The sequence below is a fragment of the Hyperolius riggenbachi genome, chromosome 1, assembly GCF_040937935.1.
Source record: "Hyperolius riggenbachi isolate aHypRig1 chromosome 1, aHypRig1.pri, whole genome shotgun sequence".
NCBI lineage: Eukaryota > Metazoa > Chordata > Amphibia > Anura > Hyperoliidae > Hyperolius > Hyperolius riggenbachi.
This window is the reverse complement of record NC_090646.1, coordinates 115,420,510-115,492,598: the sequence shown is the minus strand read 5'-3', so window position 1 is coordinate 115,492,598 and position 72,089 is coordinate 115,420,510.

The window sequence follows — 72,089 nt, the reverse complement described above, 5'->3', positions numbered from 1 at the left end:
CATATGAGGTGGTGTAACTTGCTTAGCGCCTTCATCTTGTTGTAACAATTATGACTGCGAATCAGTGAATTCCCCACCAAATAACTCCTGCGAAGTGTCAAATGCAGCGGATGTGGTGCTTGTAGTAGCGCTGGTGGCTGCAGAAGATGAGGTGTTCTGTGTTAAATAGTCAACCACGTTCTGACAGTCTTGGGAGTTGCACTGAACAGGTAGATATGCAGTGATTGGTATTACAAGTGTGCAGCTGTCACACACACACAGGTACAATGAACAGGTGAAGTGACTGGTGGTATATAACACTGCGTGCGCTCACATAGGTAGGTGCACTGAACAGGTAGGTATGCAGTGATTGATACTACAAATGTGCAGCTGTCACACACACAGGTACCGTGAACAGGTGCAGTGACTGACTGGTATATAATATAACACCGCTTGCGGTCACGTAGGTAGGTGCACTACTGAACAGGTATGCAGGGATTGGTATTACGAATGTGCAGCTGTGACACACACAGGTAGTTACTGAATGTGCTGGGCCTCGCATTGGCACAGTAGGAATTACCAAGGGGCCAAGGTTCAGCAGCTGCGACTGACTGACAGGGCTGTATATGCAACACAAGTGTCTGTGGGACACACACACACACACACACACACACACAAATGGATCACAAGAACAACATTAGCTCTCAAAAGAGCTGTTGAGGATGAGGAGTGCTTTTTAGCAATAAGTATCAGCAAGGAGCAAGCTAACAAGCCTAACACAAGAGCCTAACTAAGTTTTCCCCATGTCAGCAGGTTCTCTCCCTTCTCTAATTACTGCAGCCACACGAGCGAGTGAAAAGGCTGACGTTGCCTGCGTTTTATAATGGGGGCTCCAGGAGGTAGTGTAGCCTGATTGGCTATCCTGTGTCTGCTGACTGTGATGTAGAGGGTCAAAGTTTACTCTAATGATGTAGTATAGGGGGTGGGTCGAACTCATATATAGTTTGCGGTTTACCACGAACGCGAACTACCAAAGTTCGCCGACATCCGAGGCGAAAATAAACTGATGAAATAAGAAATTGTATCTATTTTCCTTCTCCTAAAAATGACTTTTTAAGATTTTCCACAGTTTTATTTTATGTTTAAATCTACTTTTTAAGTTTTAACTGTTTTCTTGTTTTTTGCTCAATGACACATTCATTGAAGTATGCCAGAGCTAAAATCTATGAACTATTAACCCTTTTATATATATTTCCTGCTCTCAGAATGCATTTTCTGCTAAGAAAGTGTTTTGTAGTTGGAATTTCTTATCAGTGAGGGCCACACTGTAGTCACTTCCTGTCTGAGTCAGGACTGGGTCAGCCACTTACATAACTGATATTTAGCTCTTTCAGACAGTGAATGAAAAAAAGGAACACAGCATAGTTATTTGTGTGCTCGGCACTGTACATACTCATGTCTATCTCATCATGTCACATGTCACCTCAGGTATCCTTTAACTGAATCCCAGTCTGACCTGTTGTTCTTGAATCATCAGCAAAATGGATTTCATGGGTTTCACACATTGTAAACTGACAGAACTGTGATCACATAAAAGCACATGGAATGTTATGACAGTACCTCTGATGCTGCATACGCAAAGGTTACAGGAAAAAGAAATCGTCCATTTTATTGCTTAACAATGGGTTGTCATGTATAGCTAATATACTGTACATGGCATTGATGTAACCAAAGCACTTGGATAGTGTTACAGCGTTTAACTTGTTTCCAGAGAAAAAGCTGTCTATTGATATCATCCAATACTCTTGGCGGCCAATTTACAAGTTTTTGCCCTTTGTTAAGAAATGTCTTACTCAATACTGTGTGTATCAGCAGGCTTATTTTTAACTTTGGAATAGGCATGACACATTAGCATCAATCTATATGCATTCTCTTTTGCCAACCTCATCGTTTCCTTGTTTCAAGCCTTGGGCTTAGCAGTCGGAGTTCAGAAACAGACAGCTTTAATGTCAATGACTGACATGCAATTTATTTGCTTACCATATTGATATTTTTGCTTGTTCTGCCGTTTGCTCTGTGCTCCTGCCTATCCGTAATTACAAAGCAGCGTAAGCTTTCATGCAGCTTAATAAATAATTTGCAATTTTGAAAGAGCTTTAATTTTCTGAAAGCATTGTGACAATTTCTTTGCATTGGATTTTTGATTATAGGTTGGAATCTCTGCCAAGTTGCATGTGCCAGAACACCCTGAATAAGTACTTTGCAAAGGAATAGAAAATTAATTCAAGGCTACGGGACCACTCATATAGTTTCATATCATTCACTGGTATCACAGTATCTAACATCAATACTAATTCAAACATCACATTGAATTTGCATTCAAATTAAAATATTGAGACACTTTTTCTTTGCCTTTTAAAATCTGACACCGTTGTAGTATTCCTCAGTACACAGTCCAGATATAACTTTCATTTACATTTAGATTTCATTGGTTTTGCAGTGGTTAGTTACATGGTTTAAAAGAGAACATTAAATATGATTAGAATTTCAATTACTGCTAAGCCCAGCTGCAGGAACGGATGGGTGACAGCCATTTTTTAAGTTTAATAACTGCAAGCTGACCCTCCACAAATGCTAATACTAGTAGTAACAGAGTGCCCCATTACGATAACCATTGGTAGAAACAGGAAAATCAATAGTTAAATGATATATTTATTTGGCTAAGAAGAATCCAATAGGATGCATTGCCTATGGCTGGCATGGTGTAAAACAAAAACTTAAAGTGAACATGAACTGAGTCAAATTATTTAAAATGAACACATGATGTACCTGAAAATGAATGTTACATACTTTATATAGCAAAAGATCTGAGAAGCGCTGGAAAAAAAATTGTTTTTATTGTAGAACCAGTTGTCTCAATTACATGTACATTGGTCCACTTGGATCCTACATACACCACACATACAACCTTCAACACACACTCAGTGGGAGTTTGCTGATAAACTCCCCAAAAAATATTTAAAAGGTCAGTTGCATATGAGTTATAAAAAATCCAGATACCCAAGAAATTCAAAACATTGTGTATATGTCACTCCAAATAAAGTTCCTGTATAGGATCCGCGTATCTTATCAGCTTCTAATACCTATTAGACTTTTCAGCATTCATAAATATGATTGAGCTGTTTAGACAATATGCAGTCCATACAGTATGATAGGACGAATAGCAGCATGTTCCGTGTACAGACCTAAAACAGCAAGAACCGTGGCTCTCAATCCTCTCAATGATCACCAACACGGGCTCTGTTAAAATCACAGTCCATATAGTAGAAAATAATCAATAGCACAGCATACCGTGTACAGATCATAAAGCATAGAGCAACAGGGGCCGTTTATGATTACTCACTTGCTCCCTGCTCTCAAGTCCCTGCGAGCCGGTTCTTTAGCAGCAGATGATTCAAAGTCCAATAGGAACCATTTCAATTGCTGAGCCAATCTTCCGGCCCCCGCGATGATAACACCTAAAATCCAGGGTTTCTCTAGGGTGACTCTCATACTTACCTCACCATCAGTTCCTCTCAGAAGCTCACCATTTTCTTCTTCTTCCTATGATTCCTATCAGTTGCTGTCAGTTATATATATCAGTTGCTGTCAGTTATAACTGAGACCACTGATGTGATGTCCATGTTTCTCTATGGCTCACCTGGGCAACATTATGGTTTAACAGTGTGCTGACCAGGAAGCTGTTATGGGGTAATGGCCGTTTTCAGAATGGAGGATGGGGAATTCCATTGATCACAGTGGACAAACAGGACTCAGGAGAGGAGAAAGAGATTGAGAGGTAAGTATTATGTGTTTGTTTGTTTTGATATTTAATTTTTAGTTCTTGTTTGCTATCAATATCTCTTGGTTTATACACAATAAAATGGGGTTATGCAGTTGTAAAAAATATGGTTTCAGTCTGTAAAGAAGGCTCCCATACATGCTAGAATTGCCAATTTTTCTAGTTATATTGAGGAGAACAATTGGGAACAAGGGGATCCAGTGGTGGTATGTGCTATGTGTTTTGGTGGGGGAGGGGGTGGGTGCTGTCTCAGTGTTGGGGCTTTCTATACTTTGAAAGCACCACTGGGGCTTCTCATTGGGGCTCTTCATTAGCGATTTAATCGACTAATGAGAATCCTCCTCAGAAGGATTCCCATTAGTCCCAAAATTGAACAAGACACATTTTCCAATCAAGCATATTGATTAGTTTAAAGAGGAACTGTCATGAAAATCTTAACATTTTAAACACATACAAATAAGAAGTACATTTCTTCCTGAGTAAAATGAGCCATAAATTACTTATCTCCTATGTTGCTGCCACTTACAGTAGGTAGTAGAAATCTGACATCTCTCCATAGGGATTCTCAGCATGGTCTTTATTCTTTATAAGACACTCCGTGAAAAAGATTTATAGAAAGATGCTGACCAGTCTCCCTGCTCACCGTATACTTTTTTGGCAGTTGGATGGAGAAACTGCCATTCACTAAGTGCATTTTGAAAATAAAGAAATCCCTGTGAACCCCACATGAGTAGTTGAGCTAGTCCAAAACCTGCCGGTTCTGTCAGATTTCTACTACCTACTGTAATTGACAGCAACATAAGAGAAAAGTAATGTATGGCTCATTTTACTCCGGAAGAAACGTACTTCTTATTTGTATAAGTTTACGTATATTTTAAATTTTAAGATTTTTGCGACTGAGGTCCTTTAAATTATAAATATTACTATTGGGACTGATGTTTAAAGTTACAATTATATTTTGTATCTGCATTTACATCTACCTGTGCTTGCATTTATTCTTTTCAAATAAAAATGTTTAAAGGAGCACAAAGCTGGGATATTATGTGGCTGATTATTTTTTGTATACGTATAATAGGGCTGCACTGCCTTCAAATGTCGCTATGAAAATTAGTTTTCTGTATCCCCCTCTAGCTTATGTTCATTAGTATAGTTACTTCAAACCAGTTCCTGAAAACGGAAAAAAGGTTAGGACGATTGTCCACTATGGTACAATCAGACCTTACTGCAACCAATATTTACACCAGTCTGTTATTTCAATATAAGTTAATCAGACCTCAATAAAATCCAACCAAAGGACTTTTGCTGGATCAAATCAGTTAATAAAGTCACTTCCTGTGAGATCGCTGCTTCACTTTTCCAGAAATTGTAATATTGTAAATCACTGAGCTGCGCGCACCAAAGTTTCCAAATTGTAGCCGCCTCAGACAACAGGTGGATCTAGCGTTTTGGTATAAATCACCCCACTGGCACTTGTGATCTTCAAACTACAGTTTAATATCCAGATAAAAATTTTCCTTCACATAAAAGACATAAGAACACATAGACCCATCATAGTGTGATACAGCCAATGCATTTAAAATCGCCGCGCCTTGAATGCGCACTCACGTATGTTTACTTGAGTTCTTGCACATCAATATATCCTATGCAGAGGGGTTTGTCCTGGCATCTGGGTGGATGCGGCGTCCCGCTTTCCCTCTCACTCCGTCCGCCTGGGCTCCCGTGTCCCCTCTCTGAAGGCAATAACCGGCCTGGCTCCGCTCACAGTGACGTCAGATGCGCATGGACGTAGCTCCGCTTTTGGGATCCAAAAAGCGCACAGTTGGTAAAACAACAGTTATTTTACAAGTAATTTGATTGACAACCCTAAAGGTAAATTTTTCAATCAGATCTCTCAAATCTCTTATGATAATCTTTGTTCTACAGATTCAAATATAATCTATCTTGGTCAGGACCAGTTCTAGTAACAGTGGGGCCCCAGGGGAAAATTAACCAGGGGGCCCCCCAGTAGACACCCCCACAACCAAAAAGAGGCAGTAGGGACCCTTTGTTGCAGTCAAATTTCTCCCAGGGCTCCTGAACTCCATGGTTCTGCTGACGACTCTGCAGGGTCCCTGGGGAGCAACAGTTGGGGGTAGACACCTTGGGGGCCTTACAGGCTCTGGGGCCCTGGAGCAATTGCCCCCTTTGCCTCTATGGTAGCGTCGGCCCTGATCTCGGTATTTAAAGTATCAGATATTACAGAAATCATGCAGAACAACTGCAAGTAGCATTACACAAGAGATGCTGAGTGAGATGGGCATGCTATTAGAAAGATAGAACCCTCTTCTTCTGTGAAAAGAGTTAATAGAATACCTAGGAAACCACCAATACCGGGGGCTCTATCAATCGCCCTTTTAAAGTGGACCTAAACTCTTGCACTGGACAGAAGAAAAAACATAGAGAAATTCACCCTGCATGTATTTAGAGAGTTTAGCCTGTTGAATTCCTCCTCATTTGTAATCAAAACAATTTGATTGGATACTCCAAATAAAGTGCAACACGTTTCGCGAGGTACAAACCCGCTTCATTAGGCAGTAACAGATAGGAGTAAATAGCATCTGCCAGTATCATCAACACAGAGGCGCTCAGTGTTGATGAGGCGCGAAACACATTGCACTTTATTTGGAGTATCCAATAAAATAGTTTTGACTGAAAATCCACAGTCTTATGTTCTGCTTGGAGGAGGTAAGTCCACCACTACCTCCTCTATTACCAAGATGGGTTTTTAGGTTCTTTTAGTGTTTTTTATCCTGTTGGCGCCTCTGTTATCCTATTATCTACATCAAGTCCACCTTTGGTGGAGGGTTGTACCCTTCCTTCTTCTACTACAGAGAGCGACTTTTTAATCCTGAGTGGGGTCAGGACAATCTATCCACCTGCTTTGACAGTGGTTGCCTAATTGGTAACCCTGGTTTGTGAGTATTAAATTAATATTATTACTCCTCCACTTATATATTACCAGTGCATACTACACTATATTGGGCTCTTGGTGTTTGGTGTGTTTTTCTCCACCTCATTTGTGTTTATTCACAAGTTGTAATTTGATCTCTCCCCTGTGTCACATGAGTGCCAAGGCAGAGATGGCAGATAAGCTCATGTAAAAGCACAGGATGTTAACTGCTCTGCGACCACCTAACGCTGATGGGCAGTCGCAGAGTGACTCCCTCAGGACCGCCTAATACCAATTGGCATCATGGCAGTCCTCACGAGATTAGCAGGGAATGAGCATGTGCGCATGTTCCCTGCAGGAAAACACATGAGATGGCCACGAACAGCCTGCCAGCCGCAATTGAAACTGGCAAGCTGAGCAGAGAGAGAAAAAAAGGTAAAAAACAAGTGTACAGCACAGCGGTCTAAATCCTATTTTAGGATTTGTATCAGCTGTAACAAATAAATGTTTTTCTTTAAAGGTTATTATGCTGTGGTGTATATTTTAGAGCAGAGAGGAAGTTCTGAGTTCAGGTCCGCTTTAAGATTGAGCAGAATAAGAGGGAAGAGAAACACAGAAATGGTTTCAATGTACAGGTAATGTGTGACTCCTCATAGGTAGTGTACCTCCTTAAATGCCCTTGAGGACTGGTGTATGTGTGGCAAGTGACCAGGAAATGGAAACTGTATTATTTTCTTATTATTTGGTATTTATATAGCGCCATCATCTTCTACAGCACTGCACAGAGTATATATTGTCTTGTCACTAACTGTCCCTCAGAGGAGCTCACAATCTAATCCCTTCTATAGTCATATGTCTATATCGTGTAGTGCATGTATCATAGTCTAGGGCCAATTTAGTGGAAGCTAATTAACTTATCTATATGTTTTTGGGATGTGAGAGGAAACCGGAGTGCTCAGCGGAAACCCACGTAGACACAGGGAGAACATACAAACTCCTTGCAGATGTTGCCCTGGCTGGGATTCAAACCAGGGACCCAGCGCTGCAAGGCGAGAACACTAACCACTACGCCACCGTGCTGCCGCAGTGCAGTGCAGTGCAGTGCAGTGTATGAGTGCAGTGCTATTCCCACTTACAGGCTCCATGTAAATATTGCTTTGAATGAGAGAAATATGAACTCTAGGGAATCCAGGAAAGCACTTATGCAATCAGAAGCCTGCTGTTAGTCAGTTGAGATCAGGGGTGTAACTATAGTGGAACAGTCCATTCAATCACACTTGCTTTATAAATTAGGCTTAGCGTATTGAAACATGAAGGTCAGTGCAGTACATTAACCAAATAAGCAGCATTTTCAGTACTGAAAACTTACATCTTTCAGTGTAGGTCCACTTTATCTATTTATAGTCTTTGTAAAGGTGAGAAGGAGTTTCTCTCTCTGGTTCTAAAAAATATACTGAAAGAACTTCTACAAACCCTACCAGCACTGTTGTGTTTTCAAAAGAAATGTTTGCAAATCTTGCTTATGTTTTGTATCGATTCATTCTTCATACAAACTGACCTCTCACGGTGATTATTCCATAAATTTGTGAAATGGTGAGTATTGTTATTAAAATGATTGATATTATTTATCAGCACACTATCCCTGTATCCCCATACAATGGAATGCAACAGTTACATTTCAGAACACCTGTAATATTTGAAAGCACATACGCTATTCTTTGTGCATAATGAATAGTTAATCCCTCTGAGATTCTTTTCTTTATGACTAAGATACTAGATATTTAGTCATAAGGGTGTAGTGGCACAATATAAATAAGTTATACTTCTAACCCCCTGCTGCATCATCACACATCTTGACTTTGACAGAAATATTCAAGGTTGAAAAAGCCCCAAATGGATTATATCTTTGTATTCAAGACATGCTAAGATAAACTAACAAAGCTTACCTTAAATGTTAAATCAGATCTCTCGGATTCACTTGAGAGGGGAGTTTTCACACTAAAAAGATTTATGCCATTTTTGTCTCTGCCAGAGTAGAGTTAGAGGGTTAAATTGTGGTCCCTTGCATATACTGTAGGCCTTCCTCCTTCCATCCACTGTTTGAATTAGATGCAAATTCATCAGGAAACACAAACCATTACTTAAATTAAAGCACAGCAATGTAATCATCACTGCAGTTCACTTTCTACTCAGTGTATGTGTTTTACTGATGATGTGATTAAAATTATGTTTGATGACTACCCCGAAATATCCACTGCCAAGTACAGTTTAAGTTTTTCACTTGATAAAACCAGTTTTGAACCCTTTAAGTATACCTGAGACAAATAAATACAAAGGTTTCATACATACCTGGGGCTTCCTCCAGCCTCCCCTGCTTTGATCATTCTCACGCCATTTTCCTCTGCCTCCTCCTTCTTTCTGTAAAAGCCCCGTAAATGTGGCTGCTCAGGGCCAGGCATTGCATGCGTAGTGCGGCTGCGTGCGAACCCCTGTCTCGCTCCTGTGGCTGAGAGCATTCTGCAACTGCACAGTAGTACTAAGCAGATGCAGAGCACTACCGGCAGGGCGCACACATGTGACCGGGCTGCTCATGCGCAATGTGCACTGACTGGCCAAGCTAACGGGGCTTCTAACGAGAGAACGTGGAGGCAGAGGTGGATGGCGTGATAGCGACAGTGCAGAGGGAGCTGGAGGAAGCCCTAGGTATGTATAAAACTTTTATATTTATTTGTTTTGGTTTCCTTTAAGAGTTCATACTAATAATATTGTATATATGCTTTTTCTATCATATTAGCAAAACAGCTCTGGGAAGTTTTAATATGTTCTACCCCACAATGGTATTAAGTAGCTTTGATGTACTTCCAAGTGCCATAGGCCCATATGCAATTCACTTTTTCACCTGAGTTTTCTCCTAGGTGATAATTTTATGTTTGCCAATAAAATTTCTTTTAAGCCACCAGCAAACAAAAAAATACTCAAAATAATTTTAATAGTACTTTCTCACCTACTTTTTGGTACTTTTTAAGTTGAAAAGTGCTGGAAAGTTATTTTAAATTGAAGATGAAAAATTATCTCCTAGGAGAAAACTCAGGTGAAAAAGGCAATTGCATATGGCCCCTGGGCAGAAACAGGTCTACTGAGCAACTACAGTTATAATCACTCTCTGTCTCTTGTTACCAAGTCCAAGATATATTGTTTAGCAAAGCCTTGGGTATTATAGTTTCTCTTCTTCGATGGTACTGAGGCTACTTTCACTTTTGTATTTATGATACTGAAAAGATTTCCACTTTTTGGCTCAGAGGATTTATCAGACTCTCTTTCTGTCTATATTGTGGCCCCCAAATAACATAATAAATAAAAATAAAAATAACCAAATAAACCAATAAGGGATCAATGATGGTCATAGTCAGCCAACTTCGCTACGCTGGAACTACGTGTAGTTTTACGCAATTACGCTTCGCCAAGCTACAGCTTCGAAATCAAATATTCGCTTTGTATGCATTTCATAGACTATGCGTTAAAATACGCAATTACGGGTAGTGCGAAGCGTAGTGTATGCAGATGCTTATGTCCGTATGCAGAAAATTGTACACATTAATTTCTCTTTAAATGCCTAAACAGGGAACTCTTCTATGCGTACATTCCCCTTTCCAATGCGTAAATTTGTAAGCATACAATCGCACGCAGGAAAGATGCATCATGGGAAACCACAGCTGCTCACTTAAAGATGAATTATTGCAAATACCTTCTGTTTTAGGAAAGAAAAATGACATTTAGCTTTTATATTATTTTGACTTTATTTATGTAATTTGTTTCTAGTAAAGAAAAATCTGTATATAACTCTACTGGCCCATGTGCAATTAACTTTTTCTCCTTAGTTTTCTCCTAGGTGATATTTTTAAAATTGTCAATAAAATGCCCTTTAAGCCACCAGCAAGCAAGAAAATACTCACAATAATTTTGATAGTACTTTTTCACCTATGTTTTGGTACTTTTCAGTTGCAAAGTACTAAAAAGTTATTTTAAATAGAAGATATAAAACATATCTTGTAGGAGAAAACTCTTCATAGTTGAATTGAAGTAAACGCTGTAGGCTGCTGTTGAAAGATAATAATTAACACAATGCAGTTTCTCATTTGCTTGCGTGGCAGTTATTCTAGAAATATTACATAAATGGTTAACCAAACTTGAGTTACCCCTTTGACATTAAAATCCCTTTAAAAAAATACAAAAAAAAAACCAAAAACCAAAAAAAAATCCATTCATTTCATTATTACCCTAATTTTGTGCATTTGAGAAACAACTATTCCACGGTGTTCTTAATCAATAAATCAGTCTGTTTTCTCTGTTAAATCAGAACAGGTGTACAATATGAATAAGGAAGATTCCTGTCCTATGCAGCCCATGAGGAAGAAGGGAAGTTCTAGGTAATCAATACACCAGAGACAAAACATAATTTCAGGCAGGGCCGCCATTAGGGTACAAGCGACCTACATGGTGCCTTGGAGCCTCACCCTCTGCAGGACAGACCCACAGGCCTCTCGTGCTGGACTGCCCTGTGCTGTGCCGGTGTGACTGCAGGGATGCACTGAGGCAAGGGCCCCTTCTGCCCTGAGTTTTGGTGGCTGCGCAAGTAGTGGGAACTAAGTCACATGTTCAGGATCCAATGCAGAATCTCACTGCTCTCCTCTGCCACTTAGCGTCTGGACACCATGGCTCTGGCCATCACCTCTTATGAGGACAATGAGCATTTTTTTCCCATAATAAATGGATTTTACTCTCTCTTGGTGCATACTGCTAGTTGCTAATACAATATTGCTAAAATTATCAATATTTAACTAGTTAATTCCAATAGTAAAATATAGTAAAATATCAGTAATCTTAACCAATGGTTAACTATGACCTAACCTAACCTTACCCCCACACAAGCCCGCACTTTAACACAGGTGCCCACTGTGGTGCCCAATTTAACAGGGCAACTCCGGAGGCTTTTTTTTTTACCATTCACTCCTGGCTGTGTCATAAATCCATTCATTCTACAGCTGAGGTTGACTTGTAATTCTACACTATGGGAGTTTGATTTTATGAAAATTTAGGACCATCAATGGATGTTTAAAAGATTTATTATTTTCAACAGCATTACCATACAAAATCCTTGTAAATCACTGATATGTATGTTTATAGTTTTCGTTTAACCATAGTGAAGTTTAACTTTAAGTTGCTAGATAGATATATTTTGAGCAGTTACTATATAGTAATATGTAGTGTGTTTTTGAGAGCCATCAGATATTGTTTGACAATTTTAGTACTTTTGACAAACTTACAACTTCTAAGTGTATCACATTCAAGATTAGTATGAGGCCATTCTAAAATCAAGGAACATTTTTATTTTCTATAGTATACCTATGTACTGCCCACTTTAAGTCGTTCCAAAAATTAACTGAAAAATGAAAAAAAAAAAAAGTGTTTGTGTGTTAATGCAATTTTGGAATGCATTTAGATACATTTTAAGTGTACAAGGTGTAGTATTGTAGGACTTATTTCATTATAACCAATTCTTCAGACAGTTCTCAAAAATAATTCTTGTTTTATTGTACTAAACTATAAATCTATACTTGCCATAATAAATTTGTTTCAGGTGTCACATTTTAAAATTTCTGTGCAGCTGAATGCATCAATAAATGCCAGATATTTCTTGATGATACAAATAAACAATTGTATTTCTTCATACTAAATTGCAGACTACTTCTTCTTTGACCTTTACAAAATTAAACTATCAATGCCGATGACTTAAGTTTTCAGATGTCTGACATCAGATTATGTGTACATTTTGTGGCTACTGCTTCATAATAAACAGTTTTCTACCTCCATGCTTGTAGCTCACTTATTATTTTTTATTGCATAATTAGAAGCAGTAGTCTAAACATTTATGCCAGTTTATATTTTTTAAAGTGGTCCAGTTATAAAGCTCTGGCAAGTCCAGGCAGACATAGTGGCCTCCATTCCCACAGTCTGCCTATTTTATTCATTAGCAATGTCTGATCGGATTGATAAAGTCACTTAACTGCACAGTGTAAATGTTGGCAAAGGAAAACAATGAGGCAAAAATGTGCCGTATTATCAGCAAATACGCATTCTCCATATGGAGTTGCTGAAAGGAATCAAGATTTACAAGAGCCTTTATTTATTTATTTTTTTTACTTTTTACTGTTTTAATTTTTTTTATTAGGTTTGATACTAATGTATTTTTTGTAAAGGACATTATATACTTTTTTATTCAGGGAAATATTAAGTAGGTTTAATATCTTTGGAAAACAAAAGTTTCTCTCCTTTAAATAGAAAGTATTTGCAATTTTTCAGGTTGGAGTGAGCTCCAAGATGTCTCCCAGTGCATGATTGCTTAATATGCAAATAATCCATTGGTGTCCCTGTAAGCTTAACATACCTCCAGATCTGCTGGAATGCAATGACATGTTCATGATTTTTGATGTTGCAACCACCCAACATAGCATTTTTAGCACCTCATGACAAGGAGTCAAAAGGACAATTATGGGAGAGCATTGTAACAATTTTCACTGCACTTTCACTTTAAAAGGAACCCAAGATAAGGGACTGCCATATTTATTTCCTTTTAAACAATACCAGTTGCCTGGCAACTGAATCACACAAGCATGTAACTAATCTTGTCGGATTTTTGTCAGAAACATCGGATCGACATGCTTGTTCATGGTCTATGACTAAAAGTCTTAGCAGTAGTGGATAAGCAGGACAGGCAGGCAATTTGCGTTGCTTAAAAGGAAATAAATATGGCAACCTCCAAATGTTCCTCTTCTTGTTTTCCCTTTAAGTGAATAATTATTATTATTATCATTATTATCCAGCCACATGCACATCCCAACTGCCAGAACCTCATTAATATTCCTCTTCTCCCCATGCTCCCCCACCTATCTCTGCTGCACTCTGGAATGCCCACTCAGTCTGCAACAAACTCCCTTTCATCCACAACCTTTTCATTTTTTTAATGCCTTCACCTTCCTTGGGGTCACGGAAACATAGCTGACTCCTTCTGACACCATCTCACCTGTCACACTCTCTTATGGGGGATTCCACTTTAGTCACACTCCTAGAAATGGGAATGAATATGGAGGTGGTATGGTTATTCTCCTTTCACATAGATGCTCCTTTAAAGGGATACTGTAGGGGGGTCACGGGAAAATGAGTTGAACTTACCCGGGGCTTCTAACGGTCCCCCGCAGACATCCTGTGTTGGCGCAGCCACTCACCGATGCTCCGGCCCCGCCTCCGGTTCACTTCTGGAATTTCAGACTTTAAAGTCTGAAAACCACTGCGTCTGCGTTGCCGTGTCCTCGATCCCGCTGATGTCATTAAGAGCGCACAGCACAGGCCCAGTATGGTCTGTGTCTGCGCAGTACACTCCTGGTGACATCAGCGGGAGCGAGGACACGGGCGTGCAGGCGCAGTGGTTTTCTGACTTTAAAGTCAGAAATTCCAGAAGTGAACTGGAGGCGGGGCCGGAGCATCGGTGAGTGGCTGCGCCAACACAGGATGTCTGCGGGGGACCATTAGAAGCCCCGGGTAAGTTCAGCTCATTTTCCCCCGACCCCCCTACAGTATCCCTTTAAGCTGCTCACTCCTATCACTTCTCTTTCTCTAACTGTTAATAACACCCCTATAACTTCAGTTTCTAAAGCACGGGGCTTAGGGGTAATATTTGATTCTTCTCTCTTATTTATTCCTCACATTAACTCCCTAACCATCTCCTGTCATCTCCAACTCAAAAACATAGCATGTATCCAACCTTTTTTTCACTCAGGACAAAACTAAAATGTTAGTACATGATCTTATTATATCTCACTTGGACTATTATAATATATTGCTTGCTGGACTTCCATATAACCGGCTGGCACCCCTCCAATCTGTATTGAACTTGGCTGCTCATCGTATTCATCTCTCTTCTCAGTCATCCTCTGCAGCTCCTCTCTGTCAAGCTCTTCATTGGCTACCAATTAACCAGAGGATACAGTTCAAATGCTTAACTCTAACCTTTAAAGCTCTCCGCAATCTCTCTCCCCTGTACATCTCCTCACTAGTTTCCAGATACCAATCCAACTGCAATCTCAAATCTGCACACGAGCTTCTTTTATTCTCCTCTAGAATTACCTCATCGCATTCATGTATACAAGACATCTCACGTGCCTCACCCCTCCTCTGGAATGCCCTTCCACAGCACATCTGTCACTCTCCCACCTTTGAAATCTTTAAACACTTCCTCAAAACTCACCTTTTCCAACAAGCCTATGCTCTAAATTAGGCCATTCCCCCTTCAACCTCGTGTCTAGTTTAACTCCTTACTAAATAACCTAAACATACACCGCCTGTTGCATACTGCATACTTTCCCACCTCTTGTCCCTCCCACCTCATTTCATTTAAATTGTAAGCTTGCAAAGGCAGAACTCTCTCACCCTTTTGTGTCTTGGAATTTGTTATTTATTTCATAGCTTGAACTCTGTTATACATTTTATTCATCATGTTATATCTGTCATGGTAATCAACAGCTCTGTATTTTGTACCAGTGTCCATATTTGGTGTATATCATTGTCTGTATCATTATGTGCCCCTTGTTTGTTTTCCTACTTTGTACAACACCGCAGAATATGTTGGCGCTTTATAAATAAAAAAAATACTAATAATATTATTATTAAGATTTTTAGTTAAGGGTTTGGTATTTATACTTTTTGTTTATTATTTGAACACATTTTTACATCAAATTGTTAGCATAAAGTGTACTATGTAAAAAAACAAAAAAATAGTACCGTATTTTTCGGAATATAAGACGCTCCGGCATATAAGACGCACCTAGGTTTAGAGGGCAAAAATCAGGAAAAAAACAAAAAACTAAACCTATGTGCGTCTATACTGCAGGGGCGTCTTATGGACATTTATCCCCCCCAAAAAAATTCTAAGCTACTCTATCTACACTACACTGCTCAGTTACACTACACTATGCCCTATTTCCCCACCAGTTACACTACAATACACTATACAGCAATACACTACACTACACTTAAACTAAACTACACTGCACTGCACTGCACTAAACTACAATTAACTACACTAAACTACACTCCAATTAACTGCACTACACTAAAATACAGTCCAATTAACTACACTATAATACACTACAATACACTTTCATACATTACCTGATCCTGCAGCTGCGATCCTCCCCCCGGCTGTCGGCGATCCTCTTCAGCATCCTCCTTTCATCCTGGGTCCCGCAGCGTGTTCCTCTTCAGTGTCAGCGGTAGGCAGGGACACCGTCCGCCTACCGCTGTGCAGAGCTGCCGGGGTCCGCTGGGCCATCTCCATAAACACTGCCGGGGTCCGCTGGGCCATCTGTATAATCGTCGCTGGAGTCCGCTGGGTCATCTGCATAATAGCCGCTGGAGTTCGCCGGGTCGCCGCCTCCATACACGCAGTTCTCTGCACTAGCCGCTCACGTGCGCCAGGGGTCATGCATGACGTCATGCATGACCCCTGGCGCACATGCGCGGCTAGTGCAGAGAACTGCGTGTATGGAGGCGGCGACCCAGCGAACTCCAGCGGCTATTATGCAGAAGACCCAGCGGATTACAGCGACGATTATGAAGACGGCCCAGCGGACCCCGGCAGAGTTTATGGAGATGGCCCAGCGGACCCCGGCGGCTCTGCACAGTGGTAGGCGGACGGTGTCCCTGCACTCTGCATTGATTTTTTGGTATCTTTAGAATATAAGACGCACCCACTTTTCTACCCAAAATTTGGAGGAGAAAAAGTGCGTCTTATATTCCGAAAAATACGGTAATTATTAACGTTTGCCATTTACAGTTTATGCAAAATAACTTTGACCAACATAGTAGCATTTATCTTTGAAGCCATGTAGTCATTTCTTTTCAAATAACTAAAAAATATTCTGTACCACGCACTAGGAAAAAAAAAAAGATACAATCTTATGCCTAAAGTTATTTTGCTCAAAATAATTCTCCTATGATTAATGCTTTTGTAGCAGCTGGACTCAGAACTGTATACTGCAAGGCTTGCAGTTTTCTAACCTAGTTTATTGCTTTTTGTTTTCAAAGTTATTTTTTTCTAACACACAACCATTTTACAATCTTGCTAATAATAGTTACAAGAATCATGAATTGTTTTACCATTAACTGCATTGCATTGATCATATACTGTAGCAGTCAGTTTACATTATACCGCTAAAGTGAAGTATTTAAAACCTGCTTTATTACCCTTCCACAAACTTTATTCCTATAAACTAGATTCTGTATATTGTTTAGACATCTAATCTGTACAGGACAAAATTATTTTTTGCCAACAATGTTCACAGTTATTACATTTTTTATTGACAATAGCACAGTTCCAGTTGGTCACAACTATACATACAATACTGTGAATATTTGGTAGCATTGCCTTTATATTATTTAACTTTAAGTTTGCATTTTAAGTAGCCTTCAAGAAATTTCTTGAGTCTTTGGAATTGTTTTCCATTCCTTCGCACACAACTGGTGTAACTGGGTCTGGTTCACAGACAGCCTTGTCTGCTCATGCATTATAAGTTCTACCCCTGAATATTTATCAGATTAAGGTCAAAGCTTTATGATGGACACTTCAACACCTTGACCTTGTTGACCTTGAGCCATTTGGCACAATGATTGAAGTATGCATTGGGTCATTGTTCATTTTTAAGACCAATTTCTGACTGAGATTCAACTTCATAGCTTTTTTGCAGTATATCTAAATAAATGTATTTCATTAGGATTCTTTGTATTTTGTTAGGTGTACCAGTCCCTCCTGAAACAAAGAAGCCCCAAAACATAATTTGAGGGAGTCCCAGGCAAATGCACTTTGAGGTAAACAGCTGTTGTGTATCCATGGACAGTAACCAACTGTCTATGTAATATTTGATTGATTTTAAGAGAGGCTATATTTGAATTTGCCATTGATTAATAGTTAGATGGTCCTAAAAAGTGTCTTTAACAAGAAATTCTAATTTCTAAGTCTTTTTATTCTCTGATAGAGATGGCCCGAACGGTTTGCAGGCAAACTGTTCCCGGCGATCTTCCGGGGTTCGTGATCGCGGAGAACCGCAAACTTTTCCGGAAGTTAGATTCGCCCCCATAGTACATCATTAGGGTTGACTTTGAGCCTCTACATCACAGTCAGCAGGCACATTGTAGCCAATCAGGCTACACTCCCTCCTGGAGGCCCTTCACCCACCCCTTATAAAATGCAGGCAGCGTCAGGCATTTTACTCACTCGTGTGCCTGCAGTAATTTGAGAAGGGAGAGCTGTTGCAGACTCACATAGGGAAAGATTAGTTAGGGTCTTGTTGGCTTGTTAGCTTGCTCCATGCTGATTCTTATTGCTAAAAAAAAGCACCCCTCAACAGCTCTTTTGAGAGCTAATCTTGTACTTGTGATCTATTTTTTTTTGTGTGTGTGGCCCACTTGCATTATATACAGCCCTGTCAGTCAGTCGCAGCTGGCCTTTGGCCCCTTAATTCCTACTGTGCCACTGCCAGGCCCAGCACATTCAGTGACTACCTGTGTGTGTGACAGGCGGCTGCACATTTGTAATCCCAATCACTGCACCTGTTCACTGTTTAGTGCACCTACCTACCTACCTACCTACGTGAGCGCATTGTTAATACCACCAGTAATTGCACCTGTTCAAGGTACGTGTGTGTGTGTGTGACAGTTGCACATTTGTAATACCCAGAAGCAATGCATATACCTACCTGTTGTTCAGTGCACCCACGACCCACCTACCCAAGTGAGTGCACGCAGTGTGATATTTAATACCACCAGTCACTGTACCTGTTCACGGTACGTGTGTGAGACAGCTGCACATTTGTAATACCCAGCAGTACTGTATATACCTACCTACCTGTTATTCAGTGCACCCACCTACCCACGTGAGCGCACGCAGTGTGATATTTAATGCCACCAGTCACTGTACCTGTTCACGGTGCATGTGTGTGACAGGTGCATGTGTGACTGGCTGCCTGCCCCAAGACTAAGTCGCTCCCCACACAGCATCTCTGCCTGCAGGCCACTTGACTGCCTTCTCCGCCACCACCAACATGGTCCACCAGGACTCCAGGCGGATTCCTGAATTTTTAAGGCCTCTGCTAATAATTTTTCTGGTGCATGTACATGCCTGCTTAATTTTTCAGGCTGCACTGCGGCTTCAACAACAAAACAAAAGGCATGTACATGAGTCAATTCCCCTTTGTGATCGTTACCTTGCCGCGGTGAAGGGGCTTGCATATCACAATGAAGCAATGACCGACGGCTATATGAGTGTCTCGGGGGGGGGGGGGGGGGGGGGGGGGGGGCACACCCAAGATAATAAGGTCATTGCTTCATTGTGGACAGACCAAATTCGATCAGCTGGACATTCACTGTTCTGTCATTGAGCTACCTCAGCCTGGCGACCATATGGACTTGAAAACCGCCATGGACTGCACTCTGGCCATGGTGCGCACCAGTCCAGCATCGTCATCACTACACAAACAGCTGTGTGCGGTGCATTACACGGTGAGTTTGGTCTGTCAGTGTGAAGCAGAACTCTAATTACACTCCCTGATTGATGTATACACATGCAAGATGTTTTAAAGCACTTCAGGCCTCCAATTTAGCATGCAATGTGATTTCTGCCCTTAAACGCTGCTTTGCGTCAAATCCAGATTTTATTCCCGGGACTTTTGGCATGTATCCCACTCATCCATGCAAAAACCCAGATGTTAGACCCCTTGAAACATCTTTTCCATCACTTTTGTGGCCAGCATAAATGTTTCTAGTTTTCAAAGTTCGCACTCCCATTGAAGTCTATTGCATTTTGCAAAAGTTTGCATGTTCGCGAACATTTCCGGAAGTTCGCAAACACGGTTCGCGAACCGAAAATCGGAGGTTTGGGCCATCTCTATTCTCTGATTAGCTAAATACTTCTGAGTTAACTCTGCATTCTCTGATTGGTCCAATGCTTCAGAGTTTTGCAATTGGGCTAAAATTACCGAATTGTGGTAATGCAGTTTTTTTTTTTTTTGCAAAGATCTGTTTTCTGATTTGCGAGCAGTCTTTTATTTGTCATTTTTTGCATTCTCTGATTGGCCAAATATTTCTGAGTTAACTCTGCATTCTCTGATTGATCCAATGCTTCTGAGTTCTGTGATTGGGCTAAAATTGCCGAGTCGTGGTAATATGGTATTTCTGCAGAAGTCCGATTTACAATTATCACGTTCTGATCGGAACTGCTGAAATTTAATTTCAGCTGAATCTGAATGAGCACCCTTAAATATTATTAATAATAATATTACCACATTTTAGTGCATCAACCCCTCTGTGTCTAAATAAGTGTACTTGTCCTTTGACAGAGATTAAAGTGGATCTGTGATGAACTTTTACTCATTGCATAATTGCGTTCCTATCCTATTGTTTATAGGGCATTCCTCAAGTCAAATACTTTTTTGTTTTTGTTTTAATACTCTAATTCCCTATAAACGAAACAAGCCACACCCACAGGTTTTCAGAGAGCCAAGGCACTTTCAGACAGTAGCAAGGGCTCATGGGAGCTCAGTCTGGGCAGGAAGAGGGGGAGGTGTTACTAGCCGGAGATTTCAGAGGTAGAGGGGAGCAGGGAGGATTAGGTTTTTTGCTCAAGATGCAGATACGCTTGCCTCTGTGTAAGGTTTACAAACAACATGGCTGCTGTCATTGTATCACAGGAAGAAATAATCATATTCTATTAAAGCTGTGTGCAGCTAGATTTGCTGTGTAAACTATCTAAACTTTAGATAAGATATATAGACAAGTTACTTGTTATAGTTAGTTTTTCATCTCGGCTCCGCTTTAACTATTCATGAAGCTGGTTGCATGTTTTTCCTGAAGTGCTGTAGATAAAAATTCTCCCTGTATTTCTATAAACACATTTTTGAACTTTGGAAAGTCACACGTATATCAGCATTCCCATCAATTACAATAGATACAGATACCCTTCAAGCTGTAAAATTAGCACCTTAATCAGTAGGGCATCACACTCATCATTGGCAAACATAGCATGTGTTTTTGTGACTATACAGGCTCATAATTACAGTTTGTGAATTAATCGTACAAACTCCTAAAGTGAAAAGAGCAGAAAGGAAATCAAAGCGGCACAACATTCTTCAGCAGAATTGAGATTAGAATTCCTTATCAATGATTGCTGGCAATGCTCTCAAACAGATAAATTGTCCAATACACATAAACAGATTAGTGAAATTAGTTTAGCTTGCAATGTATGATCATAACATCAATTTCCCCTTAAGCAGAATACAATTTATACAATTAATAGGACAACGAGAGGGAAGAAGATAAGATACTGTGGATATTAATTTTCTCAATCCAAGAATCAATCGATTACATTCAGCATTCTCATCCTAGTTATCACATGTGATAAGTATCTTGTGCTCTATTCTAATGATACAATTTTAAAGTGTATCTAGTTCTTGGGTGTTCATTAGGGCAAATAAGCAACATTATAATATATCTTTACATCCATATTGATCCCTGGACATGCAACACTGGACTTACTATACCACATTGAATTATTTTTTCATCACTGCAACTACAGTAGGATCTCGTCATAGTAAACTCCAAGGGACCAGGAAAAGTGGTTTACTATAGTAGAAGTTTACTATATCAGAAATTGTCATTTTCATGCACATTAAAGTGACACTGAAACAAAAAAAGCTTGATATATAATCAATTGTATTTGTAGTACAGATAATTTATAGAACATTAGAAGCAAAGAAAAGAGTCTCATATGTTTATTTTAAGTATATCTTTTTTATAACATTGCATCATTCTCTAATATTTGCAGTTTACCAATTACACTCTCTATTTTAAATCATGAAAAATAGAGTTAATGACCCTTTGAACTTCCTGGCAGTAAAACCTTAAACAATCAAGAAACAGTGAGAGACAGGTTGAGACAAGTGCTTCAGAAAACAGCACTGTAGCTGACCCAAGTTGGGTCGAGAGCTCAGAGAAGATCTTTTGCATTGATAACAACTTTCAAGTTTCTTAACTCTTCCTGTACTGGAAACAATATGAAACTCATATCTGTGCTACTAATGTTCTATTTCTTAGCTGTACTACACATACAAATCTTTATCTCATAAGTTTATTTGCACTTCAGATTTCGCTTAAAGGGAACCTTAACTAAAAAAAAAATGAGTTTTACTCACCTGGGGCATCTGCCAGCCTCCTGCAGTCAAGTACATTTTTACGCGTTATGGTTGTAATGCATAAAATTTTACGCATTACAACCGTAACGCGTAAAAATGTACTTGCTGATTTCTGCAATAGCTTCCTGCATCAGCAGGGATGCGTAAAAACGTACGCATGGTGGGCGGCCGACTCCCAGTCGGCATAAAACGAAACTAGCTGGCAGCTGGGGACCAGAGGAGCCATGAGTGACTGCAAGGGCACAGGATGGCTGCAGGTGGCTGGTAGATGCCCCAGGTAAGTAAAACTCATTTTTTTTTTAGTTAAGGTTCCCTTTAAGTACACTATAGTGCTGTTTTTAAATTCAGTCAATAATTGGTCATATTTTTCTTTTCTAATGACTTTTTTTTTTTGAAAATGCAAATCTAAAACACCTGTTTTGCAAACTTTCTTATTTTTTTCAATGGCAAAAAATGCACCACCAGCAATCGGCACTACAGAGTCAGTCAGACCACACAGAGAGCCATGCAGGCGCAGGTGGCCAGAGCATCCGGCAGCCACCATGGTTGGACTTGGTCATTTTGTGCTGGCAAAGGGGGTCCCCTTTGCCTTACTTGTAGCATACAATATTTGTGGCATATAATAGCAGATAGTGCTGCTGTTGCTCTAGTCTTTATCACTTTTGGTAGATGGGCTACAAGATCTAGGATACCTTATGGCCCATACTCACGGGCTACATAAGTGGCCTGTCACCAGCACACGTGAGCGTGTGCGCGACAGGCCAGCGATAGCTCATCGCCAGCTCCCTCCGCATACACACGGGGAAGAGGGATCAGCTGTGCGACGGAAGCTGTCGCCGACGTTCCTCCCCCCTTGCCGGAAGCGCCGTCTATTTTCAATTATGTTGCTGTCGCTAGTCCACATACTCACGCGGACTAGCGACAGTTGCGGCGGCAACTGTCGCCAGGCGATTGACCGTACCAATCATGTTGGCATTGATCTTAGGCTCACTTAGAGCACCTTCCCCTTTAAACACCCCTGTCACACACAAACACTCACACAATATCACTGCAGTGAGCACTCGCACAAAAATGTAAAAAAAGGGGATCCCAGTAAAAGATCAAGGCTGAGGATGTAAAAAGCTTTTGTTGATAGAGCTAATGCTGGACATAAAACTTTTTGTGCAGCTCAATAAGGTCCGCAATACATGAAGTTTCCGTTAAGATTAAGTTCATGCATGCATCAATGGTAACTTCTGCTTGTATATAGAATACTGCACCAGTTCCTCCGGCGTGGGTGAATCCTCGCTCCGCTGTCTCCCCTCACCGCATGATCTGACACTGGCCTTGTGTATATGGGCACGGAGTCAGCTGATGCCACCAGGAGTAGGTATTACTTCCGTAGACCCCGCTTCCGTCCTCTGCAGATGGACGGTTCCGTAAGCGGCTTGTTGGTTACTTGCTGGCTTGGGCAATCCCACAGTGACGTCACAGATAGCGTATGTGCGTAGGACGCTGACGTTTCAGGAGGTAACGCCTCCCTTCTTCAGAGCTGCCCAACGATCGCTTCCCCCAGCTTATAAACATTCCTCTTATTCTTAGGATCCACCCACTTCTCCTTGGAAACCAGTGCTGCCGCTTCTCTTCCTCCAATTTTCACAGCAACAAGAATACATGTCAGAGTTCATCCACAGCAATTTGCTGTGGCTTTTCCAATTCTCATATTTTTGTCATGATAGAGAAAAATAATTGTCTCCAGATCTTTTTATATGTATCCAAGAATAAATATGAAAAAATTAAAAATAAAAATAAAATATATGAAAATTCCCCACATGTCAATATGTTTATATTCTATTTTAGAAAAGCATAAAACTCAAAGTCACAATTTAACCCTTTGGGGGTCATAGTGTCCAGTGCATATATCCAAAATGATTCCGTACGAGATAATTTACTTATAAAATCTCCTCCCCTCCAATCTTTCTCTACTTTCTGTAATCCACAAAATGTGGAACCCCGTACCGAGCATTTGTGAAATTTCTTATAATGTGCAGATAAGGGATGTTTTTCATTTCCTTTTTCTATATTGTATAGATGTTCCCCTAATCTTTTTTTCAGAGATCTTTTTGTCCTCCCCACATATTGCTTTTGACATGGGCAGCATATCACATATACTATCCCTTTGGTGGAACAAGTAAAGTTGCCTCTTATGGGGAATATTTCACCATTGCAAGAGGAAACCACCTCCTGCATCACTCTGTCGCCTTTAGTAGCCGCACACATTCCACAATCACCACATCTTCTAAATTTATTTCCCCTTTTCACTGGGCGAGGATCTATAATAGTGGGTGCTATCATTTGACCAATATTTGAACTCCTTCTGAATGTAATACCCGGATGATGACCCAAATACCCATCCAGAAAGTCGTCTTCCTTTAAAATGCTCCAGTATTTGTTCACTATTGTTTTTATCTTGTAAGCCTGTTCACAGTAATCAAATAAAAGAGCTGGGGGCCTTTCAGACCAATTTTCTCTGTATTTGTTTCCTGTCATTAATGTTTCTCTGTCGATATTCATTGTCTCACCCACAGCTTTCTCTAGAAGTTCATCCTCATATCCCTTCTCTTTAAAACAAAGGGCGTGTTGCGGCGACAATTGTAGCCCGTGAGTATGGGCCATTAGGGCAGTATAGCCAGGCAACACAAATCCTAGGCTGGACATACCTGTATCTCAGCATGCATCCTGTAGCTTGGTAAGATAAAACTTCCTGTTCACACTTGGGCCATTCATGCAGCCTCTCTCCAAAAGGCAGCCAATCATCACCCAGTCTTACTCGTGCTAGGTCCCACCCACGTAGGTATCGGAGATTTGTCCTGCCAGGGATTTGTGTTTCCTGGCTATGCAACCCTAAGGTATTCTACGCCTTGTAGCCTTCTGCCAAATGTGCATCCTTGCTAAAGAGTAACAGTAGCACTATTCATCGCACCCCATTCAGGCATCAGCTCACTGCCAGCATGAAGAGAGCAGCTGAGATCACTGATGCATGACACATGCCCCGCCCACCTTATTACTCTATCCAGCGTCAGCCTCACGTAGGGGCCAAAAAAACTAGTTTACTATACCAAATGTTTATTATATCCGAATTTACTATACCAAGCATTGCTTCCATACACTTATAATGGAGATTGACTAGGACCTGGAGAGGTAGTTTACTATACCCCAATGATTGCTATACCTGAGTTTATTATAACGAGATTATACTGTACCAAATATCCCAGTGAATTCATTTATAGTTGAACAATGTCTATACTGTACTGTATGGTATTATGCTTTTGTTACAGGAATCATGGCATTTTATAAAGATCTATAGTAAGCATATACCTAACCTCACACATTCAGTAAAAATGTAACATACTGTTTTATAGGAGTCTATAATTGATTTACAGTTGCATGTGAAGCAAATTGTATTTTTCAGAACAGATTATATCCAGCACATTTAATTCAGGGTCTATTTCTTCTGTTCCTGTGATTGATGTTGTTTTTCAATTAGATTGCTGCAGTAAGAAGAGGCAAGTTCCAATAGTCTGGTTGTGTTGTATGTGTTCTAAGCATTATATATTACAGAATGCAATGGGGGTCTACGTAAAGCATAATCATGCTCTATATGTAACATCTACATGAGCCATAATCCACCTAGATAGACATTTCAAGGGAGAAAACTGATGATATGTTATTGTATAAATCATAAGGCACTTGGGGTCTTACAGATTAAATTGTAGTCTAATTGAAACAAATATTGTTTTGAATTGTGAAATTATAGACATTATTAAATAGTGTGTCTAAAGGATTAAACACTCAAACTCAGGAGTTTTTAAAAATAATTTATAGGACATTTGTAGGAAAATAATATATAGAATAAATCACCGTTGGCGCAGACTTAGTTTAATAACACACAGCCCAATGACACCCAGAGCTGTGTGCACACTACTGCTTTGCCTCATTAAGTTGCAGGCACAGAAGCACTGCAGTGCATTATTATTTCACTGTATTTTGCTATTGCATTTCACTGTATTCTACTATTGCATTTCTCTGTGTGTGAAACTTCACAGCCCACTGACACCCAGAGCTGTACATAATGTGATTTCTGCCCTTTAGGGATTAAAACCTGACTCTGCATCAACTCGTAACATAATTTTTGGTGGGACTTTTGACATGGATCCCCCTCCCAAAATGGCCCTGTCCAGATGTTAGACCCTTTGAAACAAGGTTTGCATCAACTTTGTGGCCAGAAACAGGTTTTAAATATCGCCATTGTAGGTTTTAAAGTTCGTCAGCCCTTTGCAGTCTATGGCGGCTCGCCAGATTCGCCTGTTCATGAACATTTTTCAGAAGTTTGCGTTCGCGAACTGAAAATTTTATGTTCGCGACATCTCTACTTATAGAGCCAGATTAATGCATGCCATGCACTGATAAAGATCTATCAATCCGAAACAGTCTGTATGCATGTTATTGTGTTAGTTTTAGTAAGATGGCTTTTTGGTCCATTGTAACCCCTTACACACTCCTAGAAGTTCTGGTTCAACATGAGCTTGCTGGGTAATCTGTAACTTTAGAAATGAATGAAAATGATGTTTCATTGATACCACTGGACTAATTTTCAGGCAGATGTGTCTGATTTACAGCAAAATGTGTACGGTTTTAAGCAAATTCAAGCAGAATAGCATGCATTTATACAAATTATTTAACTATAGAAGTACATCTTAATTAAGGAAGCCCGGGGAACTTACACAGGTGGGTAGAACTGTTTAGCACAGCACTAAAGAAAAAATATAGCTGCCAAATATAGCATCCTTAGAGATGGCTGCATGCTGGGAGAAAAATATACATTATAATATTTTGCTGTCTGTACACTTATAAAACAAAAAAACAACTTGATAAGTAAGAAAAAAAATCTGCTGTTCTACAGTACAGACACACATCTTCAAATTTTGAAAATAAACTGATGGTGATAGATCAAGTTCTGCCCTTAGAATGTCAGCAAGCTGCTAATCCACTATATGGTCTGCACATTGTGATTTTCTTTCTTCCTGGGGTTAAAAATAGCAGAAACACAAAGCAGAGAGGTTCTATCTCAAACATCCATCAGCAGAATGTCATCAAGAACTGTAACACCCATGTGCCAGAAGGACTGTCTGACCCGTGTTTGCCTATAAATGCTAGTTTATGGTAAGCAGTTACCTTGAGGCTACTTGCACACCAAGACGTTGCGTTAGGTGCTACGTTAAGGTCGCATAACGTGCACCTAATGCAACGCATGGTGGTGCAGGAGAGGACGGTAGAGTAAGCCTCGTTAGGCGGCTCTATCCGTATAAGGTCTCCCAGAGTGTCGCCACTAGGGGGCTTCTCCTGATTGTGTCATTATGTGACGCATGAGAAGCCGGCGGGGGGACAGTGAACGGAGAGAGAGGATGGGCCGCGCAGCTTCCGGGCAGCATGATGGGACGTTACACCGGCATGGAACAGGTGAGATGTCCCCTATCTGGCTTCTGCTGCGCCTACTCTGCTCAAGGAACGGCAGCAGAAGAGGCAGTCCCCGGCTGTGTGACGTCATCGGGGTGGGTCGGCGGGTGTTCGTATTGGTGGGTCATTTGTAAGTCGGGCGTTCGTAGACTGGGGACTACCTGTAATACAAATCATTGCCATCCATCTCTTTAATAATAGGTACATCTTAAAAAAGACCACTATTGCAAAAAAAAGTAGGCAGTTAAAATCTGACACAACCGACAGGTTTTGGGCCAGTCCATCTGCTCATGTTGGTTTCTCAGGGTTTTCTTTGTTTTCAACAGCATTTCATGAACAGCAGTTTAACTGCCAAAAAGTAAGATACCTGCCAGCCTCCTCACTTACTTGCACACTATTTTGTCAGTTAGACTTTGCAACTGCTGTTCAGGAAATGATGTTGAAAACAAAGAAAACTCTGAGAACCCACCACGAAGAGGTAGACTGGCCCAAAACCTGTCATTTTTGTCATATTTTAACTGCCTACTTTTTCCGCGATAGTGGTCCTTTAACTTGGGTTTCGGATGATGTAAATACATACTGTAGAATATAATAAATGTTCTGTTACCAATATTCTACTATTGAAGGTAGTTTCATCTTGTTTTTCAGCACAGTGTCTAATCAATCTTCTGTCCTTAAACAAAGTAATTCTGCTACCTAATGTCTAACCCTAACATCCCAAATCCCCTCTCCCTCCCTCCCCCCTTGCAACCCCATGCACTACTGTGAGTTTACTCCTCAAGTCTAACCCCCCCCCCCCCCCCCCCCCATTTTCCATGCAAACTACTCCTAAATATTCAACCTTAAACTACCACACTCATTGTAATCCCTTACACTGATAGTTATTTCTTCCTGACGCCTAACCCTAACTACCTCATCCTCATGCCAGGCCGCTAGCCCCAAATTCTAACCCTCCTAAAACTACTGATAACCTTTATAATCCTTTAAATTTGACATTGGAGGGCCCAGCACCTGTGGAACCACTGACTATGTAATCCTACTAATATTATAAATGGGAAAGTTCGGATGTTTGTACAGTGGGTTGAAAAAGCATTCGGCCCCCTTGAAGTTTTCCACATTTTGTCATATTACTGCCACAAACATGAATCAATTTTATTGGAATTCCACATGAAAGACCAACACAAAGTGGTGTACACATGAGAAGTGGAACGAAAATCATACATGATTCCAAACATTTTTTACAAATAAATAACTGCAAAGTAGTGTGTGCATAATTATTCGGTCCCCTTTGATCTGAGTGCAGTCAGTTGCCTATAGACATTGCCTGTTGAGTGCTAATGACTAAATAGAGTGCACATGTGTGTAATATAATGTCAGTACAAATACAGGTGCTCTGTGAGGGCCTCAGAGGTTGTCTAAGAGAATATTGGGAGCAACAACAGTGTGAAGACCAAAGAACACACAAGACAGGTCCAGGACAGGTCAGGGATCAAGTTATTGAGAAATTTAAAGCAGGCTTAGGCTACAAAAAGATTTACAAAGTCTTGAAAATCCCAAGGAGCACTGTTCAAGCGATCATTCAGAAATGGAAGGAGTATGGCACAACTGTAAACCTACCAAGACAAGGCCATCCACCTAAACTCACAGGCCGAACAAGGAGAGCGCTGGTCAGAAATGCAGTCAAGAGGCCCATGGTGACTCTGGACGAGCTGCAGAGATCTACAGCTCAGGTGGGAGACTCTGTCCATAGGACAACTATTAGTCATGCACTGTACAAAGTTGGCCTTTACGGAAGAGTGGCAAGAAGAAAGGCATTGTTAACAAAAAGCATAAGAAGTCCCATTTGCAGTTTGCCACAAGCCATGTGGGGGACAGAGCAAACATGTGGAAGAAGGTGCCCTGGTCAGATGAGACCAAAATTGAACTTTTTGGCCAAAATGCAAAACGCTATGTGTGGCGGAAAACTAACACTGCACATCATTCTGAACACACCATCCCCACTGTCAAATATGGTGGTGGCAGCATCATGCTCGGGGGGTGCATCTCTTCAGCAGGGACAGGGAAGATGGTTGGTCAGAGTTGATGGGAAGATGGATGGAGCCAAATACTGGGCAAACGTGGAAGAAAACCTCTTGGAGACTGCAAAAGACTTGAGACTGGGGCGGAGGTTCACCTTCCAGCAGGACAATGACCCTAAACATAAAGCCAGGGCAACAATGGAATGGTTTAAAACAAAACATATCTATGTGTTAGAATGGCCCAGTCAAAGTCCAGATCCAAATCCAATCGAGAATCTGTGGCAAGATCTGAAAACTGTTGTTCAAAAACGCTGTCCATCTAATCTGACTGAGCTGGAGCTGTTTTGCAAAGAAGAATGGGCAAGGATTTCAGTCTCTAGATGTGCAAAGCTGGTAGAGACATACCCTAAAACCAGGGCCGGCCCTAGACTTTTTGCCGCCTGAGGCAAATTTTGAAAAAATTATTGCTGCCGCTGCCCCCCCTGTGGGGGGGCCGCCGCCGCCAAGCTGGAGGGGTAGCGGGCAGGGCGGGGGTATTGGGTCTAGCGGCGGGGAGGGGGTTCGGACCCCCCCCTCCCTCGCCTGGGTCCCCCATCCTCCGCTCCCCTCCAGCCTTAAATACATCAGAAGCGCAACTCTCGTAAGAGGCAGTGGGCAGGGAGGACTCACCTCTTCCTCTCTCGATCCAGCGTGCGCTCCACTGACGTCCCTTCCTGCAGCACCGTCCATTTACAATACAGTGGGCGGCGTTGCAGGAAGTGACGTCAGTGGAGCGCACGCTGGATCGAGGAAGAGGTGAGTCCTCCCCACCCACTGCCTCTTACGAGTTGCGCTTCTGATGTATTTAAGGCTGGAGGGGAGCGGAGGACGGGGGACCCAGGCGAGGGAGGGGGGGGTCCAACCCCCCTTCCCGCCGCTAGGCCCAATACCCCCGTCCTGCCCGCTACCCCTCCAGCTGGGTGGCCGGCTCCCCGCACCCACCGACGGGCGGATGCCGCCCCTAGAAATTTGCCGCCTGAGGCAAAAGTTTCACCTCGCCTCATGGGCGGGCCGGCCCTGCCTAAAAGACTGGCAGCTGTAATTGCAGCAAAAGGTGGTTCTACAAAGTATTGACTCAGGGGGCCGAATAATTACACACACCCCACTTTGCAGTTATTTATTTGTAAAAAATGTTTGGAATAATGTATGATTTTCGTTCCACTTCTCACGTGTACACCACTTTGTATTGGTCTTTCATGTCGAATTCTAATCAAATTGATGCATGTCTGTGACGTCATAGTAAGGAAGTGAGGAAGTGAGTGACCCGGTGGCATGCGCTCTGTACCACGGATTGAGCAGCTGTTACTGTGGAACCCAATGTCCGGCGTTTTAAGAAATAAATATTGGATCTGTCTTGAGAGAAGCCTGGCTGACCGGCAATTATTGATATGCAGTGTGACAAGACGCGCTTCTGGTGAGTGGGGCCACTTAGGGGGAGTTTGAGCATATCCCTCCCAAGGTGGTGGCACTACCCCCAGGAGTGCACATATGTGGTGCAGATTATAGTTTTTTTGTGGCAATACTTTGCACTATGTGCATTTGTTTGTGATCATTTACAGGGTTGTAACCTCTGTGAGGATTATTGAAGCGCAGAAATACATGCATATTGGATACATCTCATTTTGGCATAAATTTTTCCCCTTAATCTTTTTATGTTACCGACATACTTGTATTGTTGCTAGTTTCCTGCATATTTCACATTTTTATCTTTTCATTTCCATAGATTTCACACCATTTAGAAGTATTTTTCTAAAACGTTATTTTGATATTATACAAAGAATTTGAATAACTCTTTGATCTTCAACTACAGGCAAACTCAAACCAAGACCAATGCAAAAGTAAAAATGATAAACACAGAAGCCACAATGTCACAACAACAATTCTGGGATTAAACACCAGGCATTACATTATGTTAATATAAAATATCAAGCGGAAAGCCTTTTGTCAAACTTTTTCAGCTGATGTCAGATACAAGTCAGAATATGCAAATTGGCGTCTTATCATTCCTATTAAAATATATTTATCTATCAAGGAAAGTGTCAAAATGGCAAGAAAACATTTTAAAGAGCTTTATCATAGGTTAAATATAAAAGTAGAAACATATTTTATTTGCTTATTTTAGGCTTTGAACAGTAAAGAGCGTTAAAGTTTTTTTTTCCCACTAAGCTTTATACTGATCTTAGTTACAGTCAAGACATTAAATATATGTATGTACTTCATTATTGCCAGGTAGGTCTTTGTAATCTTTTTTGCTAATTCTCATGTTACACAAGTGCACTGCATAGTACATATGACTCATCTGTATGCAGTGCTGTTCCCCTGAATTGTCTAATTCTTACGGACCTAAACTGTACACATTGTAATTCTTCACCCACATGCTCAGGGCCTAATTTACCATAAGGCACTGTAGGCAATTGCCTATAGGTGCCTGATGATGGAAAAGTGGCTCACTCCCGTCCCTTAATGCCTCCCTCCATCCCTATGCAAAGTCCTGAGTATAAATAGCGAAGCAGAGTATAAATGAGAAGTTACTCACTCAGCTCTCGGCATTGCACTGACAAGATCTCCCTTCAGTTTGGGGCACCACTAGATAATTATACTAAGGGTACCTCTGGCTACTTAATGCTGAGGGACACCTGTAGCCAACTATGATGGGCAAGGGAAGTAAGAGAGAAGTGACAGCTGGGACAACCAATCGTTGGGATTATGATGTACACAGGGAAACTAGCATTAGTGCTGTTCAAGGTTTGGTATAACAAGCTGCTCTTGCAAATAATCTGCTGGAGACTGAACACTTTATAACACTGATAGTCCTTGGCTTTCAGGCCATATAGTGGCATTTTGATATATTACATGCACAATATTAGTAAGCCCCAAAGCAGATAAAAGAAAAATATCCAGCCTTCTAGTCACTGGCACTGCCAATACATTTTTCTTGGGTTGGTAGAATTGGTTGTATTGGTGTACTAAGTACAGATGTTGTATTTGTCACTCAGAATACAGGTGGAAAGATGAGTATTACCAGATAAGTATTACCATTTAATCTGAGTGAGGATAAACCTGCAGATCCCATATCCGGAATGCCTCTGGTAAGAAATAGGGGCATTCAGGAAGAATAGGGGAGTGCAGTGAGCGTGATGGCTGCAGCAATCGTGATGCACCACCTCTATATACCCGTAACATCAGCGTCACTGCTCCCATGGCAACAGACGCACATTCACTGATCGCCGCATCTATGTTTAGAGCGGCGCGCAGATTGCCATGGCAACGCGTATCGTGGAAGTGACGTATACGCGACCCGGAAGTGTTCCGGCGGGTCATATGGCGATGTCATGCAAAGCATGAACATACGCCTGATACAGGGCACCAGTACGCTTGACGGCCGGACGCGTGCGGGACGAGCGGGGCCCTGCATACAGGTTTGCAGTATACGCACTGACACACCCAATGGGTGTGTGTCTTAGATGTCTCCAGTATTTAAACATGCACCAGACGAGGTGCCTCAGCTCTGATCTGGGCTATTGCGGGGGGACACTTTGCTGGTGGGCGTAGCACTGTCATTGTATATATGTATAGCACTCTGTGAAAAAGCCGTATAGGTGAAACATGTCAAGACTCAATATACAAGCACTTTGTAAATAGACACTTCACTATCATATGTTCCTCCGTAGCTCTGGGTTCAGTGTGTACAATATTGTGGGGCCTCTCTGATGGGCACATGCTGACTAGCGAATCAGAGCGGCCAGTACCACTACCCAGTAGTTTGTTGACAGGTGCTCTTGACGTAATGGAATAGCCACACCACACCTGACTGGATGTAGGGGATGAGCAAGGACCTCCATTGTGGTCACAGGCAGTCCTTTATTTTGAGGCTGTAGTAATATATTTATATATAGCAACCTGTACACGGATAGCACCACATCTATCCAGTATCTTGAATTGTCAATTTTACGTTCAGCATATTGTTAGCTGTATCTGTACCTATAGGGCTGGTCTTTAGGACTTAGTGTATGACTGATCAAATTTGGTCTGTCCACAATGAAGAAACGACCTTATTATCATGGGTGTGCCCCCCCCCCCCCTGACACACTCATGTAGCCGTTGGTCATTGCTTCATTGTTACTATGTACAGCGCTACGGAAGATGCTGACGCTATATAAATAAAAAATAATAATAATAATAAGTATGATACGCAAGCCCCTTCACCGCGGCAAGGTAATGATCACGAAGGGGAATTGGCACATGTACATACCTTTTGTTTTGTTGTTGCAGCTGCAATGCAGCCAGAAAAATTAGGCAGGCATGTACACGCACCAGAAAAATTATTATACTGGCCGCTGCTAGCCTTAAAAATTCAGGAATCCACCTGGAGTCCTGGACCCTGTTGGTGGTGGTGGAAAAGGCAGTCAAGCGGCCTGTGGGCAGAGATGCTGTATGCAGAGCGACTTAGTCTTGGGGCAGGCAGTCACACCGCGTGCAGGCAGAGGTTCTGTGTGTGGGGACTGACTTAGTATTTGAGCAGCCCTGAGCGTGCTTTGCAGACCAGGCATCCGTGGTCAGATGGACCCTTGACCCAACGCTGTGTGCCAGAGATGTCACCACTTGCCTTTCAACATCATGGTACCGTTTAGGTATCGCCTTTTTTGAGAAAAAAATGCGGCCTGGTAGCTTCCACTGCGGTGTGTGGCTTTGTTTTTGTGTGCTGCTTCTCCTCAGGTGGTCATCCCATTGCAGTTTGTGCTTTGTAATCATGTGCCTTCGTAAGGTAGTTGTCCCTGCGTGGGTCTTGGTCTTTCCACGGCTCAATTTTCAGTGGCACTTTGGGGGGGGGGGGGGGGGGTGATGGGACTTTGGTGGTGGCGGCTGACTGAGTTTTAAGTGGGGTGCCAGAATCAGAGCAGGTGGAGGAAGATATTTCACACTTTATACAGAAACTGAGAAAGATGAGGTGTACTGTGTTAAATAGTCAACTACGTCCTGACAATATTGGGGGTTGATGGCACATGCCTTCTTCTGAACACTGTACTTTGGTCGAGGGCCACACAAAATCACGACAGCGAGACCTCGAACAGACCTGCCAGGTGGCCTGCCTCTGCCTCCGCCTTTTGTTTTGTCCATATTGGGGGGGATGAAGTGAAAGGTTTGCACTGACTTGACTAATCCAATGTGCAGTCACACAGGTGCAGTTAACAGGTATGCATGGAGTGGTATATCACACTGCGTGCACTCACATAGGTAGGTGGGTGCACTAAACACACCAGGTAGGTATATGCAGTGATGGTTATTACACATGTGCACCTGCCACACACAGACAGGTACCAGACAGGCACAGTGACACTGTGTGCGCTCACGTAGGTAGGTGGGTGCACTATGAACAACAGGTAGGCATATGCAGTGATGGGTATTATAATGTGCACCTGTCACACACAGACAGGTACCGGACAGGCACAGTGCCACTGCGTGTTCTCACGTAGGTAGGTGGGTGCACAGTAAACAACAGGTAGGTGTATGCAGAGATGGGTATTACAATGTGCACCTGTCACACACACAGGTAGTCACTGAATGTGCTGGGCCTGGCAGTGGCACACACAATAGGAATTACCAAGGCTGTCTATGCAACACAAGTGTCTGTGGGACACACACACAAAAAGAAAAAAGAAAGATCACAAGAACAAGATTAGCTCTAAAAAGAGCTGTTGAGGGTTGCTTTTTTGGTTGCTTTTTTAGCAATAAGAAACAGCAAGGAGCAAGCTAAGAAGCCTACAAGAGCCTAACTAAGCGTTCCCTATAGGTCTCTGCACAGCAGCTCTCCCTTCTCTAATTACTGTAGGCACACGAGTGAGTGAAAAGCCTGACGCTGCCTGCCTTTTATAAGGGGGCAGTGGCTCCAGGAGGGAGTGTGTCCTGATTGGCTACAATGTGCCAGTGCTGACTGTGATGTAGAGGGTCAAATTTTACCCTAATGATGCACTATGGGGGCGAATCGAACTTCCGGAAAAGTTTGCGGTTCTCCGCAAAAGCGAACCATTGAAGTTCCCCTGGAACCATTCGCCGGCGAACCGTTCGGGCCATCTCTACTTAGCACCCTATTACATAAGACAACTCAGCATGAGTCAACTCAAACCACTCCTTTTACCTCTCCACCTTGTTTTTTCTACCATGCCAAATTTTCTGGACACTCTGAAGCAGTCAACAAAGACAATCTTATGAACTGGTTCAGGGTACTTTGTTTGGGCTGTTGAGAAGTGGATCAAAACAACCAGAGGTAGAGATTCAATATATTCCATGCACTAATCTTTATCTTTTAATTTTATTTTGAGAAGAGGATGAGGAGAAAGAGCATGGAGACCTGCATCCATATGCACAATTTTCCCACAATTTGTGTCATCCAACAAGATTTAATTTAATCCTGCAATCGACATTGTGGGATAATGCAATCCCAAGGTACCAGCTGGACAAAGTGGTCTGTGTCTATGAAGAAGGTAAGACAGACGATGACAGCAGGAACAACAGAGTGGCCTCTTGGATGAGGGCTTAGGAGGGTAAAAATGGACTCAGCAGCTAATTGTCGCATAAAGATCCAGCATACTGACAGACCTTAAAGAACTCATGTACAAATGCGTGATTCTCAGTCAAGATAGACCTGACAGCTGCCTTGGCCAATAACAATCTAAGCTTCACTGTTCAAATTAATGTAAGAGAATGGCATTTACAGGCATGCTTAGACAGAGTCTTGACTGTCACTTAACTGCCCATCAGAGGGACACAGTCCATTGCAATAGTCATATATCTATGTTGTGTTGTGTATGTGTTGTAGTCTAGGGCCCTTTTTTGGGGTAAGACGATTAACTTATTTATATGTTTTTGGAATGTGGGAGGAACTGGATTAGCCTGAGGAAGTCCATGCAGACACGGGAACATACAAACTCTGTGCAGATAGTGCTCTGGCTGGGATTCTAATCGGGGACCCAGCACTGCAAGGCAGGAGTGCTAATCACTACACCACCAGTGCATGACTGAAACATACTGCTCATACAGCATCTGACTATAAATGGGCATTTTTTTTTTACTTATCAGCATCTCATTGAATATCCCTTATTGTTTCTTTTGGTTTAGATGTTTCCAAATATCCCTAGTGGTTCTACATGCTTTTAATGTGTTCTTAGGAACCCCTCTACCTCAAGTCTTTCCATAAACCTATGTTAATCCATACCTTACAATGATCAAGGTAAAAGAGGTAGAAGAGCCGGCTGCAAGTTGGATCACGTGGCTCTGCAAACTTAAAGTGAAATTCCACCTTAGTTAAATAAGAACGTTAATATGACATATATTAGTGGTGCTAAATAAATGATGCAATGTAATGTTATTAAAAATTGCATACACTTCTGTTTGCACCCTGATGTATGCCTAAAAAGTAACTGGACTCGCAAATACCAATACTTTTCAAGAAAGATATCTGAACTTTTTTGTGCCCTGTGTAACATGCAGAGCTCTTAGCAAATTACATTCCCAGAATGCCTCACTTCCACCATAGGTAATTAGCTGCACAAAGCAGAATGCACTGAATCTCTGGATGAGCATCAGCTGCTTTAATCAGAAAACTGAAACACCCAATACCTGCTTTGATTGCAAGAAGGGTGAACTATTCATATGGCCTCAAGAAACCACTCCCCCAGTGATGGGATCAGCTGCACACTGTGACCCTACCTCCGTGTCTAAGCACACTTCCAATGAAGAAGGACAGTGTCCGATAAGTGTAAGCTCTGGTCATGTGATTGCAGTCTATTAAGCACTTACTGTTTATTTCACACAGCAGCTGCACTGCAGCACATTCGGGGCTGTTATGTGAGTGTGGATTTGATATATTGCTGAACTTTGCAGTCTTGTATTCCAGTGGTGGTCACTTTATCATTATTAGGTTCAGTTTGAGCTTGCATTTTCCACATTCCCTGTTAGCCACCTGCCACGTGTTGTTTTTTTTTTATGTTGTTTTTATGGGGTATGTGCCTTAACCACTTTACCCCCGCGCGTACGTATTTCTCCGCCCCTTTTTCCATCCTTTAAAAACCAGGGACGGAGAAACACGTACTTTCCGCGTTCCCGACGCTGCCCGCGCTCCCGCTCGTAAACACGCCGCCCGCCGCTAGTAAAACCGCCGCCGCCCGCTCGCCCAGAGATCAATGAACGGGAAAATCCATTCCCGTTCGTTGATCTAAGCCCCGCAATGATCAGCTGCTCTCCTATGGGCAGCGCGATCATTGTGAGAAAAAACTCACGTGTCCAGCCTCCTTATTCTTCCTCCAAGCTTCCGGAAGGAAGCTTGGAGGTCGCATTAAAACAAAAAGTTACTGTGGCCATCTTGTGGCCAAATAATAAACTACACCCTACACATTTTTCACATACAAATAAATGACTTTTACACATAAAATTAACTCATTACCTCCCACACTCCCCATTTTTTTTTTTTTGTAATTAAAAAAAAATTAAAAAATTTACAATTAAAAAAAATACATAAATAGTTACCTTAGGGACTGAACTTTTTAAATATTTATGTCAAGAGGGTATAACACTGTTACTTTATAAACTATGGGCTTGTAATTAGGGATGGACGCAAAACTGAAAAAAATGCACCTTTATTTCCAAATAAAATATTGGCGCCAAACATTGTGATAGGGACATAATTTAAATGGTTTTATAACCGGGACAAAAGGGCAAATACGTTTCATGGGTTTTAATTACAGTAGCATGCATTATTTAAAAACTATAATGGCCGAAAACTGAAAAATAATTATTTTTTTCCCCACATTTTTCCTATTTTCCCATTAAAACACATTTAGAAAAAAATAATTCTTGGCATAATGTCCCACCTAAAGAAAGCCTAATTGGTGGCGAAAAAAACAAGATATAGTTCATTTCATTGCGATAAGTAATAATAAAGTTATAGACGAATGAATGGAAGGAGCACTGAAAGGTGAAAATTGCTCTGGTGGTCAGGGGTAAAACCCCTCAGTGGCGAAGTGGTTAATAAAGATATCTGGTTATACCTCATGGAGTGATATTCTCTTGTATTTTGATTTGCCATGGATGTCTAAGCATGAAGTAGTGTATTAATCCCTTCTAGTGGTGCTCAAATACCCCTTTTCAAAATTCGAGTTAGGTCGAATTCGAATAGTAAATTATTCGAGGTCAGTCGAATATTCGAGTCGAATAATTTTTACTATTCGATTCGACCTCGGAATTCGAGCTCCCTATTCGAGTCGGTATTCGAGCTCATTATTCGAGCTGACTAATCGAAATGGCCTTAAATAGCTTCCAACACTTGTTTTGAGGGTGAATGATGCAAGAAACCTCTTTTTTTCCAAGTAACAACAGCAAGTGATTATGTGGGGATGTTCCTTAAAAAAAAAAAAGTTGAAAAGAGAAGTTGTGTCCAGAAATTTGTTCAGTACTGTATATACTTCTTCTTCTTCTTCTTTATCTTCTATATCTTCTTCTTCTTCTTCTATATCTTCTTCTTCTATATCTTCTTCTTCTATATCTTCTTCTATATCTTCTTCTTCTTTTATATTGTCTTCTTCTTCTTCTTCATCTTCTTCATCTTCTTCATCATCATCTTCTTCTTCTTCATCTTCTTTTTCTTCATCTTCTTCATCTTCTTCATCTTCTTCTTCATCTTCTTCATCTTCTTCTTCATCTTCTTCATCTTCTTCATCTTATTCTTCTTCATCTTCTTCATCTTCTTCATCTTCATCTTCTTCATCTTCTTCATCTTCTTCTTCATCTTCTTCATCTTCTTCATCTTATTCATCTTCTTCTTCATCTTATTCATCTTCTTCTTCATCTTCTTCATCTTCTTCTTCATCTTCTTCATCTTCTTCATCTTCTTCTTCTTCTTCATCTTCATCTTCTTCTTCTTCATCTTCTTCTTCTTCATCATCTTCTTCTTCTTCATCTTCTTCATCTTCTTCATCTTCTTCTTCTTCTTCATCATCATCTTCTTCATCTTCTTCATCTTCATCTTCTTCATCTTCTTCATCTTCTTCTTCTTCTTCATCTTCTTCTTCTTCATCTTCTTCTTCTTCATCTTCTTCATCTTCTTCATCTTCATCTTCTTCATCTTCTTCATCTTCATCTTCTTCATCTTCTTCATCTTCTTCTTCTTCATCTTCTTCATCTTCTTCTTCATCTTCTTCATCTTCTTCATCTTCTTCTTCTTCTTCATCTTCTTCATCTTCTTCATCTTCTTCATCTTCTTCTTCATCTTCTTCATCTTCTTCTATATCGTCTTCTTCTTCACTTATTTCTCTTTTCAAAATTTTTTTTTAAAGAAATGCAGCTATTTTTGAGCGTAACAAATAGCTGGTGGCGCACGCATGTTGGAAGCGCCATTGTATGTGCTCCCTGGCAGTGGAAACACACAGACAGCAGGAGGTAAATTCAGCAGCAGGAGGAGGAGGAGGAGTGTGTGGCAGCAGGCAGTCAATGAGGCAGGCAGCGTGACATAATAGCCCTGGTACCTAGCGGTGATACCAGGGCTGTAAATAAACACAGCAGGCAGGAGGTCCCAGACAGCGGTCGTGCAGCCCACATTGTGTCCAATACACAACTGGGACAACACAGTTTTCAACCCGGGCACCTCAGAAAAATTAAACCTTTTTTTTTTTTTTTTTTTTGTTTTTTTGTTTTTACAACAAATTACACAGATATAGCTATTTTTTGACGTAATAGCTGGTGGCAGAGTGGCAGCAGAAGGTAAATCTGTGTACCCTGGCAGTGGGAAACACAGACAGACAGCAGCAGCAGCAGCAGGAGGAATGGAGGAGTAATTATGTGTGCAGCTATTGTTTGACGTAATAGCTGGTGGCAGACTGGCAGCAGAAGGTAATTCTGTGTACCCTGGCAGTGGGAAACACAGACAGACAGCAGCAGCAGCAGGAGGAATGGAGGAGTAGTGTGAGTGTGGCAGCAGGCAGGCAGCGTGACATAATAGCCCTGGTACCTAGCGGTGATACCAGGCCTTAAATGAACACAACAGGAGGTCCCAGACAGCGGTCGTGCAGCCCACATCGTGTCCAATACACAACTGGGACAACACAGTTTTCAACCCGGGCACCTCAGAAAAATTAAACCTTTTTTTTTGTAATGGTTTTGTAGTTTTGGTTTTACAACCAATTACACAGATATAGCTATTTTTTGACGTAATAGCTGGTGGCAGAGTGGCAGCAGAAGGTAAATCTGTGTACCCTGGCGTTGGGAAACACAGACAGACAGCAGCAGCAGCAGGAGGAATGGAGGAGTAATTATGTGTGCAGCTATTGTTTGACGTAATAGCTGGTGGCAGACTGGCAGCAGAAGGTAATTCTGTGTACCCTGGCAGTGGGAAACACAGACAGACAGCAGCAGCAGGAGGAATGGAGGAGTAGTGTGAGTGTGGCAGCAGGCAGGCAGCGTGACATAATAGCCCTGGTACCTAGCGGTGATACCAGGCCGTAAATGAACACAACAGGAGGTCCCAGACAGCGGTCGTGCAGCCCACATCGTGTCCAATACACAACTGGGACAACACAGTTTTCAACCCGGGCACCTCAGAAAAATTAAACCTTTTTTTTTTTTTTAATGGTTTTTTGGTTTTGTCTGTAAAACAAATTACACAGATATATAGCTATTGTTTGACGTAATAGCTGGTGGCAGAGAGGCAGCAGAAGGTAAATCTGTGTACCCTGGCAGTGGGAAACACAGACAGACAGCAGAAGGGCAGTACACAGCAGCCCACTGTAGGTGTAAAATGTGTGGCTGCAGGCGACGTAATAGTCAAAGTGAACCAGGCTGGCTTAGTGAGCAGGAGCCAGGAGGTGGTAAAGGGTGGTAAGGCACATTAACGATGGTTCTTAGCCAGTTCATGTCCCCCTCTCGCCGACAACAGGGGCCAGGAACTCGCCTTCCACCCACGCCTGGTTCATCTTGAGAAACGTCAGTCTGTCCACAGACTTGTGAGACAGACGTGAGCGTTTCTCGGTGACCACACCACCAGCTGCACTGAAGCAGCGCTCGGAAAGCACGCTGGAAGGGGGGCAGGACAGCACTTCCAGGGCGTACTGCGCCAGCTCGCTCCAGATCTCCAGGCGCTTGACCCAATACTCCATGGGATCAACAGGGGCATCGCTGTCAAGCCCGCTGTAGGACCCCATGTAGTCAGCCACCATGCGGGTCAGGCGCTGGCTGTGACCGGTGGAGGATGCTGCTGCATGCACCTCCTCTCTAGTCACTGCTGCCGGAGCCTCTACAGTCCTGTAGAGCTCGTGGCTGAGAGACAGCAGGTCTGTGGGGCGCTTGCTGCTGGATGCAGGCACCTGCTGCTGCCTCTGTGCTGGCTGCTGGACAGTGGGGGTGGAAGGCTGGGGGAAGGCTTCCTCCAAGCGCTCAACAAGGGCCTGCTGCAAGCTCCTTATTTGTTGCGCTGAGTCTCCTCCTGCAGGCGGCAGGAACTGGCTCAACTTCCCCTTGAGGCGTGGGTCCAACATCATGCTGATCCAGATGTCCTCCCTCTGCTTCATCTGGATCACCCTGGGGTCTCTGCGCAGGCACGTCAGCATGTGCGCTGCCATTGGGAAGAGGCGGGCCACGTCTGCTGGCACATCGACGGCAGTGCTGCTGTCCTCATCCTCCTCCTCTGCCTCGTCAGCCTCATCCTCTCTCCACCCCCGCACCAACTCAGCTGCACTGTGCTGCTCCCCCTCATCAGCAGCAAGGTCAGGGACCTCCACCAAGTCCTCCTCCTCCTCCCCCTCAGAGGTGGACTGTGCAGCTGCTTGCCGCTCCTGCTGGTCCAAGGCTGCCGCTCCCTGTTCCAGCAAAGCATCGAGGGCCCTGTTCAGCAGACAAACCAGGGGCACCCACTCGCAGACCATAGCATGGTCCCTGCTCACCATGTTAGTGGCCTGCAGAAAGGGAGCCAGCACTAAGCACACCTGCTGCATGTGCCTCCAGTCATCATCGGGGACGATGGACGGGATGTTGCTGGTCTTGTCCCTTCTCTGAGCGGCGGAAACAGTGGCCAGGGCAAGGTACTGTTTGACAGCGCGCTTCTGTTCAACCAGTTGCTCCAACATCGCCAGGGTGGAGTTCCAGCGAGTCGGAACGTCAAGGATCAGCCGATGGCGTGGCAGATCCAGCTCCTTTTGCACGTCTTCCAGGCTCGCACAGGCTGCAGCCGAGCGCCGGAAGTGACGCACAACGTTCCTTGCTGTTTCCAGCAGTTCGCCCATCCCCTGGTAGGGGCGCAAGAACTTCTGCACCACCAGGTTCAGCACGTGGGCAAGACAGGGGATGTGGGTCAGGTTTCCCCTGTCTATTGCGGCAACCAGATTGGCCCCATTGTCGGCCACCACCTCTCCGACTCTGAGGCCTCTGGGGGTCAGCCAAATCCTCTCCTGCTCCTGGAGTTTGGCCAACACATGGGTTGCCGTCAGCTTGGTCTTCCCAAGGCTGACCAAGTGCAGCAGCGCTTGGCAGTGGCGGGCCTTCACGCTGCTGCTGAGGCGGGGGGTTTGGCCAGGTGTGCCGGAGGATGGCAGAGGATCGGAGGAACCTGCTGCAGTTCCCCTGACCCTGCGGGGTGGCACCACCCACTGTGTTGCTGCTGCTGCTGTGCCCGCTGCTGCTCTCCCATCCTCACCCCCTTCCACCAAGCTGACCCAGTGGACAGTGAAGGACAGGTAGCGGCCTGTCCCGAAGCGGCTGCTCCAGGAGTCCATGGTGACGTGGACCCTTTCACCAACCGCGTGCTCCAGCCCTCGCTCCACATTGGCCATCACAAAGCGGTGCAGTGCAGGAATGGCCTTGCGGGAGAAAAAGTGTCTGCTGGGGAGCTGCCAGTCTGGGGCTGCGCAAGCAAGCAGCGCACGAATGTCGCTCCCCTCCTGCACGAGCGTGTACGGCAGGAGTTGGGAGCACATGGCCCGTGCCAGCAAGCCGTTCAGCTGCCGCACGCGACGGCTGCTGGGAGGCAGAGCCCTAACCACCCCCTGGAAGGACTCGCTCAAAAGGCTCTGGCGTGGCCTTTTGCTGGCACGGGAATCAGCAGACACAGCGGAGGAGGCCACTGAGGACTGGCTGCCAGAACAGGCCTCAGTGTTGGCGGCAGGAGTTGCAGAGGGGGGAGGAGCAGTGCGTTTCCGCACTCCTGCTGGTGCTGCTGGAGGAGCAGGAGGGCGGGTGGCTGCTGTTGCTGCTGCTGCTGCTGCTGAAGGCTGTGCAGTGATGGGTGTGGTGCCACTGCCAGCACCAGATGCCTTCAGCCTCTGGAACTCCTCATGCTGGTGGAAATGTTTCGCAGCAAGGTGGTTGATGAGCGAGCTGGTGCTGAACTTTAAGGGGTCTGCACCTCTGCTCAACTTCCGCTGACAGTGGTTGCAAGTGGCGTACTTGCTGTACACAGTGGGCATGGTGAAATATCGCCAGATTGGTGACAGAAACATCCCCCTACGGCAAGGAAGCGCTGCTGCCTGTCTCCCTGTGGTGGTTGGGGGGGGGGGCTTGGGTGCGGCTGGTGGTGGTACTGGCAGATGCTGCTGCTGCTGCTGCTGAGCCTGAGACACCAGCAGGCTGTGGGACCTGCCTACTGCTGCCAATGCTTGCAATGATGCGCCTCCTTGCAAGGCCCACAAGCGCATCCTCCTCCTCCTCCTCAGAGCTGCTGAGGACGACATCCCCTGGAGGTGGTGGCACCCAGTCTCTGTCTGTCACCGGGTCATCATCATCCTCCCCCTCCTGAAACATGTCCTGCTGGGATGATGACCCCCCAAACTCCTCTCCTGATGCATGGATGGGCTGCTTGACTGTCGCCACAGTCTTGCTGTCCAATCCCTCATCCCCCAAAGTACCCATCAGCATCTCCTCCTCAAGATCGCCAACAACAGCAGACAATTTACTCATGATGCCTGGGGTCAAAAGACTGCTGAATGACAGGTCGGCGAGTGACGGTGAACTGGCCTCCTCCCCAGACCCTGCTGGGCGGCTGCTGCGAACAGGGGTGGTGGTGGTGGTGGTGAGGGTGGAGGCCTCGGATGCAGAGCTGATGGCGGGCTGCTCATCCTCCGTCATGAGTTGCACCACAGTGTCTGCATGCTTTTCCTCAATGGGACGTTTCCGACCCGGCTGGAGGAAAATCGGAGCAGGTGCTACACACTGCTGCTGCTGTGTCTCTGCAGCGTGAGTTGCAGATGCTCCTGCTGGGCGGTGCCCAAGGCGTCCACGGCCAGTGGCTATGGGAGGAATGTTAGCCACTGACGCTGCTGCTGCTGCTGCGGAACTGTGCATGGTGGCGCGGCCGCGGCCTGCCACAATGCTGCTCCCTCTCCTCCTGATTCCCTTGCTGCCCTTCCCCTTGCCCAAACCGCGCTGGCTGCCACTTCCAGACATCTTCGATGTTTTGGGCGTATAGACAAAAGTTTTTTAAAAGGGCGGGTGAAAAGTGGGGTACTTTAATGGAGTGGGTTGGTGGGTGAGGTGACTGAGTGAGTGTCCCTAGTACAGTAAGTAAGTAGTAACAGTCAGGAAGTACAACTAGCAGTTACAATAATCAGTAGTAATCACAAGTAAATTTAGTGTGTGTACACTACAGACAGTGAGTGCACGCACGCGCAAACACGTGCAGGAGCTAGCCTATGAACAGTGACTGAGTGAGTGTCCCTAGTACAGTAAGTAAGTAAGTAGTAACAGTCAGTAAGTACAACTAACTAATTACAATAATCAATCAGTAATCAGAAGGAAATAGAGTGTGTGTAGTGTGTGTACACAGACAGTGAGTGCACACACGCAGGAGCTAGTAGCCTATGAACAGTGACTGAGTGTCCTAGACTCCTAGTACAGTAAGAGTAAGTAGTAACAGTAAGTACAACTAACTAATTACAATAAGCAATCAGTTATCAGAAGGAAATAGAGTGTGTGTAGTGTGTGTACACAGACAGTGAGTGCACACACGCAGGAGCTAGTAGCCTATGAACAGTGACTGAGTGTCCTAGACTCCTAGTACAGTAAGAGTAAGTAGTAACAGTAAGTACAACTAACTAATTACAATAAGCAATCAGTTATCAGAAGGAAATAGAGTGTGTGTAGTGTGTGTACACAGACAGTGAGTGCACACACGCAGGAGCTAGTAGCCTATGAACAGTGACTGAGTGTCCTAGACTCCTAGTACAGTAAGAGTAAGTAGTAACAGTAAGTACAACTAACTAATTACAATAAGCAATCAGTTATCAGAAGGAAATAAAGTGTGTGTAGTGTGTGTACACAGACAGTGAGTGCACACACGCAGGAGCTAGTAGCCTATGAACAGTGACTGAGTGTCCTAGACTCCTAGTACAGTAAGAGTAAGTAGTAACAGTAAGTACAACTAACTAATTACAATAAGCAATCAGTTATCAGAAGGAAATAGAGTGTGTGTAGTGTGTGTACACAGACAGTGAGTGCACACACGCAGGAGCTAGTAGCCTATGAACAGTGACTGAGTGTCCTAGACTCCTAGTACAGTAAGAGTAAGTAGTAACAGTAAGTACAACTAACTAATTACAATAATCAATCAGTTATCAGAAGGAAATAGAGTGTGTGTAGTGTGTGTACACAGACAGTGAGTGCACACACGCAGGAGCTAGTAGCCTATGAACAGTGACTGAGTGTCCTAGACTCCTAGTACAGTAAGAGTAAGTAGTAACAGTAAGTACAAACAACTAACTAATTACAATAATCAATCAGTTATCAGAAGGAAATAGAGTGTGTGTAGTGTGTGTACACAGACAGTGAGTGCACACACGCAGGAGCTAGTAGCCTATGAACAGTGACTGAGTGTCCTAGACTCCTAGTACAGTAAGTAGTAACAGTAAGTACAACTAACTAATTACAATAATCAATCAGTTATCAGAAGGAAATAGAGTGTGTGTAGTGTGTACACAGACAGTGAGTGCACACACGCAGGAGCTAGTAGCCTATGAACAGTGACTGAGTGTCCTAGATTCCTAGTACAGTAAGTAGTAACAGTAAGTACAACTAACTAATTACAATAATCAATTACAATAATCAATCGGTTATCAGAAGGAAATAGAGTGTGTGTAGTGTGTACACAGAAAGTGAGTGCACACACGCAGGAGCAGCTAGTAGCCTATGAACAGTGACAGTGAGTGTCCTAGTACAGTTACAGTATATAACTACAATACTAATACAATCAGTAGTAAAGGACAGCAGAAATACTGGTATAGAATAGAGAGAAATAAACAGAGGACAGGAGGACAGCTGCCCACACAGGCAAGGCCCTGAGGCCTAAAGCTGTAAGCCTGCAGCAGCTGGCCTGTCTCTATGTAACACAAAAGCTACTAACTAAAATACAATGTCTAACTAACTAACAACAATATAGGTGTGTATAGGAGGTGTATGTGAGCAAAAACGCTAGGTAAATGACCACAATAGAGCTCTTGCTAAGCCAAAGCACAAAGGAGCAACTCTCTCTCTGTACAAGTCTCAGGCAAGCACGGAGAAACCTAACATGGCGGCCGCTATTTATAGGGTAGGGGCTGGCCAGGGTCCCCCTCTGTGATTGGCTGCCGTCAGAGGGCCTGGGAGCCCTCTGATTGGCTCTAAGGACATCAATCTGGGCTATGACGCTATTCGAGCTCGGTACCGAGCTCGAATAGCGCCGTTTTGCTCGAATAGCTCGAATAGTGAATGGGCTATTCGAGTGTACTCGAATAGCCCATTCGAATAGCTACAGCTATTCGGAGCTCGAATACCGAGCTCGAATAGCTGGAAAAGAGCTCGAATATTCGAGCTACTCGAATATTCGAGCTCTGCTGAGCACCACTGATCCCTTCTATGGCAATGGACTTAGATCTATACTTGTTGCTTTATCCTTTGTTCTTGGATGGGCTATTCATGTCACTCTGAACATACAACCAAATTAAATAAATTAGAAATACTTGTAAAATCTCTGAGCTATCAACAAGTGAGGAACGTCACTTTAACTGTCTACTTTACTTACCTGGGGCTTCTTCCAGCCCTTAGAAACCCTTTGGGTCCCTTGCCATAGCTCCGGTCCTCCCTGGTTTTAAACTAGCCACCTGTAAAGATTGCCCATGCCCGAGCGCATCCATGTCACCAGGTGCATACTGCGCAGGTGCAGTACATGCCTGATGATGTTAGAATTCTTATCTTTTTTTTAAACAGGACGTTCATATTTCACTTTACAGTGAAGGTCTGAGGCGAAAAAATAATCAAAAATCGACTTACCTTGGGTTTCCATCAGCAGCTTGCAGCCATCCTGTGCCCTCCCTACAGCTCCTTTCCCCGCCGGTGGCCTGGGGTCCCCTCCGGTACAAATGGCCTACTTGCACTCCAGCGTGCGGCTCACATAGTCGCGCTGACGTCATGCAGACTGTACTGCACATGCGCAGTAGTTCTGTGCAGGCACAGTAGGGTCCGGATTATGTCAGTGTGACTCAGTGAGCCACATGCTGAAGCGCAAGCAGATGCCAACCTGGAGAGGTTGGCATCTGCACCGGAGGGGACTGGGAGCCACTGGAGCCACTGTGAGAGGGCACAGGACTGCTGCAAGGGGCTGGAGGAAGCCCCATGTAAGTAGATTTTTTTTTTTTAGTCTTCTCGGACCATCCCTTTAAGTGAACCTAAAGACTGTATGGCTCTCTTTTAAGATTTGTATAGCAGCATCATCTTCTATGGTACTGTTTAGAGTGAGACACAGACAAATGATACAGACGTTGGTATACACAGCAAAACAGACATTAGCACACAGTCTGTTATTTCAGATCATTAGAAATCACCATGGAATTTCATTATGATAACTTTAAACATGAAGTTGTGTGCAACATACATTTTTTTTCTCTGCCCCACTAGTAATTAATACAGTAAATCTTTATAGCATATTTGTGTCCTTACCCCAGTGGCATTGTCAGAACTCTGACTAAATAGAGAAGATCTGGCAGGATCAGTCTACCAGTGTGTGGTCAGCATAGCACAAGAGGTGCAAGTTGTATAGTAAACAACAGGTAGGTCAAATGAGATGAAGGATTATACCATATGAAGCTGCAGAAATTGTGTTTGACCTGTTTATTCTAGAGCTTTGAGAAAAACATGAGGGTCAAACAGAATATACTTGAGTGGTGTATCAGTGTTTGGACAATTATTCCAGGATCTAATTAAAACAATTCGACATCAATGCAGGCTATTGTATTTCAGCTATGCCACGCTAAAAGTTGTATGATAAAAAAAAATTTTTAAGTAAAATCATTGGCAACAAATGTTTTGGCTACACTTCAACCAAAACCCATTCATTTGACCCATTAATCTGAAAGAGTCAAGACATGGGGCCCATATCCTATTACAGAACTCACCAGCACTAAGCACTAGCAAGCTCTTAAATTAGGCAGTGCCTTGTTAAAGGAGACCCCCAGATGCAGTGACAGAAGATGGTGGCAGTTGTTCGGCAGGTGTGCGTGCATCTCTGGGAAGCGAGGCCGTGGTCCTGAAAGGCAGCACCACAGCGCTAATCCACACTCCCCATCGTCCGGAGAAAAGGGTGCATCGCTCAGGCTTTCACCTGAGTAATACTCTCTAACAATCAGCCATCGCATGAAGGAAACCGGTAATCCTCGCATGACGACAAGGTGATAAGTAGCTAAAATCTGCAAGCTACTTATCACCTTTAATAGAATGTGGCCCATGGGGTTTACAGACTGCCCACTAAACCCCATCTTCCAGCATTAGTAATTAACTGCAGAGAATACGAGCCACCTTTTAACTTTTTTTGTTGATTTGAACTTAGCAAGTGATGTCAGCAAACTGTTGGCACTCCCACTTACCCATTTATCATTTTTATTTAAGAAGCTTTTGAAATGAACCAGCTAAGGGAAAAAATGTATAGTATATATTGGAAATTCGCTTTGAGGAAATAAAAGAAAGAAAACATAGGGGGAAAACGTTAAAGTTACAAATCCTTAAAAAGATGAACTTGGAAGAAAATACCTAAATAATAGATATGATAAAGTGAGAGAATCTGAATTGTGTGAATATGATTAACCAACAACCAATGTCACTACATGCATTTATCATTTTTATTTAAGAAGGCTTTTAAATGAACCCGATAAGGGGAAAAAAATGTATAGGTTAAATTGGAAATTCTCTTTTAAGGACATAAAAGAAAGAAAACAGGGGAAAAAAGTTAAAGTTACAAATCCTGAAAAAGATGAACTTGGACAAAAATACCTAAACAATAGATATGATAAAGTGAGAGATGCTGAATTGTGTGAATATGATTAACCGACAACAAATGTCACTACTCGCTAAAAATAACACTTAGCCTAAAGGCATTGAATCATCGCTTTCTATACAGAGAAGAGTTTTTTTTTTCTTTTACTAGAGCGCTAGAATTATTTCACAGATTTATTCCTTAGACTGAATGTCTTTTTCTTATTTAAAGTCCTGAAACAGCACACATGTACCTTTTTTTGCAGTTTCGACATCCTTAGTTTTACACTCTTATTTTAATTAATGAATTATCAGCTCTTTTTAAACACGCCGTAGTACTTTAACTGATGAAGCTTCAATCCGCTTATGGATTTGTGATCAGCGTTTTTGGACTCAGTGAATGGGTCTCTTACAGCTGGCTGGGATTGAGTTTATCTCTCCTATAAATTCCCTGCTTTGCTATGAAGAAGTGAACTGGTGAATGCTGGCCTGGTAAATTGCTGCAGAGGAGAAGTGCTGGAAGCCGGAAGATTTTGAAGTTTAATGATGTGGGAGAACATATTAATGCTGATACTGAAATTCACTGAAAGGGATATTTATCTTTAGTAATTTATTTCTGTAAAAAAATGATATCAATCAGCTTACATAAACCTCAACTTCTGTTAGACCTAAAGCTCATTTTAGACTGCTGGCTCTTGAGTTTCTTCTTTAAACTATAAATGAAAAACGGTCCATCTTGAGATACATTTGCAGCAATGAACCCAGAGTGTTGTATATATATATATATATATATATATATATATATATATATATATATATATGCTGTATATACACTCCTGGACTAACTGGTTAGTTTGTGCTATAAATGGAGAAATTAATAATTTAACAGTAATGATTTCCACGACACCTACCATATGATACAGTTATAAAGTAATTTAAATGACTATTTTAGTACTAGTATACAATAAAATCTAAAATGCAAGGGATGCTTTAGTAACAGACAAGACATATTACATTTACATTGCACTTTTTTTCCAGGCGGATTCAAAGCACCAGAGCTGCAGCCACTAGGGCACGCTCTATAGGCAGTAGCAGTGTTATGGAGTCTTGCCCAAGGTCTCCTACTGAATAGGTGCCTGGCTTACTGAATAGGAAGAGCTGAGATTTAAGTCCTGGTCTCCTGTGTCAGTGGCAGAGCACTTAACCAGTACACTATCTAGAGATAGGAATAATTACTTTCCCCTGGTATTCAGTATCCTTTCCTTTATTAGGAATATTAATTCCAAGTTGATGCAGGGATATGTGATACTAGCATATAAATGTATGTAACTCAGAAACAGACTAATTGAGTCATGCCAAGGTGGGATCCAATAATCCTTTGTAAAGCTGCATACAATTGCATACAAAATGTGTGTAATCATGTATCAGCTTAGAATTGCTTAGCACCCTTGTTAACACGCCCAAAGCTTTTAGGCGTGCTAACTGAGTTAGCACCCTTTTTTGAAATGGGCCCAATATCAGTTGTTGTCAGTTATAACTGAAAGAACAATTGATTTGCAGTCCAGTGTCCATGTTTCCCTATGGCCTCTTTCACACTATACGTTGAAAAACTGAAGCTTTTTCACAGTTTGCACTGCTATAGAGGAAAAAAAGGCATTAAAATGTACGCAGTGCATTAAGTGTAAAAGGCCCCTAAATGTCTTATAACTCAAAGTTTTATTTTAGCAAAAAAGTAAAAAAACAAACAAAAAAACCACAGAATTAATAAAATGTAAAGGAATTCACACATTACAAAATTGTTTATTAAGAATAATATTTGCTGTTTTTCAAGTTATTTTTTGAAACTTTAATCAGGTTATTTTCAGCGAATGCATTGCACACTGTACATCAAGCTGGTCTAGTTGAAAACAGGTGAACTTATGGCGTATGGAGGATTTTAACCCTGTGCAAACAAAATGCTGCATATGTAATTTAATTAACGCAAATGCTCATTTATTTTTTAAAAGACCCTATAAACATATAATAATGTACTTACTTGGTGCATCTCTGGATTCGTTTTGCTGTTACTGTTTGGGTAAAAGTGAGACATCAAATATTTGACTGAAGAATTAACAAATCTAACAATGAAGATGCTCTCAGGAGAGTTCAGCAAGTAATCTCATGATGTCCTTGGTCTCCACAGCACTGGCGAACTGAGGGGGCTATTCCGGGTGTCTGGAACCTCCCCCCTGCACTGAGCTGTGTATTCAGCCAGGGAAGCCCGCATAATATAAACAGCCTCATTCTCCCTCCCTTCTTACTTCTGGTGCCTCCCTCCACTCCAGCTAATAGAATGAGAGAGGCAGCCCAGCTTTCCTCACAAGAAGATGCAGCCTGCAGTGAGAGAATGTTGATTATGGAGTCCCGGACTCTCCACAGCACAGAAGTGTCAGACATGATGAAATTAGAGTGCAGGCAAGCTGGTAAATATGCACAGCATGATGCAGAGCTTGCCTGGGCTAAGGGTCTGTGGGCAAACATCTGTCTGGTCTCTCCCCATTGTTATAATGACTGCATGTGTGGGTAATGTGGTTAACAAACGTGAAAAGTTTTTGACAGTCCCTAGACTCCAGGTGGGCTTCTTTCTGACTTGTGTGAGAGACTGACAGGGACAGGAGTCCGATTACAGGCAAGTAGCCTGTGTGATGTGGGACTGCAATACAGATAAGTTCTCTGCTCCATCTCAGGCTATTCTCAATTTCTCCACTCCTTTCTTTGGGCTAGTGCACGCCAAAATGACAATAGCAATCGCTAGCAATTTGTGAGTGTGATTTTGTGAAGTGATTTTCAAAGCGATTTTTGAATGAATTGCTCAAAAACATGCTACATGCAGTATACCTGCAATTTTGAAAAAGTCACAACGCTGCTATGGGAACACCCACATAGGGTAACATTAGCCAAGCGCTTTTCAAATCACTGTTGATTTGAAAAACGCTCAGAAGCACTCTTGGTGTGCACCAGCCTCCTTCATTCACCTTTGTTTCCCCTTTCCCCTAGAGCTGGCTGTGTGTTCTTGTCATACAGGAAAGCGAAATAAAAGTGCAATCCTGGTGAGGCAAAATATTATTATTTAGTATTTATATAGCGCCGCCATCTTCCGCAGATGCATATATCCCTGCATCATATGGCTATCGCTAGCGCTATGTGACACTATGTAGCATATTCCACTGAATTGTCCAAACTAAGTCTATCTCCTGTTCCTCTCTTGGGGAGTTGTTCCAGCGCTGTACCCCGTTCACATTTGCTGCTACCAGAAGCCCTCAGAAACACTTGTGAGTACTTCCAAAGATAGGCAGCTCCGTAATACGCCAGCGCACTTTTGTGCATGGGCAGTATGGAGCCACCTGTATTCGGAAGCACTCGGGGACATACGTGCTTCTGGACCTTTCAGGAACCCCCCCCCCCCCCTTAAAAATCCTGCGTTTGCCCCTGCACAGTACCCTGTAAGCAGCCAAGGATGAGCAGGACCTGGACTTTCATATTGGGAAAATTCATGTCTCCAACTCTCCATACATGGACTCACTGTGTTTTTGGGGACAGGCACAGCCTTGCTTTTCTCATGTATAGCTCCACCCAGACCATTTAAAAACTGGCCATCCTCCATCCAACAGCATTTGAAGCTGATGGTATAGATAAATTTGTGCTGTACTAAATAAATAGGCAGAGTGTTTTGATAGAAAACAACTCATTTGTACTGCTACGTGAAGTTTGTTGTAAACCATATATAAACAAACAATATATATATACACATATATATATATATATATATATATATATATATATATATATATATATATACACACACATATGCAGTATATATATGTATATATATATATATGAACTGCTGTGCTACTTACTCAACTTTACACCCTATGGCTATCATTCATAAAAGCAGTGCAGTAAAAAAAATATGTGCTGGAAAATACCGCATTCGGTAGTTTAGACTTCTGTGTGCTCATTCATAAAAATGTTTACAGTTGCGATACAAGTTCGGTATTTTCCTGAACTAGGCAGGCGGTAGGCTGGCGGTATGTTTGCATAACATGAGAAGCTGCCGAGTTGATACATTTTTTCCTCCAGAGACAGCGTTACTATAGAAGAGGCAGCCCCAGCATTCCTTTAAATGTGCATTTTTAAAAAACTGCCTCTCCTTGCCCTGAATCTGCGCTGAATCTGTCTTTCTAAACAATCTATTTAATTGCCACAACTTAGAGGTAGAGTTGGGCCGAACCTCCGATTTTAGGTTCGCGAACCGGGTTCGCGAACTTCCGTGGAACGTTCGGTTCGCGGAAAAGTTCGCGAACCGCAATAGACTTCAATGGGGAGGCGAACTTTGGAAAAAAAAAATTCTGCTGGCCACAAAAGTGATGGAAAAGATGTTTCAAGGGGTCTAACACCTGGAGGGGGGCATGGCGGAGTGGGATACACGCCAAAAGTCCCTGGGAAAAATCTGGATTTGACGCAAAGCAGCGTTTTAAGGGCAGAAATCACATTGAATGCTAAATGACAGGCCTAAAGTGCTTTAAAACATCTTGCATGTGTATACATCAATCAGGTAGTGTAATTAAGGTACTGCTTCACACTGACACACCAAACTCACCGTGTAACGCACCGCAAACAGCTGTTTGTGTAGTGACGGCCGTGCTGGACTGGTGCGCACCATGGCGAGAACAGGTATGCAGTGGCGGGTTCACTGAACAGAACAGGTATGCAGTGGCGGGTTCACTGAACAGAACAGGTATGCAGTGACGGGTTCACTGAACAGGTATACAGTGGCGGGTCCACTGAACAGAACAGGTATGCAGTGGCGGGTTCACTGAACACAACAGATATGCAGTGGTGGGTTCACTGAACAGGTATGCAGTGGTGGGTTCAGAGAACAGGTATGCAGTGGCAGGTTCACTGAACAGGTATGCAGTGGTGGGTTCACTCAGGGCCGGCCCGCTCATGAGGCGGGGTGAAACATTTGCCTCAGGCGGCAAATCTGGGGGGGGCGGAACCCGCCTCTCCATGGACGCTGGGGCCGCCCGCTGAGCTGGAGGGGTAGCGGGCAGAAAGGGGGTATTGGGCCTAGCGGCGGGGAGGGGGTCGGACCCCCCCCTCCATCGCCTGGGTCCCCCGATCTGCGCTCCTCCTCCAGCGTAAAATACCAGCCAGCGTGCATATGACGAAGAGGCAACGGGTGGGGGAATCACTCACCTCTTCTGCGTTCCATCGCGTGCTCCACTGACGTCACTTCCGGCAACGCCGCCCACTGTATTGTAAGTGGACGGCCTTGCAGGAAGTGACGTCAGTGAAGCGCACGATGGAACACGGAAAAGGTGAGTGATTCCTTCGCCCTTTGCCTCTTCAACATATGCGCGCTGGCTGGTACTTTACGCTGGAGGAGGAGCGCAGATCGGGGGACCCAGGTGAAGGAGGGGGGGGTCCGACCCCCCTTCCCGCCGCTAGGCCCAATACCCCCTATCTGCCAGCTACCCCTCCAGCTCGGCACCCCCCCCCCCACCACGGCTGGGGGGGGGGCGATTTTTTCTAATTTTGCCTCAGGCGGCAAAAAGTCTAGGGCCGGCCCTGGGTTCACTGAACAGGTATGCAGTGGTGGGTTCACAGTACAGGTATGCAGTGGTGTGTTCACAGAACAGGTATGCAGTGGCAGGTTCACTGAACAGGTATGCAGTGGGCTCACTGAACAGAACAGGTATGGTGGGCTCACTGAACAGAACAGGTATGCAGCCAGGAACAAGCTAAGCCTAACTAATCTTTCCCTATGAGAGACAGTCTGCAGCAGCTCGCCCTACTCTCACTAATGCAGGCACACAAGTGACCGTAATGGCCGCCGCTGCCTGCCTTATATAAGGGGGGTGGGGCTCCAGGGGCTAGTGTAGCCTAATTGGCTACACTGGGCCTGCTGACTGTGATGTAGAGGGTCAAAGTTGACCCTCCATGGTGCATTATGGGGTGAACTGAACTTCTGCAAACGTTCGCCTGCGGGACGCGAACGCGAACCACGGAAGTTCGCATGGAACCGTTCGCAGGCGAACCGTTCGGCCCAACTCTACTTAGAGGAACTTCAAAAAAATGTTACACATGCAGGCTTTCTGATGTGAAATATATCTGAAAACAGGTACCCAAGGGGTTAAAATACACAGCCTTGGTATTCCTGAATCCCTTTTTTTGCTCTGCTCTCACTGCTGCTGCTGCCTGGGAGGTATGTCTCATTAGCTTAGCTATTCTCCGCATGGTTATCGCTACTTCAAAGGGAATGGTAATCTCTGTGCTGATATCGCTTGCTCTAATCTTTATGAATTGACATATGGTGACATTTGTTAAAGTGGACCCAAATTAAAAAGACAACATTTCAGAAATAAAATCTATTTTCTAAATTATAATAATAAATGGCAGCCTTTTTGCAGCCGCATGAAGACAAATATAAAATATTTTACATTTATTGGAGGAACCCCTCCCTTCCTTTCATATTGCTGGGACAGAATCCGGCAAACTGGTGTTGTAGATAGTGTCCAGCAAAGGAGGAATTGCTAATGGCTGCCACCTGTATAACCCTAGTTATCCAAAGAGGAGGGTGAAAAGCATGCACTGAAATGCTCATAGGCTTGAAGGAGTGTTTATTTATCTATGTATGTGTCAGAGTGGTGCAACTAAATATTTTGAATTAAAAAAAAATGTTTGGTTTGGGTCCGCTTTAACATAATCACAGCACAAGGCGGTAATTTATCGCTCTGCTCGGGAATATCAGCTTTTCATGTGGCAACAGCTTTTATGAATAAACACTTTGCTAAGTGCTCGGTAAACTCAGCTGTTTTCAGCATTTCCGCATGCGGTAATGCTTTATGAATGATAGCCATTTTATTAAACCAGATAAGGAGTGGAACTGGTAGACAAAGTTCTTCTAAAAGCATCATTATCACTATCATTATCATAAAAATTTCTGGTATATATGACATGTTATTATTATCATCAAACCCTTTGGTGAAGAAGTTGCAGGCAAGAGGCACATGATGGAGCAGCTTCCCAATGGGGGTGGGGGGAGCAATGATACTGCAATTAAGGCTGTTTAGACATCGGGGATCCTTCATGATCCTTAAGTGACAGGGTGCACGCTGTACACACAGTAGGTGGCTGAACAATCGTCAGGCGAAGCAGTCGGCCATTCCAGCCAGCTTTTACCTGTTTAGTCTATTACTCTTAGGCCTCTTGCACACTACATGAGATTCCGATTCTTTTATATGATCCTTTTGATTTTGAATGCTGCCACATTTTTTAATTGAAATTAAAAATCAGCTTGTATAAAAAAAAAATCTGAATCACATGTGGTGTGCAAGAGGCCTGAAGGAGCCCATTAAAGGTACAACTTTTTCATCAGATGGGCTTTTTCGACACAATTTTTTTTACAATTGAATTGTACAGAGAACTGCACAGTGTGTGGCAAAAAAATCAATGTAAAATTATTCTATGGTTGATTGGATCAGAAAATGTAATCAATCCGAATATTGGGTATTACTATGGAAGAGAGAAAATGCCCTACAAACCATCGATAATCACCTTCCAATAACCTTCAATCATAAAAGACTGCATCTGATGAAAAAATTGTACCGTTAATGGGCCCCTTTGCACTGGTAGCTGGAAAAGACCAACCAATCTTCAAGTTCAACTATTATAGCACGTCATGTGCTATAATAGTTGAACTTGAAGTTTGGTTGGTCTTTTCCAGCTACCAGTGCAAAGGGGCCCATTAACGGTACAATTTTTTCATCAGATGCAGTCTTTTATGATTGAAGGTTATTGGAAGGTGTGAAACTCTATAACATGGGTCCCCAAATGTTTTGGGTCGAGGGCCGGGTCAACAAACTTCAGACTGTTGGGGGGCATAAATACATAAAATGATATAGAAGTCTTTGCAGACCAGACAGTGAAGCATACCCAGGTGACAACCTGCAGTGGACAGCAGTGTCACCTGATGTGGAATTTGATTGGAAACCAGAAAATTCCTGCTTTTTGGCTTCCATGTGGATGGGCTATTCTATATGCAGACCACCAATATTTAAAGATGTAGCTGACCGCATCTATCAGTGATACAATTTATTTGTGGGGGCCAGTGAAAAAAGCCTAAGGGGGCCACATTCGGCGCGCGAGCCTTAATTTGAGGTCCACTGATCTATAAGGTTTATCTCTTACAACAATTTTAACCTTGTTATGGGAATTGAAGAGGAAACAGATTCTCCATTCCCATCCTCCCTCTCTGCAAACGAGAAAGTGATAATGAGCTCTTGCAACACTCCAAATGCATGTTAACACTTCCAAAGTTGTCTCTGCAGTTAAAGTGATAAATGCTTAAATTTGTCATGTAGCTCACAAAAAAATCTATTGATGCATAGCCGCGTTCAGATTCCGATTTTCAATTTCATGATCAACTTAGACATTGTACTTATCTAGAGAAATAAACATATTCATGGCAAGAAATCAGGAAAACATAAAAACTAGAGGTGTTCATAAAACCATATTCTGAAACTGAGAAAGAATATAAAAGTTAATTAAATTTTCAGTGTTTATGACAGACTATATATGCCTGTAATGACAATAAAGCTACGCAGCCACTGGAAGAAAATGATAGTCTGTAATCCAGGAAACAATTTACTTAATACATTTATTTAGTCAGTTATATTTAGGCGTTGCAAGTCTTTTGTCTAAGCCAACAAAGAGAAAAAAATCTACACATATTAGTATACTTCAGTGAGCTGGGAGAGACTGAAAGTTATCATTATCCTGCAAAAAAAGTAATAAGGCGATCTCAGTAGTGGAAGAACAACATGTTTTAACATTTTATCTTGGAATTAGCCTGGTATCTAAGCTACTGCTAATAACAGTTAGGGCTCATTTACACTAGGGGTGTTTTCGTCCTTTTTTCAAGCGCAGGTGATTTTTAAAATCATCCACAAAACGCTTGTGCAATGAATCTCTATGAGAAGGTTCATATCAGCGCGGTTCGTGCACTGTGCGTTCAGCAAAGCGGTGCCTGTACCATTTGTGGAGCATTTTTGCTATAATGGAAGGTATAGGAAGAGCGCTAAACGCTCCCAAAACTGCTTTATGCGGCGATTGCGTTTTTTTTAGGATTAAATACATTGTATTTATTCTTTTCCGGGTCAAAGGGTTCACTTCCTGACTTAAGTCAGGGAGCGAATTACAAAACCGCTCTGGAAAAGCGCTTAGAAAAGTGCTTTTACCAGAAACGCAGTGCGCAGTGGAGCCCTGAGAGGGAAAAAAAAGCGCACAAAAACGTTTGCTTTTGCATTTTAGATTGTAGGTGTGAATGAGGCCTTACAGAGAATATACTGTATTTTTAAATCAAGGGCAAAGGGCAATGATGTGATTTTATTGAACATCATTGATCATTAGTAATCCTTTTGGGTGAGTTTTAGAAATGTAAAACAGAAGTTTGTCTTCTTAAAACAGAAGGCATTTGCTATTATTCAGGGTGGAGTGAGTTCTGAGGTGTCCCACAATGCATCACTGCTGAATATGCAAATCATCTCTTTGTTGTTCCTGATGCATCTCAGAACTCACTCCAATATGAATAATCACAAATACCTGTTTTAAGAAGGCCAACTTTTTGTTTTACATAACATTTCAGTAAGGAGGATTTTTGGTCTCTTTCAGCCCCTTACACACTCCTAGGAGTTTTGGTTCACCATGAGATTGCTGGGCTTGCTGTAGTTTTAGGAATGATCAGCTTACAGACAGACTGCTTGGCTACACAGTAAGCAATCAATAAATGATAGGCTGGCATTTCGCAGTTTCAACTTCTATTGAGACAGAAGCACACTACATGTTGTGGACCAGTTGTAGACCTTCATCAGGGGTAAGCAGCCTGGTCTGCTCTTTAGACAAAGAACAGCAACAATTAAAGGGTAAGAGAGAAGCACCAAACTATAGTGGTCATTCATGCTGGCTGTTAATTGATACAGCGTGAAGGAGCAATACAATATGGAACCCCTATACTATGCTTCATCTAAGAACATCATGAATAATCATTTTGGGTGACAAACATACAGTATGTGCAGTACGGTGGCGTAGTTGTTAGAGCTCTCGCTTTGCAGCGCTGGGTCCCTGGTTCGAATCCCAGCCAAGTAAACATCTGCAAGGAGTTTACATGTTGTGTCTGTGTGGGTTTCCTCCTGGTGCATCAGTTACCTCCCACATCCCAAAAACATATAGATAAGGTAATTGGCTTCCACCTAAATATTGGCTCTAGACCAGGCATGGGCAAACTTGGCTCTCCAGCTGTTACAGAACTACAAGTCCCACAATGCATTTGCCTTTATGAGTCATGACTGTGGCTATCAGACTCCTGCAATGCATTGTGGGACATGTAGTTCCGTAACAGCTGGAGGGCCAAGTTTTCCCATGCCTGCTCTAGACTATGATACATGCACTACATGATACACACATAGACATATGACTATGGTAGGGACTAGATTGTGAGCTAATCTGAGGGACAGTTAGTGACAAGACAATATACTGTTTATTCTGTACATCGCTGTGTAATATGTCAGCGCTATATAAATATTTAATAATAATAATAATTCTATAATATTGCTATAAAGAAAGGATCACATGAGATCCCACAACACTGTGCACAAGTTTTCTAATGGGGAACAAACTGAAGAGTGCTGATTTAAAATTTGACTGTAGAATTAGTCTGGAGTTTTACTCTATACAAAAGAAGAGTAGAATCAGGAAAAGCTGCATCAGCTGCCAAATTATGTAAATCTTTATTCATGTTACATTAAACAACATCAGAATAATTCATACACAATATTTATGCTAAGTCAATTTAATATAACATAACAAAAAGAGGGCACCCAGCCAATTTCTGTAATAAATGGATAAAAAAAAAAACCCACAAAACCTCTGCATCAGTTTTGAAGCAAACTGTCACGCAGGGTATAATTCCCTGCTGACTCAAGAAATCCAGATTTTCAAGTAAAGTGCCACTAGTTTGTGAAATGAAGTGCATAAAGTGCATATAATAAACCAAGAATAATGCAAGCAAATAGTGTCATTGTACTAAACACAGCTCCCGAGGAAGGGGCGGAAAGGCTGTGAAAAGTGCAGTGTGTAGACACTCCATTGTCTATAACTTGGAACCATTACAAGCCAATTATGAATTGAGTAATAATTATCTCACTAATTTGTCCTTAGTATTCACTTTACATGTGACCCTATGCTTTAAGAAAACATCCAGGCATATAAAAAAATAAAGATCCACTTACCTGGGGCTTCCTCCAACCCCTTGCAGCCGTCCTGGGCCCTCGCTGCAGCTCCAGTGGCTCCCGGTCTCCTCCGCTAGCAAAGCCGACCTCGCCAGGTCGGGTTCCGGGTTTGCTGCTGCTGCGTTCCACGCCGCGGGTCATGTGGTCTCGCCAGGTCGGCTCGCCAGCCGACCTGGAACCCGACCTGGCGAGCTCGGGTTTGCTAGCGGAGGAGACCGGGAGCCACCGGAGCTGCGGCGAGGGCACAGGACTGCTGCAAGGGGCTGGAGCAAGCCCCAGGTAAGTGGATCTTTATTTTTTTTTCAGCTTGGACCATCACTAAGCTCACTGGCATCCACAGTTTCTCCAATGTCTTTAAAATTATCTCTTTAACAGCAATATTTGTAACTAATTTTATAATGTCATTATTTGCAAGCAGTATTCTTAACTGATTTTAAGCACGTTTTACACTTTTTTACAAAAATTGTTCGCACTTTATTTGGAAATCCAGATTTCCTATGTCAGCAAGGATTTATAATACCCTGCAGGACCTGTTCCTTTGAAACTTAAAATGTATGAGACAAAGTATACAGAAGTATTTATACTCACCTTGGGCTTCCTCTGTGGGATCCCTCGCAGTCCCCCTGGACTGCTCTGTTCATCCTCAATCCTCCCACATTAGGAAGGCTTCAGTTGCATCAGTCGTGCTACCCTGCACATGTGCAGCCGGGCTGTGCTTGTTGCCTGGAGCACGATGGGGTATGCACACGGCTGTGCAATGCATGTGCAGTGCAGCCTGATTGACAGGCCTGAATCCTTCATAATGGGAAGGATTGCAGACAAACTGAGCTGTTAGGGAGGACAGTGAGGGAGCCCAAGGAGTTCATGGGTCTGGGGAAGCCCTGGGTAATTATACATTCTTCTATATACTTTGTCTCAGGTTTCCTTTAACTGACTTAGTTTTTTTTGTTCCATGTATAAGGCCCCGTTCACATCTAAAATTGCAAAACGCTAGCGATTACCACTAGCGTTTTGTGGGAGTGATTTTTCTGCCATTAACACAGAAAAAATCACTGGATACTGTAGCATTTTGGAAGCGATCGCGATTAACAGTTCTATACATGCTAATTGCGATTGCTCAGGAATCACCGGCAATACACTGCATGTAATGCATTTGTGGTTAACGCTAACTGTAAATCGCCGCAGTCGCGGCAGTGAGAACACTGCCATATAATTAAATGGCTAGCGTTTTTAAAAAAACGCTAGCGGTTTGCGGTGAGCCAGAATTGCGCGATTCCCGCTCAATTGTGAATGGACCCTTACAGAGATTGGCTAGATTTTCTCTATCTCTTGGACTTTACTCAATTATTTTTTTTCTCCTAAGATTTCTTTCAGGAGATATTTTCATACCTGGGGCCATATGTAATTCATTTTTTCCTGATTTTTTTTTCTTCTAGGTAATATTTTCACAACTTGTCAACTAAATTTAAACCACCAGCAAGAAAGACAATACTCAAAATTATTTCCATAGTACTGATTCACTAACTTACTAGTAATTTTTCAATTGCAAAGTGATGAAAAATTATTGTAAAGAGAAAATGAAAAATTATCTCATAGGAGAACACTCAGGAGAAAAAGTTAATTGCATCGGTCCTTATCTATAAAATGCCTTTTAAGTCACTGGAATGGAAGACAATACTCTATTTTTGACAGTACCTTTTTTTTTTTTTTTTTTGAGTGCTGAAAAGTTATTTTAAACAGAAAAGTTAAAAATGTCTCCTAGGAGAAAACGTAGGAGATTAATTGAATGAGGGTTATTAAAAAATGTTAATTAACATAGCATAATATTGTTTAATAATTATCCTGATGTCATTCATTGTAATGTCTGAATATTTATTTAAATAGTTGGGAACTGGTAGATACTGTTTTTTTTCTGGTTTTACTGTTCTTTTTCTGCTTTAACCATCTCATGGCTTCCAGAAAGGGATTTTTAAATTGGCATCAGCTAATTGTAGATCTGCCAAATGTTACCACTTAAAAGCCAATAGCAAATGTCTGACCATTGGACATTGCACAGGTTGTAGGATAGGTACAGTGGGGTTATTAGTCCAGTGTGAGAATAGTAACAGTTGGTATGAATATTGATATTGTATACAGCAGTAACTGTATACTGAAGGCAAGGTGGTGGTCATTATTAAAGAAAGCATTAGTGATTAGTGTTAAATGAAATGTCATAAAGTTGTGCTTTAGAGCTACAGCCACTAGCGGCACACTGAGTAGGCCACCCTGGAACATTAACCTATTTTGGTTCCTGGACGTAGTTTCTACGTCCAGGAACCATGCGCGCTACCGCGCGCTCCCGCGGCCGATCGCGCGCGTGCACGCGCACTCCCGGCCGCAGATTCGGTAGCCACGGAATCAATGCATCGGGCTATGGTGCCCGATCACTGATTCCTTTCCCCCGCTGAAAAAGCGACAGCTTCTCTCGGAAGCTGTGCTTTTTCTGGCTGTTCCCTCCCCGATGCGTCACTCTAAGCGTGTGCTACGCTTAGAGTGACATCATGTAAACAAACTCATGGCTGCCATCTTGTGGCCAAAAAGGAAAAAAAATTAACACACATTTACATTATAAATCTATTGTTTACCTCCCACCCTCCCAAAACTACCCAAATAAAATGGTTACTATAAAAAAAAAAAAACCATTACAATAAAAAAATAAAAAGACGTAAATATTTACCTAAGGGTCTAAACTTTTTAAATATCAATGTAAAGATGAAATATTTCTATGGTTTTTTTTATTTTAAACTTTTAAATAGTGATAGATGCAAAATGGAAAAAATGCACCTTTATTTCCAAATAAAATATTGTCGCCATACATTGTGATAGGGACATAATTTTAATGGTGTAATAACCGGGACATATGGGCAAATACAATACGTGAGTTTTAATTATGGAGGCATGTATTATTTTAAAACTATAATGGCTGAAAACTGAGAAATAATGAATTTTTCCATTTTTTTCTTATTCTTCCTGTTAAAAAGCATTTACAGTAAAGTGGCTCTTAGCAAAATGTACCCCCCAAAGAAAGCCTAATTGATGGCGGAAAAAACAAGATATAGATCAGTGCATTGTGATAAGTAGTGATAAAGTTATAGGCTAATGAATGGGAGGTGAACATTTCTCACGTGAAAACGACGGAACGCGAATGGGTTAAGGTGTGTTGCTAAAAACAAAACAAAAAAAAAATGCTCACCAACCAGGATACATCAAAGGTGGTTTCTTTAATCCATGCTATCCATTCACTCTTCATTTACATCATAGATCTCTTTCAAAGTGTAGGTAAAAAACATGTTTGTTAACTTTGAATGGACTGAGTATGTGTGTAATGCCTAGTACACTCCATACAATTTTCTGTTAGATTTTTCTGTTTAACAGAAAATTTTACAGAAAATTGTATGCTGTGTGCTAGGCATAAGATGACATCATGTGTGTGAAACTTTGCAATCAAAACATCAGCCATTAATATATGTGTACTGTGTGTACTCACCGTGTAAATGTGTACTGTGTGTACTCACCGTGTAACGCACCGCACACAGCTGTTTGTGTAGTGACGGCCGTGCTGGACTGGTGTGCACTATGGCCAGAGTGCAGTCCATGGCGGTTTTAAAGCTCATATGGTCGCCGGGCTGAGGTAGCTCAATGACAGAACAACAGAGACTGTCCAGATGATCGAATTTGGTCTGTCCACAATGAAGCAACGACCTAATTATCTTGGGGAGGCACCCTGCGGCGAAAATATGGGCGTGGCCGCAGAATTCCGTGGGCGTGTCTATAACCTACAGTGGGTGTGGCCAATTCAAATTTCCTAGTAAGAGTGCAGCTCAAAGTCGGTGGGGCCATGTTTTCTCCCCGGGTATGAGTAAAGTGACCCTAAAAAAGCAAGTAGGAAATGTTCCCCCCAAAAAACACACATTAGCCAGTGTTCTCTCGCACAAAATAGTGATAGGTATTAGAATGTGAGCGCCCCTGAGAAAAGTCAGTAACATGACTATGTTCTCTGCAAAGTGCTGCAGAAGATGCCAGCAGAGCTGTGGAGTCCGAGTCAAGGATGCTATATAACTACATAATAATATGGTAGGCTATGGCAGGATTAGATTATAAGCTCCTCAGAGGATAGTCAGTGACATGACTACATACTCTGTGAAGTACTGCTGAAGATGGTAGTACAATATAGTACAGTAGTATGGCAGCATGGTGGCGTAGTGGTTAGCGCTCTCGCATTGCAGCGCTGGGTTCCCGGTTTGAATCCCAGCCAGGTCAACATCTGCAAGGAGTTTGTATGTTCTCCCTTTGTCTGTGTGGGTTTTCTTCAGACACTCTGGTTTCCTCCCACATCCCAATACCATACGATACAGATACGTTAATTGACTTCCCCCTAAAAATTGGCCCTAGACTACGATACATACATACACATATGACTATGGTAGGGATTAGATTGTGAGCCCCTCTGTGGGACAGTTAGTGACAAGACAATACATACTCTGTACAGCGCTGCGTAATATGTTGGCGCTAAATAATTAGTATCAGTATAAAGGAGCCAGGTCTATAGGTGTCCCCAATATAGACATACTATAGGTGTCCCCAGTATAGATAGCCAAGTCTATAGGTATCCCCAGTTTAGGTAGTAGTCAGACACGTAACTAGAAATCACTGGGCCCCCTTGCAAACATTTGGATGGGGCCCCCCTAAAGGTGCCAAATAATCGTAATGGGGCAGCGTTTCACTATAAAATAATTGTAATGGGGCAGCATTTCACCATAAAATCGTAATGCAGCAATGTTTCACCATAAAATAATCGCAATGTGGGCAACATTTCACCAGAAAATAATCGCAATGAGTGCAACATTTCACCAGAAAATAGACGCAATGAGTGCAACATTTCAGCAGAAAATAAATGCAATGAGTGCAACATTCCATCAGAGAATAAACGCAATGAGTGCAACATTTTAGCAGAAAATAAAGGCAATGAGTACAACATTTCAGCAACATGCACCAGATAATAATCATACAGTGGGCAGCATTTCACCAGAGAATAATCGCAATGAGTGCAGCATTTCACCAGAGAATAATCGCAATGAGTGCAACATTTCACCAGAGAATAATCACAATGAGTGCATCATTTCACCAGATAATAGTCGTACAGTGGGCAGCATTTTACCACAAAATAATCGCACCCTGGCTAACATTTCACCAGAAAATAATCGCACCCTGGGCAGCATTTCATCACAAAATAATCGGACAGTGGGCAGTATTTCACCAGAAAATAATCGCAACATTTAGGTAGTAGGTATATAGGTGTCCCCCAGTTTAGGAAAAAGGTATATAGGTGTCCCCCCAGTTTAGGTAGTATATAGATAGATAGATAGATAGATAGATAGATAGATGTGTGTCCCCCAGTTTAGGAAGTCGGTATGTAGGTGTCCCCCAGTTTAGGTAGTAGATGTCTCCCAGTTTAGGTAATAGGCATATAGGTGTCCCCCAGTTTAGGTAATAGGTATGTAGGTGTCCCCCAGTTTAGGTAGTAGGTATATAGGTGTCCCCCATTTTAGGAAGTAGATATATAGGTGTCCCCCAGTTTAGGTAGTAGGTATATAGGTGTCCCCCAGTTTAGGTAGTAGGTATATAGGTGTCCCCCAGTTTAGGAAGTAGATATATAGCTGTCCCCCAGTTTAGGAAGTAGATATATAGCTGGCCCCAGTTTAGGTAATAGGTATATAGGTGTCCCCCAGTTTAGGTAATAGGTATATAGGTGTCCCCCAGTTAGGTAGGAGATATATAAGTGTCCCCCATTTTAGGCAGCCTGGAAGGTGGAACAGGCACAGAGTAGTGGGGAAGCAGGGGGGAGGTCCCCCCTCCCTTAACTGTAGCTCCCGCTCCCCCTTCCAGTCAGTGCACTGTGCAGCCACGAGTCCAGGGGCAGCCGACAGAGAACATCTCACCTCTCCTTTCCGGCGTGCGAGGGAATCTCATCTCTGCATGCCGCTGCCTGCAGAGTCTTCCTCCAGCGTCTGGAAATTCCCCTGGCCGGCCGCTAAGGTCACTTTTTTTCAATAATTTTTTTTCTAATAAAAAATAATAATAATAAAAAAATAAAATGAATGGGCATTAGATGGCCGCCCCCCCCCCCCCCCCGAGGGGCCGCCCATGGCACCGGCACCACCTCAAACAGCAGGCATTTCACATGAGTGTCCAGTTTTTCAGCCAGAACATCCCCATCTCCCCAGAGTGTGTCCTTCTACTGTAGTTGTAGAGATACTGGGTTATGTGCGGCTTTCTCCTGTAGTAGCAGGCGGTCAAACATCAGCAGGGTCAAATTCCAGTGAGTCGGTCTATCGTACATCAAGTGTCTCACTGGTAGTGTTGGGCGAACAGTGTTCGCCACTGTTCGGGTTCTGCAGAACATCACCCTGTTCGGGTGATGTTCGAGTTCGGCCGAACACCTGACGGTGCTCGGCCAAACCGTTCGGCCACATGGCCGAACTAAGAGCGCATGGCCGAACGTTCCCCGAACGTTCGGCTAGCGCTGTGATTGGCCGAATGGGTCACGTGGTTCGGGCCCGAACGCGCTCTGATTGGCCGAACGGTCACGTGGTTCGGGTAAATAAATACCCGAACCACGTCATATCTCCGCCATTTCTCTGTGGGTTTAGCTTTGGGTAGGCAGGCAGGGTAGTTCGCTCTCCAGCCACGCTAGCCAGGGTCCCCCCCAGTCATTGTGTGTCGCTGCTGGGAACAGTAGTACACCGCTCGCTCAGCCACACTATATATAGCATTGTTTACTGCCACTGTGTACCTCGCTCAGCCACGCTATATATAGCATTGTGTTTTCTGACACTCTGTGTACACGGCTTAGCCTGACTAATATAGCATTGTGTGTACTGCCACTGTGCACCTCGCTCAGCCACGCTATATATAGCATTGTGTTTTCTGACACTCTGTGTACACGGCTTAGCCTGACTAATATAGCATTGTGTGTACTGCCACTGTGCACCTCGCTCAGCCACGCTATATATAGCATTGTGTTTACTGCCACTCTGTGTACACCGCTCAGCCAGACTATATATCGTTGTTTACTGACACTCTGTGTACACCGCTCAGCCAGACTATATACCGTTGTTTACTGACACTCTGTGTACACCGCTCAGCCTGACTATATAGCATTGTGTGTACTGCCACTGTGCACCTCGCTCAGCCACGCTATATACAGCATTGTGTTTTCTGACACTCTGTGTACACGGCTTAGCCTGACTAGATAGCATTGTGTGTACTGCCACTGTGCACCTCGCTCAGCCACGCTATACATAGCATTGTGTTTTCTGACACTCTGTGTACACGGCTTAGCCTGGCTATATAGCATTGTGTGTACTGCCACTGTGCACCTCACTCAGCCACGCTATATATAGCATTGTGTTTACTGCCACTCTGTGTACACCGCTCAGCCAGACTATATACCATTGTTTACTGACACTCTGTGTACACCGCTCAGCCAGACTATATACCATTGTTTACTGACACTCTGTGTACACCGCTCAGCCTGACTATATAGCATTGTGTGTACTGCCACTGTGCACCTCGCTCAGCCACGCTATATATAGCATTGTGTTTTCTGACACTCTGTGTACACGGCCTAGCCTGACTATATAGCATTGTGTGTACTGCCACTGTGCACCTCGCTCAGCCACGCTATATATAGCATTGTGTTTACTGCCACTCTGTGTACACCGCTCAGCCAGACTATATACCGTTGTTTACTGACACTCTGTGTACACCGCTTAGCCAGACTATATAGCATTGTGTGTACTGCCACTGTGTACCTTGCTCAGCCACGCTATATATAGCATTGTTTACTGACACTCTGTGTACACGGCTCAGCCAGACTATATAGCATTGTGTGTACTTCCACTCTGTGTACACCGCTCAGCCAGACTACATAGCATTGTGTGTACTGCCACTCTGTGTACACCGCTCAGCCAGACTACATAGCATTGTGTGTACTGCCACTCTGTGTACACCACTCAGCCAGACTATATAGCATTGTGTGTACTGCCACTCTGTGTACACGGCTCAGCCAGACTATATAAAGCATTGTGTGTACTGCCACTCTGTGTACACGGCTCAGCCAGACTATATAGCATTGTGTTTACTTCCACTCTGTGTCTGCTGGGCCTGGGAACAGTAGTACACCACTCACCCGCCACTGTATAGCATTGTGCTCTGTGTCGCTGCTGGGAATAGTGGTACACCGCTCACCCGCCACTGTATAGCATTGTGATCTGTGTCGCTGCTGGGAATAGTGGTACTGTATAGCATTTCTGTACTGCCACTGTACTGCTGCCAGTCAGCGTGTACTGTAAGGATAAGTGAAATGAGGAAGAAATCCGGTGAAAGAGGAAGGGGCAAGGGAAGAGGTGTTTCCCCTGACGGTTCACGTACAGGCCACAGGGGAGCACCCAAGAAAACCCACTCAATACCGCCCATGTTGTCCAGGACAACAACCCTCACAAATCCAAAAGAACAGGACCAGATAATTACTTGGATGACCTCTCAAGCGTCCAGCAGTGGGTTAAGCAGCACCAGCACATCACGCACGAGGTCCGAGTCCTCAGCCAGTTACAAGGAGCCAGTGGGCACAAAGCTGACACAACCGGCAGCGACACCACGCACACAACTGCCAGATAACCAGTCCGATGAATTACCTCAGGACACAATGGGGTATTCGCAGGAGCTATTCCCAGCCCAACAAACTTCCACCTTTCAAAGGTCAATGGAGGAACAGCCAGAAATGTTGTGCCCGGATTCAAAACCATTAAATGTGGGAAATGCACCGCGCACTGAAATACAAGGCGAGTCCGAGGAGGACTCGGAAACCCAAATCCCAGAGCAAGTTGGGCAGGAGGGGTTGCAATTGCAGGAGGTCGGCCGACAAGATCTGGAAGACGACGTTGGAGTGAGCTGCGCAGAGGTTGTTCTGGGGAGCTCTACTCCACGGCGGCGGCCCCCCACAATGACATATGACGAGTTTGAGGAGATGGAAGAGGAGGGTATGGACAATGTGGACATAGACCCAGATTTTGTTTGTGACCGAGAACATTGCCGTCGTAGCAGCAGCACAGATGAGTCTGTTGAAGAACCCATTGCTGCACGAGTTCGCCTTGTGCCACAAGGTAGGCGGCGCGCAATTTCAGGCACCACAAGCGTGGAAGTTCAAGTGAGAGGCAAAAGAGGAGCAAACAGAAATCGCCAGCAAGGCAGGTGCTCCAAAGTCTGGGCTTTCTTTGAAGACTGCACTGAGGATGTTACCATGGCGATTTGCAAGGTGTGCAAGACCCGCCTGAGCAGGGGGAAAAGTATTAACAACCTCTCCACCATCAGCATGAGCCGCCACATGCTATCCAAACATCCCACTCTGTGGGCAAACTCGGCAGGACAGGGTACCAGCAACACTACCTCCCTTGGGTTCACCAGACTCACCACCAGACCCGCCTCAGCAGCAGCAGTAGCCCAGCCATTGCGTGGTTCACAACATTCACAAACATCAGACGACGCTGACACTGTCACTTTCCGGAGTAGTGCTCTTGAGGTCTCCCAGTGTTCATCAAACACAACAACCAACAGCCCTTCCGTGTTCAGCGCTATGGTTCAGTTGTCTGTGTCGGAGATGTTTGAGCGCAAGAGGAAATTGCCAGCAAATGACCCCCGGGCCGTGGCAGTAACAGCCAGCATAGCCAAGCTTCTGGCCTGCGAAATGCTGCCATATCGAGTGGTGGAGACAAACAGCTTCAAGGGCATGATGTCAGTGGCCATCCCACGTTACGTGGTTCCCAGCCGCTACCACTTTGCGTGCTCTGCAGTGCCTGAGTTGCATGAGCACGTGGTCAGCAAAATAACCCGAAGCTTGAAGAATGCCGTTGCCTGCAAGGTTCACCTCACCACTGACACTTGGACGAGTGCGTTCGGACAGGGTCGATACATCTCCCTTACCGCGCACTGGGTGAACCTTGTGGAGCCTGGCAGCGATTCCTCACCTGCTACGGCGCGGGTGTTGCCCACGCCGCAAACAGCTGCACCGCCGTCCCTCCCACTGGATAACAACAGCAGCACCTACCTCTCTGACTCCTTCTCCTCCAACGCATCTCAAAGCTGTACCTCATCCGGAAACGCTAACCCAGCAGCAGTAGGATCGTGGAAGCAGTGCAGCACAGCTGTTGGCATGCGTCAGCAAGCGTTGCTGAAGCTGATCTACCTTGGGGATAAGCAGCACACAGGGGAGGAAATTTGGAAGGGAATAAAGGAACAGACGGATTTGTGGCTGGCACCGCTGGGCATGGTTGTGTGTGATAATGGGAGTAATCTCATTCGCGCTTTAAGGTTGGCTAAGCTGACACACATCCCTTGCCTGGCGCACGTGATGAACCTAGTAGTTCAGCGGTTCCTGAGGACATACCCAGGCGTGGCCGATCTTCTGTTGAAGGTGCGTCGAGTGGCCACACATTGTAGAAATTCCAGTACTGCTTCGGGGGCACTCGCCAAGATGCAGGAGCGCTTCAATCTCCCCCACCATCGCTTGCTGTGTGATGTCCCTACGCGCTGGAATTCTACGCTGCACATGCTAGCACGCTTTTGTGAGCAGAAGAGTGCAGTGGTCCAGTACATGACGGCGCAGTACCGAGTCGCATCCGGACAGCTGCCAAGCTTCTGTGGATCCGATTGGGCCAACATGTTGGACCTCTGCCAAGTCCTCCAAAATTTTGAGCAATCCACGTTGCTTGTGAGCAGTGACAACTCTTCAGTCAGCATTACCATACCACTGCTGTGTTTACTGAAGAGGTCAATGTTGAAAATCAAGGAAACAGCTGTCATGATGCAACTGGG